The sequence below is a fragment of the Pinus tabuliformis genome, chromosome J (genome assembly GCF_031772625.1).
Source record: "Pinus tabuliformis cultivar Carrire ecotype Pingquan chromosome J, CPIR1, whole genome shotgun sequence".
Lineage (NCBI taxonomy): Eukaryota > Viridiplantae > Streptophyta > Pinopsida > Pinales > Pinaceae > Pinus > Pinus tabuliformis.
Window position 1 is genome coordinate 1,028,964,370 of NC_142295.1, and position 72,089 is coordinate 1,029,036,458.

At 35.3% G+C, this 72,089-nt stretch overlaps 3 protein-coding genes across 3 annotated transcripts; 2 read left to right on the top strand and 1 right to left on the bottom strand.

Moving 5' to 3' along the window:
- Nucleotides 1-34,039: 34,039 nt before the first annotated feature.
- Nucleotides 34,040-34,777, top strand: LOC149230371 (uncharacterized). The gene has a single exon (XM_089381296.1). The coding sequence runs from the start codon at nt 34,040-34,042 to the stop codon at nt 34,775-34,777; it is 738 nt and encodes a 245-aa protein (XP_089237422.1).
- A 4,376-nt stretch (nt 34,778-39,153) lies between these two features.
- LOC149230372 (uncharacterized) lies at nt 39,154-39,630 on the top strand. Its single transcript, XM_089381297.1, has one exon. The coding sequence runs from the start codon at nt 39,154-39,156 to the stop codon at nt 39,628-39,630; it is 477 nt and encodes a 158-aa protein (XP_089237423.1).
- A 12,792-nt stretch (nt 39,631-52,422) lies between these two features.
- On the bottom strand, nt 52,423-56,861 carry LOC149230373 (EIN3-binding F-box protein 2-like). Its single transcript, XM_089378952.1, has 2 exons — nt 56,408-56,861; nt 52,423-55,279 (listed from the first exon to the last, which is right to left on the bottom strand). Exons 1-2 carry the CDS (start codon nt 56,430-56,432, stop codon nt 53,214-53,216), a joined length of 2,091 nt encoding a protein of 696 aa, XP_089235078.1. The 5' UTR covers nt 56,433-56,861; the 3' UTR covers nt 52,423-53,213.
- Between the last annotated feature and the right edge of the window lie 15,228 nt (nt 56,862-72,089).

Sequence of the window (72,089 nt, forward strand, 5' to 3'; positions counted from 1 at the left end):
AATTTAGTGTGTCCTAAATTGCTATATAAATTGTCAATCCGTGAGTCGTAAACTGCTGAAGTGAAGTGCACTGTATATGCAAGATAACCGATTTCCTAATTCTTTGTCGTTTGTGATTTTTTTAGGTTTGTTTTGCGTTTATCTTTTGTTGATTCCCTAATATGAGATGACAAAATAAAAAGTCAAATATGGATGCAGTGGTGACCTCTACAATGATTTCCAAACTTCAAAATTCTCAAAAAGGTTTCAAAACTTGCAATGATGAAATCAATTACTAAGAGAAAATAAAAATGTGCCAAACAGTGAGCTAGTGACAATGAAGCTCAGTATCCTTGCTGTTGTATAAAAAGAGAAAAAAAAACTGAACTTAAAGCAATTCAAAAACTGTAAGTAAAGTAAACTAGATCATACTACTTCAACTCATATTCTGACCCCTCATCAGTAGTCTCGCTCTGGCTATAGGAGGTAATCATAAACAAATTGAGTAATCTGATATCTAAATTGCATAAAAGGAAACTAAGATCAAACTACGCATTCATACTTCAATCCCTCACCAATAGTCTCGCTCTGGCTATAGGAGGTAACTGAAAATGTCATGAGTAATCTAATCACTAACTTGCAAAAAAACAAACTAAATCATATCACATCAACTCATATTCTGACCCCTCATCAGTAGTCTCGCTCTGGATATAGGAGGTAATCATAAACAAACTGAGTAATCTGATTTCTAACTTGCATAAAAGTAAATGAACAAAACAAAACTGAAAGAAATAACAATGCTGGAATTAGAACTCAGAAAATAAATCAGCAAAAGGACAAGATGATTTCATGTCATTAGTCATTCAAAAGCTATGTAAAATTGCCCAGGCTGTCTATAAGAATCTGAAAGAAAAACACTGATCAGTTAACAATCATGAGAAAGCATAAAAGAAAGTATGGACAGCAATTAACATGAATATCAGAAATAGTGTAATATATACAAGCAAACGATTATGGAAATAGTAACATAATGGAGAAAAGCAAGAAACTATACAGTAGTTACAAAGCCTTGGTGTACAGCGGCCCTCTGCAACCTCGGCCAATCAGCAATCAGTCATAAAAAGGAACTTAAGAAGATTGTCTTCTCATATATTAAAATGCAGTCATAAGATAAGGATAAAGCACGGCACAGTGGGCTCATAAAACAGTCAAAAATACATATATCAAGCTAACTAACAAGTGTATGATAATGCGTTATTTATAACTGAGGATGCTATAACTACTTCCTAAATTCTGCGCTGCTAAACAGACACGTGAATGACCACGTCCAGAGATCTAGCAATATGGTAGCCGTGACAATTAAATCCAAGGAGTGGTGGCTATTGGATTTGGGTTCACGGAACAATCCATAGGTGTTAGCACACCTCCTAAGATTGAGGAATTTTCCACGCAAGTCTTCATGTGGTAAAAAACAGAGCCCTGCCATCGCAAAACTCTTAGCTTGACCACCGCTTTGACTATCCTTGACCATGACCTTTTGTGAGTGATTTGGCTGAACCAAGGGGACACGTTCCATGTACACATCATTTGCAGCTCGCCCATGTGGCCGGATTCTCCAGTAGACACCTGTAACATAGACTTCAGCAAAATGGCTGCGGAAATTTGAGTTGACTGCGGAAACTGACAAGATTCCACAGCTGACTGAGCAAAAATCTAAATCAAACAGCAGTCACAAGACATAGTTAGGAAACCATTTTATAAGCTCTTTTTTAAACTAGTATGCAATTATTTGACAACTTGGTGGTTCAAGTAACTGGAAAAGAAGGCTAAAAAGGTGTATAGGGAAGATGCAGGTTTGGGACTCAACAGTATTATGGCTTCAATATATCCTTCTATAGTTTGGATTCCAACAGAAACATTCACCACCCTTTGGTGTGACAATTAGAGTGTTGTCAACATCACCAAAGACCTAGTTCAACATCAATGTAGCAAACAATTGAGCTACAAATGCACTTCTTCATAAAATTCGTTCATGATTGAGTTATTGAAGTGCACTCTTTCCCTACATATGATCAAGTTGCTAACATTTTTACAAAGTCTCTTACAGAAGAAAAGTTTTCTAAACTTCAATCTATGTTACTATAGTTTAGGAAGTTTTTATCAAAGGGGGATAGGCTTTAATGCCTCCTTTCTTCTCCTATTGTGCCACCTTTTTAAATCATTCAACCTTACCCCAAGTTTTTATTAAGATGGGATGTTAGGATATTTATACACTTGGGATTTAGTAAAGATAAACTTGGTCTAATGTCTCTATTAGGTAAAATTGTCTTTCTTAGTGTCTTCTTTAGTATGCATTAGTTGCATTGTAATATGATGGTCACTATATGTTTTAGACATAGAGTGATCTTACAACTCATATTATCCTTGATACCAATGACTATTGATATGTGTCTCAGCACCCGATTGGTCCGCAATCTTTATTTAAAGGCCATGAAAGGTCATGGTTGATGATTTATTTTGAGAACTCTCTTATAAAATATTTTATTTTGCATTAATATTACCTCAAGAGAATGTGTTGGCTAGGGTTGTGGACTTTTTCCCTCTCAAACGGTTTAACCACATAAAAATATTGATGTTGTGATCTTTGATTTGTTTGTGTGAGTGGTTATTGAAGGTGCTCATCCTATATGGAATACCATGTTTACCTGAACAAAATGGATTAGGTATTGATTTCAGTATTCAACGACTTATTTCCTTGGATATTTTATCTCTAATTATTGGGAGAAATTTTTATCATTCACCAAGATGGTTACAAATACCTATCAAATTATTGTAAGCTAAAATATTCAAATTGACTTGAACACATTCAATTTTTTGAAGAATGGAAATTTGGCTTCATGGATCACTTGCATTATATAGAACTAAATACCTCACAAAAAACTCATGGTCTAAACCTCTATACACCACTCTAGAAACATAAAGTGGTCTTCCAAGGAATGCTTATGAACCTTCCTATAGGGTGCAGAACATGTTATTGAATTTGGCCACCTTAAAGGCCCTATACTAATTCATCCCTATCAATATCACCATTTTGAAAAGTCCAAGATTGGAAGGTTGTTGGAGGAAATCTTGGAAGTTGGTATCAACATTATATGTAAGAGAATTTATATGGTCCACACCATTTTCATAAGGAGAAAATACTACTATCTCCACCTACATATCAATTATAGGGCAATATATCAAAACACTAAAATAAAGTCCCATTACCTTGCATTGATGAATTGATGGATGAACTACATGGTGCTAGGGTATTTTTTTTCCTATAAAAAATTCATGTTTAGGTTATTATTAGATATATATACAAGTTTTATACCAAGAGAACACTTTGTTAAGGACCCATTAGGGTCAATACCATTTCCAAGTGATGTCATTCAACCTCTATATTTCTCATACTACTTTCAAGATTTAATGAATAATTTTTCAAGTATCTCCAAAAGTTTGTAATGGTATTCTTTAGAAATATGCCCATATATATATTTGAACCATAAATCATTTTCATTTTATATTAGCCACTCTATCATAAGAGAAGTTTTATGGAAAATAATCTATGTGTGAGCTTGCTCGTAGCCTCTTGGAGTTGTTGAATATTAAAAGGGGGAAGAATCATTATTCAATTAATTTGTACTATTTAATACCTTCAATGCAACGCTTATATATTTTCACTATCATAAAATAAGTAGACAGTGATAAGCCACACAGAATAAAATGAACACATATAACACGAGAGATTTAACATGGAAATCCATACAGGATAAAACCACAAAGCATTTTCTTATTTAGATGATAATTGTAGACGCAAACCTATAGATAAAAGGTTTGAAATCACGCACTTGCAGGAGACACCTATAACCTTTTGAATTTGTAGATTACAACTTGCTAGAGACACGAATTCCCATGGTTTTGAGGGCACCCACATACAGGGAATTCCAGTACCCTCTTGATCTTTGATTTAAATGATGTTTGTTATAATCTAATTTTCTCTTTGTTATTCTCTTTCTCTACCTCCTCAGCACCCACTTCAACAATTATAGTCACTTAAAAAAATTAATTGATATAGATCTCACTCTTGTGGTCCCTCTTATACTTTCATAGTGATTTAGTTTTAAACAAACTTGATTCCCTCTCATATTTGCACAATCTCTTAGTATCTTAGTTACTCCCCCTTCACATATTCTTGTAATAACACCTTCACTAATTATTAACCATTTATTTAGACAACATCAACTCTTCCACAAGTCATACCTTTACCATGGGTATCAATCCATGGTATTTACCAATGGTATTGTGCTTTTACTAAGTCTTATCCCACACAACTTTCCAACATAGTGGAAAACTTCTCTCCATACACAACATCTTGTATTTTGGATCTATTGATTAGGTATTGATCCAACGTGTTATTATATGCATATTCATGCCCTCTGTTTTTCATCTTCATGCCCTATGTTTTTCCATGGTGATATGTAACTACTCTCGGGATTGGATTCTTTCTTTACATAACCATGAGTTGTGGCTACTACACAAACACATCATACATCGAGTAATTACACTTCAATTCTTCCTAAAATGTCAATTAGTTGATATAACGATAGCTCTCGAGACTGATCTCAATGCTCCCCATGACCCCAAACTATAATTGATGGCTTAACACATTAAATATCAGGAGTCTTAAGTTTAAGTTCATTTCCAACTCATTGGGTTGAGGCCTTATGTCATTAGGAATTGCACCTTTTCCTCCATATGACTTGGCACTATGACCATTGGCTATCCCCTATCATATATTAGTAGATTGGGTTTACTCCTCACTTGTCACACACCGATATGGTGATGTACCAAGACTGAAGTTCCCAAATGTAAAGCTCTTACGGATTATCACTTAGCACCTTATGATCATTTCTTGTGACCTAGAGCTAAACCTTATCAAATGTTGGAGGAACCCACAAGCTATCCAAGAAATTCAATATCTTACGGCCCTATATAATCCACCTGTCCACATCACCTGCAACTATACTTGCCACATCATCCATAGCACCTAATCAAGACTTGCCATAAGTCACCTACAGTTGGTCTAGTCAACCTTCGCAATATGTCAAAAACACCTGTCATGTGTCATCCTTCGTTGTTGCCATGTCAAGATCTTCACCACATGTCATCCATGTGGATCAATATCACAACACTCCCACGTCATACCTTGGCTTGGAGATGGAGTGATGCCCCACCCAAGTCAACCTTTCCTTCGCATTCCGTATTTGCCGAGCTAATCTCGCTGAATGCGGAACCATATTCCGATAAAGACCAGATCTAAAGCAGTTCGGCTTCGTGAGAAGAGACTCATATAAAATAGACACCGGGTTGGGGGTCTGGCACCAAACGAGTTAGTGAAGATACTACAGATAAGGAAAGGTATCTGTCTGTGGTGGCCCCTTATATTAGACTACTCGCTCGGGTAAGGAAAGGTATCATTGGTTTGGTAAGGAATAGACTATGTCTTACCTGGTAGATAAGGCAGTGCTATTGGGCAGGCAGACCTTCGGGCATGATGGCCGAGGAAGGGATACCAACTACACGAGGCTAGGCAGACCTTGGGTCCCTACCGGGCCTCTATTTTTTAGGAAATAGAGAGATAAATCCCTCACCCTACCGGGCCTGATGGTCGAGCCTGCGTTAGCATCATGACTGGAAGAAATGCATAATTACATATATAATGAGATATATTTGTATACGATATTACGGATCGATGATTCGAGCTACGATCCCATACGACGCTAAAGCGTAATGACATATATTATTCTATGCATTATCTGCCTCCCGCTCTAACCGGAGATCAAGTGCATTCCTTGCGTTAATTACCATACATGTGTGAATTTAATGTGGATTTGGGTCGTTGGATCCATTACATGCATGACCATATATAACCTTTATACATGTTTTGAACTTGATTTCATCTAGATCATTGATATTATGGTTTATCTGTTGTTTGATTTGTTGCATGCACAAGCATTTTTTAACCCCTCCATGTGTTTTGCACCCAATATGATCAAAGCCATTGATCTTACTCACAGTGATGAATTTTGACCATTGATTGTTTGTTTAGTGCATGCACCATTTTACTAGGCCTCTTGTTGCTCGAATGCATTCTACTTGGCGTGTAACTTCTCAAGCTCACTCTACTAGGTCGTTTGATGCTATATTATACTTTCTCGGTGGTTGTTACTCTCTATTTTTCTCACACTCTACCACTTGATCCATTATTTTTCCTTTTACATAGTTGACATTAATGAAAAAATGTGTGCAACAAGAGTAACATGGAAATTTTATATATGCGAATATTATTTACTCTATCCAAAAGATTCAACCCATTTAAAAGTGGAAAATATACCTTGAAGAAGCTTTGGATATTTTTTTCATCATAATGTTATACCACATATTTGTACAAATTTTACTGCTAATATGCTCACTAATTGAACCAAGAATGATTCCTTCACTATTTCATTGAGGCACAAGTAGATTTTCACAATGTGAAGAGGCCCTTGCTTCAGTTCCACTACTTTATACGTTTAATTTCACTCAATGCTTCATTATTGAGTGTGATTTATTTTAGATTTGGACTTAGTATAATGCTCTCACAAGATTATACAATCATGGGCCTTTGAAATAAAAATAAATAAAATGACAACATATAATACAAAAATGCTAGCCATAGTTCATGCCATGGCCAAGTTTCGCTAATTCATCATTGGTTATAATTCATAAAATAATATTAACCACTTGAGCCAACTTCAAATACCTACAAGCATAAATAACTCTTAACATGGGAGAAACATAAATGCATATATCACCTTCAAGTGTAAGACACTGAAATAATTTATAATAAGGGTAAAAGACCAATGTTTTTTATGCTTTGTCTCAATAGGTTGAACCACCACCTTCAACTTCATCTTGTATATAGGAGCTCGTTGCACACTACATAATAGATCCTAATATGGTTTAATTTTAGTAGAACAATATTGATGGAAAGAAGAACTAGTTTTGTACTATCAAGAATGGCATCATCCTCTTTAAGAATCACATATTTATGTCATGGATCTCCTCTTATACAACTAGCTCTTTCACATAGCCATGCATCTTATTCGATGAGCCTTGTGAGGCTTCCACTAAACTTACAATAATGATTCTTACTTTGACAAGTAGAAAATGAAGTCCATTATTGTGTAGTGTATTAGAGCTTATGACACGAATTAACGCAACAAGGTGGAAACCTTTTGTTAACTTGGACCTCTCCAATGTAATCCATCCCTACCCAAAGATATGAATAATTATATTTGGACTTCATTTCCTTTATATCACTCTATTAAGGTAAATTTGTAATAAGGTAGAAATCATTCCTTACTTTGGTCCCCTCGAGTAGCTTCATCCCTAATAAAAATAAAAATAAGTAGATTCTATAGACTTGTGCCACACAAACCATTGATACAATAAGGCAAATATTACATACTTCTACCCATATGTCTTGCTAACAGCTAACTCCTAGTCTAGATAAGTTCTCCAAGGTAAATTGTTAATGAGGAGAAATCACGCCCAAGTGTTTATTTTCTACCCAGCCAATACAACCCCTGAAAGCAAGTGATTCCCCCCCAAATAAGGAAATCAGACAAACATGCAATTGAACAATAATTGTGTGGTGTAGAGCCCTCTATTCATAGTTTCCAAACTCAAATAGTCAACATTGGTGACCATTGAGGTCAAATACACCATTTTCCTCCTCTATACATTTAGACGACACTAGATCAACTTTCATGTTGCTCTAATAAATCACAAATCCAAACAATTCTAGTTCTAAATACAACCATGTAAAAGAATTTCACACCCTCACTTGAGGCAGGTTTTCTCTTTTTAATATTTAAAAGGTAAGAACCCATTCCTAATAAAGTCTTTTGATTTTTCCATTCCCCTTCACTAAATAAACTTGGGGTGAACTTGGTTGTAGGAGTAAAAACACTAATGTCATAAATTGGGTATTTGGTGAATTAAACTCAACCCCTAAATCAACTTAGGAACAATTTTTAATGGGTAATAGTTCAACATTTGCCTCCAAAGCTCACAAGGAATGCTCTAGGTTAGCTATCCTAATTGTGGAAGTATTTTCCTTAGGTGTTTACCACTTTTTTACATAGTCATGGTCCCTATTTATGTGCATTTATTAGGTGTGTAGGAGTCATGACTCAAAACCTGGTTGTCTATAATGTAGGTCATTTCAATACTAAATTCCCTAGGATTTTATTGTAAAAAAGTCATATATGTATGTGATAAAGTGTATTATGAGTCATGATTAAAGTTATTATGATTGGTAAATGTCTGTATTCAATGTTATTTATACATTATGGTGATATATGTTTTTTTATAGATAGATATTTTACATATATGTTAATTAATTTTATGTTGGGTGGTTGGGAGGAATAATTATTATCATCTCACTCACGTTCAATTTCAAGTGATTTATTCATATTTAATTCCACAAGTAACACATTGAATTAATTTTAAATATATTAATTTAATAATTTCAATCCTTATTATTAAATATTGAATCCATATATCCCTATCTTAGGCGGAAGAGGCTAGCAACCAACCAACAGAAGGAGTAAATCCAAGACAAGGAAACAAAATAAAAACCATCATACCCAGGGGAGGAAATAGCTAGACAAGACAAGCCTAAAATAGATCAAATTGGGGATACTATGAGAAAAGATCAAGAAATTGTAGCCCACAATACCCCTAAGGAGATGGATTTTAATGATCTACATCTGGTTGAGATTGTGGATGCTTGGCACAACAAGGATCCATTATATATCCTAGAACCATAAGTTCAATACATTCACAATTCACTCCTCAAGGTGAATCACAAGTGTCTGCAGGACCCTCTAGTTCCACCTATTAAACCTCCCAGTTGGATAATTATCCTTCTTCCTTGGACTACAAGTTTCTTAGACCAATGAAGGAATATTCATTGCCCAAACCAAATACCTCAAGTAGATGCTCAAGCAGTCTGGAATGGAATAATGTGCACCAATAAATACCCCTATGATTATTAGATGCAAGTTAAGAAAGGATGATGATTCCCCTAAAGTTAATTCAACACTTTACAGGTATATGATCGGAAGTCTATTACAATCGATAGCTTCAAGACTAGACATTATGCAAGAAATTAGAATGGTTGCAATATTTCAAACAATACTAGAGAAATCACATATGCAATCAGTAAAAAGGATATTTCAATACTTAAAGGGAAAACTCGAATTTGGAATTTTGTATCCCAAGAGTACATATTTCACATTAACAACATACACAGATTTTGATTGGCCATGTAGCATTGATGACGGAAAAAGCACCAGTGGGAGTGAATTTTTCTAGATAGATTTTCTTGTATCTTGGTCAAGCATGAATCAATCATCACTAACTCTTTCTACAATTGAAGCCAAATATGTAGCAGTAGAAAAATAGTGTACCCATGTTCTCTAGATGAAACAAACATTGCAGGACATTAAAGTGGAAGATGATCAAACCAATGTTATTTTTTGCGACAACACTAGTGCAGTCAATATCTCCAAAAATAAATCCATGCATTCAAAAACAAAGCATATTGCAATCAAGTGTCATTTCCTTGGAGAAAAATTCATTGAGTAGAATGTCAATATGGAATATATTGGCACCAGATAATAGATTGCTAACATCTTTACTAAACCTCTACCAAGAGAAACCTTTGAATATATTAGGCAGAATTTGGGAGTGATCTCTCCTTTATCACGGTAAAGGAAGTACAAAATCAAGGGAGCACCCTTTGCTATTGATCTCAAAGGGGCGGCGAATAAAAATAAAGAGAGCAGTGGACAAGAAGTACGGAGAAAATGCAGACAACATAGGTAGTTAACAAGAAGTATGGAGAAAATACAGACAGGGGGAGTAGTTGTCGGAAGAAGTACATATCAAAGTACTTTCATCAATAAAAAATGTTAATATTGTTGAAAATAGTTTCTATTGATGTCAAAGGTTGTCCATATGAAAGAAAAATTTAAATAGTTAGATAGCATATTTTGAGACCTTTCCAACAATATATGGCACACCTTATGGAAATATTGGTTTTGGATTTTTTATCACCCATTTAGATACTCTATATCTGAATGCATTTTTACTTTGATAACCTAGCCCAAATGGGAGCATGATATATATGTTTGGAAAGCTTATTCTGAGACCTTTCCAACAGTATATGGTCATCCCTCTAAATCCTCACAGATAAGGAGAAATGATTTTTTGAATATTCATTATACAATTTGTCAATTTCACAAGTCAGTCCAACCAATGGCCCAAGTTGGCCCAATGTTGACCCCAAATGCACTATAAATAGTTGTGTGAAGGATCATTTCTAGCCACTCTCTTAAGCATCTCGTATATGTCTAAATAAGTGAAGAGAAGAAGGAGTTCTAAGGTTCATACCTCATGAACTAGAAGTGAAGAGAAGTTGAATTGGAGTCTTTTGTGGAAGGGCATTGGCATATTCATTATACAATTTGTCAATTTCACAAGTCAGTCCAACCAATGGCCCAAGTTGGCCCAATGTTGACCCCAAATGCACTATAAATAGTTGTGTGAAGGATCATTTCTAGCCACTCTCTTAAGCATCTCGTATATGTTTAAATAAGTGAAGAGAAGGAGTTCTAAGGTTCATACCTCATGAACTAGAAGTGAAGAGAAGTTGAATTGGAGTCTTTTGTGGAAGGGCATTGGCACATCTTTTGAAGGGTTTTTGGCATTGTTCTTGGGAATGGTTCTAGTTTTTTTAAGGTTTGGTTTAAGGGTATATTTTTGGAGTTTTTCAGGGCCAAATTCAAGAACCTTGAAGGCCAAGTTTGTACCTATTGAAGCCAAAGTAAAGGAGGATAAGTTTTATCTTTGTTTAGGTCGAGTTACAAGCATGTCTTGGAGACCAAGCTATGGTACAGAAGGGGGATAAGTTCATACATTTTATAGGTTGAGTTATAGACATGTCTTGAAGGTTGAGTTTTGGTACAAAATGAAGACAAGTTTCGTCTCTGTGAAGGCCAAAGTTTGAGGGTCGAGATATGTTTTTTTATAAGGTTGAGTTATGTTATTTGAAGATCTAATTCAGGCTTGGTTTGAAGTCCAAGTCCTAGTGCCTTGAGGGCCAAACTAAATGTTTTGACACTAGTCTTGTGTGAAGGAGAGATGAGAAAATTCCAAGAGGATAGAATTTCTTTGACTAAGGATTGATTCCTGAAAAATAAATAATTTGGAAGTTGGATCTCACTGAGGATTGGTGTCTTCATCTCCTTGACAAGTTGGAGCCTTAAATATTTGTAAATTAGTGATTACAAGAGTATTGGTGTCCTCATATCCTTAACATTTTGAAGTGTATTAAATTTGTAAGTTGGTGCTTACAAAGGATTGATGTCCTCACAAATTATTGTAATAAATTGAATATTTTTAAGTGTTTCATCTTCAAATTTTGACTTTCTCTTTAATTTGTGTGTTCATACAATGTGGATGATTGATTATGTGATATGAATTAATTTTTTAAAGATTAAATAAGTAAAAAAATTGTTAGAAGTAATGAAATATTGATTCAACCCACCTCTCAGTATTTCCAAACAATCATTGGAAAGCATCCAAAAGGATTCTTTGATATGCAGGGTACAATTTAGTTCAGGATGCATTCCAGTTCAGGGGGGTCTCCTCTGTTGGTCGGTTTCATTGATTCAAGTTGGTTTGGGGACCCTGATGATCATAATTATACCACAAGTTATGTTTTCAATCTTGGTTCTAGACCTATTAATTGGGCTCGTAAAAAGCAACAAGATTTAGCTCTTTCTTCAATAGAAGAAGAGTATCGAACAACAGTTACCGCAAGTCAAGAAGTCTTGTGGCTTTGATAAATATTTTTATAGTTTGAATTCAAGCAACAAAATGTGCCACCTTTTGGTGTGATAATCAGATTAAATCCAAAATCACTAAAGATCTAGTTTAGCATCAATGCAACAAACACATTAATCTACAAATGCACTTCATCGGAAAATTCATTCATGATTGAGTTATTAAAGTGCACTTTTTCCTATAGATGATCAAGTTGTTGACATTAATCTCTTATAAAAGAAAATATTTCTACACTTTGATATATTTTAGGAGTTAAAGAAGTTGTCATTAAGGGGGGATATGCTCTAATGCCTCCTTCTTTCTCCTATTGTGTGACCTTTTTAAATCATTCAATCCTATCCTAATTTTTCCATAAGAGGGGATGTTAGGATATTTAGACACTTAGGAGTTAGTTAAGTTCAACTTGGTCTAATGTGTTTATTAGGTGAAAATGTGTTTCTTAGAGTGTTTATATAGTATGCATTAGTTAAATTATAATCTGATGGCCACAATATGTTCTAGGCATAGAGTAATCCAATAACTCATATTCTCCTTGATATTAATGGTTATTGATCTGTGGTGTAACATCCGATTGGGCCATGATATTTATTTTAAAAACATGGAGGTTCATGGCCAATGATCGATTGTGAGAAATCTCTTATGTAAAATATATTATTTTGCATGAATAAAATTATCTCAAGTGGTGACATTGGCTAGGGCCATGGAATGTTCCCCTTTCAAAGGTTTTTAACCACACAAAAATGTTGGCATTGTGATATTTGATTTGGTTGTGTGAGTGGTTAATAAATGTGTTCATCATGTATGAAATACGTTGTTTACCCTAACATAGTGAAGTAGGTGTTGATTTGTTTATTTAGCAAATTATTTCCTTGGATACATTCTCTACTAATTATTTGGAGAAATTTTTACCATTCACCAAGATGGTTAAAAATACCTATAAAAGTGTTGCAACTTAAAATATTAAAATTGACTTTGAACGTGTTCAATTTTTTGAAGAAGGGAAATTTGGCTTCATGGCTCACTTGCATTATATAGAACTACATACCTCTCATCAAACTCCTGGTCTCTACACCACTCTAGAAACATAAAGTGGTCTTCCAAGGAACGCTTATGAACCTTCCCCTTGGGTGTATAACATGTTATTGAATTTGACCACCCTAAAGGCCCCATATCAATATCACCATTTTCAAAAGTCAAGGATTGGAAGGTTGTTGGAGGAACTCTTGAAAGTTGGGATAATCACTATAAGATACTTTATGTGGTCCAAGCTCTTAAGGAAAAAATACTACTCTTGACACCTTCCTATCGATTATAGGGTACTATATCAAATTACTATAATAAAGTCTCATTACCTTGCATCAGTGAATTGATGGATGAACTACATGGTACTAGGGTTATTTTTTTCTTAACCAATCTATGGTTAGGCTATTATTAGATACCTATACAATTTTGAGACCAAGATAACACTTTGCTAAGGACCCATAGAGGCCATTACCATTTCCAAGTGATTCCATTCAACCTCTATAATGCTCATACTACATTTCAAGATTTAATGAATAAATTTTCAAGCATCTCCATAAGTTTGTAATTGTCTTATTTGGGAATATCCCCATATATATTTGAAACCTCTTAAATCACTTTGAACATTTTAATTTTATACTAGCCACTTTAACAGAAGAGAAATTCTATTCAAAATAACCTCTGTGTAGGCTTGCATGTAGTCTCCTGGAGTAACTTGGTCATATTCTATATGCAAATATTGTTTACTCTACCCAAAAGATTCAACCCTTTTAAGAGATGAAAATCCCCAAAACACTGAAGAATATTTGGAGTTTTTTTATCTTCACAAGGTTCTACCACATATTTGTACAAAAAATGTTTTTTATTGCTAATATTCTCACTAATTGAACCAAGAATAATGCCTTCACTGGTTCGTTGAGGCACAAGTATATTTTCAAAATGTGAAGGAGGCCCTTGCTTCAATTCCACTACTTGATACACCTAATTTCACTCAAGACTTCATAATTGAATGTGATTTCTTCTATGTTTGGACTTAGTATAATGATCTCACAAAATGATAGAATCATGGGCCTCTTAAAAAAAAAAATGACAACATACAATGCAAAAATTCAGCCATAGTTCATGTCATGGCCAATTTGCACCATTCCTAATTGGTAATAAGTCATAAAATAAAACTAACCACTTGATTCAAGTCCAAATACTTACAAACACACAAAACTCTTAACATGGGAGCAACATAAATGGATATATCACCTTAAAGTGTAAGACGTTGAAATCATCTATAATAAGGGTAAGAGACCATTTCTCTTAATGTTTTATCTCAATAGGTTGAACCACCACCTTCAACTTCTCTTGGATACAAGATCTTGTTTCAAAATACGTAATGGATCCTAACATGGTTCAACTTTAGTAGGAAGATATTGATAGAAAGAAGAATTAGTTTTGGACTATCAAGAATGGCATAATCCTCTTTAAGAATCATGTATTTTTATGACATGGCTCTCCTCTTATACAACTAGATCTTTGACATATATATGCATCTTCTTTGATGAGTCTGTTGAGGCTTCCAGTAAGCTTACATGAATGTTTCTTACTTGAAAATTAGAGAATGAAGTCCATTATTGTATGTTAGAGCTTATGACACTAGTTAATGCAACAAGGTAGAAAAAATTTATTATCTTCGACTGCTCCAACATAATTACATCCCTAGTCAAAGACATGAAGAATTATCTATGGAATTCATTGCCTTTCTACCACTCTTTGAAGGTAAAATGCAATAAGGTAGAAACATTTCCTTACCTTGGTCTCCTCATGTAGCTTCATCCCTAATAAAAATAATAATAATAAGTAGATTATATAGACTTTTATTGTTATATTTTGTTACCATAGTTAGTCTTCATAATAAAAAATGTTTGTCATTGATATATTTGATTTAATGAAATTATTATTTGTCAAGCATGTTCTTCATGTTCATTATTGTCAACAGAAAAACTATGAAAGGCATGTTCTTCATGACCTTAGCAAAAAAAAAAAAAAAAAAATCAATTTGTATTTTTGCCTCCATAACTGACCAAGTCGACCTTCCCAAAGAGACACCCATTTGCATCACTTGAAGGCTATAAGTATCCCATTCAATCTCCTTCCAAGAGCACGTTTGATTATGATTATATCTATGTTATAAGAGGAGAAGATATGGAGTATAAAGGCTGCAAATAGAAGGAAGAAATACACTTTATTTTCCCTTGCTCTAGTGGAAAAAGAAGGTTTAGTTTTGGAAGAGTTTTTATGGCATATTTTATGTGGTATAGTGATAAGTCTGAGGAAGAGTTACACGCTGAATTTTGGCCCTCTTGTAGATCTAAAGTAGACCTTGTTGCAGAGATATTGTGGACGGATTTAATGACACTTGTCTTAGAATTTGTGGAGGGTTGTCTTGGCTCTTAGTGGATGGTCATATTGCTTCTATGCTAGTCAGTTTGTCTATGACTTTGATGTCTCTTGTTGATTGATTCTACAAGGAAGGATTGCTAGGTTTTTCCCCCATGTGGATTTTCCCAAGGTAAAATCTTGTGTTCTTTTTGTGGTTGTCTCTTCAAGATCCTAATATCATATATTATTGATGTCTTCTGTATAATTTCTTAATTATGGAATAATGAGTAATAAATAAGAATGTGGAAAAGTCAAAATAATTAGAAGTAATTATCTATACAGAAGACACCATAAAAACCAACAAGGTATCAGAGCTTATGGTGGTCAAGAGCAACCTTGAAATTGTAGTCACCTCTGTTTAGTTCAAGAACTCATTCAAATGAAGGACAAAATTATTTACTATTCAGCTCGAAAATATATTAAGGAGTATACCTAAGCCCTATTCTTAGACCTTCAAATATTTATATAGGGAAAAAATTAAAAAGGCCAAAATAGCCTCAAAAGTTCACTATAGTAAGGCCGATAAAGGGAAATATTTGTTAAATATGAAGGTTAAAGGTTCACGAGTTTAGTTAAAGGGATATATCTACATTTTGTTTTGATTTGAAACTTGTCCTTGTGATTTGTTCTGAGAATGATTTCTAAGTCAACAATATCATTTACATATGCATGAGATCTATCCCTCTAATCTTTGAAGTATGGAAGGAACTGTACTCAAAAATATAGATTGATCAAATGACAATTTTGAGAAGAAGGATGATAAGTTTAAAGTATTAAAGTTATATAAACTACAGTGACGAGTTTGACAAAGAATTCAATCAAAACATAAACTTGTGATCAAGGTCGAGATTCATCACAAGGAAATAAGTTGTATCTCTTTGGAGGAAGAAGCTTAAAGAAACCTAAAGAATCCTTTGTCTTTAATAAAGATAATCAAATCAAATATGAGGACCGAGACATACAAGGAAATCAAAATGTTTGTTTTAAAAACAAGTATGAGGACTAAGACACACAAAGAAATGAGAAAAGCAGTGAATTTTTAAATCTTAAAAGAATCAAGCCATTTGCAGCCCAAGCAATTCAATCATGACATACCATATCCTATTATTTAAAGGAAAAATATTATTGTACTAGGATCCTGTTGGAAATAATACTGAGAGGGGGGGGTGAATCAGTATTATCAGGAAAACTTTTTCATTTTATGCTCAGAAACATATACGCTACTTCAGTTAAGTGAAACAGCGTGTACACGCTACTGTGTCTAAAGAAACCAGCGTATAACAAGAAAACTTATGATTCAGTAGCTTATCTTCAGTAAATGCATCAGGACATTATTAACCATGATAGTAAAACAGGTGCAGTATAACAGAACAGATCATCACACAAAAACCACACACATGAACACCATGATATAAGGTGGAAACCCAATGTGGGTGAAAACCACCTGCTGCAAGTCGTCTCTATCTTTCTTTAATAAAAACTTCAGTTTACAATCTTTTGTACTGGTGCAGCCTTATACCAGTACGCAGGCTACAACCTGCAGAAGGCTTCAACCTTCTCTCGTTCTCCAAACTTCCTTGGAAGGGAGCTCCAACCCCCTTTGCTCTTGTACTAGCTAAGATACTAGTACGTAGGTGCTGGCCTACAATCTTCTTTCCTTCAGGTACCACTTTTCATACATTTTCAGACTGGATATTCCTGAAGCACAGCATTACAATCTGAAGACCACAATTCATTCAACTTTCATAACAGATCATTGAAGCACAAAATAACCAATACTAGCATCATCAATCTTTGAATCACTGAACCACTGAAACCCTGTCAACACCAGTCACCAGAACATAGAGCAGACTACAGAACTCTGCAATAGCAGTCAGACCCAACTGCAACCCAAAAAATCAAACTTCAAAGATATACGCTACTTCAATGAGAGAAACCCGCGTGTACACGCGCTTTTACCAAAGACAACCTGCGTACAGATCTAAAAATAAATTCTCTTAACTTGCAGCTGTACCAGACATCAGTTAGATCCAGAACATAACATTGCATCAGTATGCAGATCTAGAAATACGCATAATCAACCATATCATAATAGTGCATTTCAAACCATTAGATCCCGATCTGTCCTTAGATCTAGTCTTCCATCAACCGGTGTGATCTCTCCTTAGCTTAGATCAAGCAACCCAGAACCTGCATACCAGATCTCTTACTTTTTCAGATATTCAAGACTTTTCAATTGTACTTGCCTAATGATCTTCTTCTCCTTATATAGCCTTAGGCCTTGCTCAATACCAAGGGCCAAAACCATCAACTTCAAAACTAGGGATCAACACGTCTGTCGAGATGCTTTGGTCCAAAGACATAGGCTCAAGTACCGAGGACTAACTACCACGGACCAAAGGGAAGCTTCTCGACATGTACGCCCTTTTCTGTTCATGAAGCTGCATGTATACGCGACTTCGTATATAGCGAACCTGCGTATCCGCGACTTAGTATATAGCGTACCTGCGTGTATACGCACCTTTGGCTTAATGAACCTGCGTATATGAAATTTCTCTTCATACTTGTAGTCTGGACTGAGATCTGTCATCAAAGAGAGTTGCCATCAAGGACAACACCTGTATCGTAATGCCACACCTGTGCCAAAATGCCAACAATCTCCCCCTTTGGACTTGATGGCAACCCCAAGATCCTTAGGATCATTCTCCCCCTTTGTCATCAAGGGCAAAGGGCTGTGCTCCCCCTGAGTACATGCTGATATCTCTGCTTGGCTGTGCTGAAACATGCTCCCCCTGACTGTAGGCAATATCTGCAAAAGATGTTCTTCAAAAGAACCAAGACTTATACACCATAAGGGACCTTCCTATCACCAAAAGACTCAATACATACATCCATACTCCCAACCAAGAGGGGATACATCAGAAAGTTACATATAACAACCAATTATATTACATCATTCATCCCAGGCATAGTGGGGAAACCAACATAGGCCGTTACATGACCTTGACACCATAAAAGAGATAAAAGATGACATAGAGACAAAAAATCTAGACCAAGACTTATGAAAGTCACCAGCAGCATCTGATAAACATCTTTTAGATCAGCAACCAAGATTTCCTCCTGTGCTCCTTCTCCTGAAACCAACAACAGTTGTGAACTAGAACCAAAAGTATCTAAATGCCAACAATGCTTTATTAGACTTTAAGCTGCTCCCCCTGAAACTGTGCCTGAAGGACTCTGGCATACCCATCTCAGACCTTCTTCAACCAGAATCTGCCCTTGCTGTTCAGAACTCCATATACGCGGCTTCACCTGCATAAATCAGTGTATATACGCGAATATCCCTTATGAAACACGCGTACACCATATACGCGACTTTCCCCGCATAAATCTGCGTATATACGTGGATACCCCTTACGAAAATCGCGTATACCAACTTTTCTGTAGAATAGACAAGCTTCAACAGCAGGATGAAGCATCAACTACTCCCAGCTTTTGTCTGAGATATTCAAAAGTTTCCATGGGCAGTGGTTTTGTGAGAATATCAGCAACTTGTTCCTTAGAAGGAACATACTCCAACTTGACCTTCTGCTCAAGCACTTGTTCCCGGAGGAAGTGATACTTGATTGGTATGTGCTTGGTCTTTGAGTGCATGACTGGATTCTTTGAAATGCTGATTGCACTTGTATTATCACATAAGATAGAGACTGGTGGAGTGTAAGTGATTTGAAAATCCTGCAAGGTCTGCATCATCCAAAGGAGTTGTGTGCAACAAGATGCCGCAGCCACATATTCTGCTTCAGCTGTAGATAAGGCAATCGAACTCTGTTTCTTGCTGAACCAAGATACTAATCTGGAGCCCATAAAGAATGCACCACCACTTGTGCTCTTCCTGTCATCCACGCTTCCGGCCCAATCTGCATCTGTATAAGCATGAAGTGTGAGATCTGTATCTCTAGGATACCATAAGCCATAATTTTGTGTCCCTTGAAGATATTTGAAAATTCTCTTCACTGCCTGAAGATGAGTCTCCTTTGGATTTGCCTGAAATCTTCCAACTATTCCGACTGCATGCATGATGTCAGGTCGGGTACCTGTCAAATAAAGCAAACTCCCAATCATGGATCTATAAGTTGGTTGATGAACTGCTGCTGATTCATCATTTGCACTAAGGCTGCATCCTATAACCGTGGGTGTACATACTGGCTTTGAATCTTCCATGCCATACTTCTTCAAGATCTGCTTGAGGTACTTGGTTTGAGACAAGAAGATACCTCCTTCATTTTGTTGGATTTGCAATCCAAGAAAGTATGTCAATTCCCCAAGTAGTGACATTTCGAATTCTTTCTGCATAACCAAGGCAAAGTTTTGACTCATAGTCCCTTCATTTCTGCCAAAGATAATATCATCTACATAAACAACAAGTATTAGCAATTTGTTATTTTCAACTTTTATATAGAGATTGCTATCTGCTGATCCTTTTGAAAAGCCTTGTTGGTGAAGATATTTGTCCAACCGATAGTACCAAGCCCTTGGAGCTTGTTTGAGACCATAGAGAGCCTTTTTCAATCTGCATACAAGGTTTGGATCATTCCCAAGAATGAAACCATCTGGCTGTTCAATATATACTTCTTCTTCTAAGTCTCCATTCAGAAAGGCTGATTTCACGTCCATTTGAAATACCTTGAAGTTTTGAAAGCTTGAGAGAGCAAGGAACATTCGGATGGCCTCAAGTCTTGCAACAGGAGCAAAGGTCTCTTCAAAATCTATTCCTTCTTGCTGCGCATACCCTTTACAAACAAGTCTGGCCTTGTTTCTAATTACTTCTCCATTTTCATTCAATTTATTTTTGAAGACCCATTTTGTCCCTATGACATTTTTATCTTTTGGTCTAGGAACCAATTCCCAAGTGTTGTTCTTTTCGATCTGTTCAAGTTCTTCATCCATTGCTTTGACCCAGCATTCATCTTTGCATGCCTCTTTCACATTTTGTGGTTCAGTGGAAGAGAGTAATGCTAAATAGCTTGAAGCTTCTGCAATTCTTCTTCTTGTTTGTACTCCTGCTTCTTTCTGCCCCACAATCTGAGATTCTGGATGATTCTTTTGAACATATCTGGATGGAGTCTTCTCTTCTATTCTTGTCTGCTCCTCTGGTTCTTCTTGAGGTTCTTCTTCTTCTTGAGGTTCTTCTTCTTCATCATTCTGCCTTTGAGGGTAGCCTTCATCTTCTTCAATGTCTTCATGATGAACTTGCCTAGGAATATATCCCTTCTCATCAACCACTACATCAATGCTGTCAACAATTCTGCCAAGTCTTTTATTGTAGCACTTGTATGCTTTGCTATGTGGAGAATAACCAAGAAGGATGCCTTCATCTGCTCTTGGTTCAAGTTTGCCAAGTTGCTCATCAGTATTCTTAATATAACATTTGCTCCCAAAGATTTTGAAGTGCTTCACCGAAGGAGTCTCACCACTCCAGAGCTCATGAGGTGTTTGAGTGCTGTTTACTCGGACATTTGTTTTGTTAAGAATAATAACCGCAGCATGTGCAGCTTCACCCCAGAAAGTTGCGGGAGTACCTGATTCATCAAGCATAGCACGGGCCATTTGTTGGATTGTTCTGTTCATTCTTTCCACAACCCATTTTGCTGAGGAGTTCTAGCTGTAGAGAATTCTCTTCTTATCCCATGTTCTTCACAGAAATCGAAAAATTCGTTTGAGGTAAACTCCCCACCTCTGTCAGATCTGAGGCACTTAATTTTGTGTCCTGATTCATTTTCAACCAAGGCTTTGAAGGATTTGAATTTTTCGAATGCTTCATCTTTGTGCTTCATAAGCCCTAACCAGACAAACCTGGAGAAATCGTCAATGAATAATATCAAATATTCTTCTCCTCGTGGTGTCCTTTTCCTAAATGGACCACATACATCTGTATGGACTAGCTCAAGAGGTATGCTGGCTGATCCTTCCTTCTCTGGAAAGTTAGTTCTGGTTTGCTTTCCAAACTGACAAGATTTACATATAGTGTTGTCTGGAATTTTGATATCTGGAAGACCACGAACTGCCTGATATTTGCATGCTTTCCTTATTTGTGAAAATCTTAGATGCCCCAACCTCTGATGCTATAGCCAGTGTTCATCATCCTTGCTCAAATAGCATTGTTGTGGTCCTTCTTCAAATATGTATAGATTATTTGGAGTCCTTCTTCCTTTGATCACTGTTTTACCTGTATCAAGATCACGAACACATCCATTTGATCTAAATATTACCTCTGTTCCTTGATCGCACATCTAACTGACACTCAGAAGATTATGCTTCAATCCATCAACATACAAAACATTTCCAGCTTTGACCTTCTCTTTCAATGGAGCAACACCTTTTCCTTTTATGGCTGCAGAGATATCGTTTCCAAAAGAAACTTTCTTCCCTTTTTCTAATGCGGTATATGACTCAAGCTTTTCTTTGTCCCCTGTCATATGCTTCAAACATCCGCTGTCAATGTACCATAGACTTTCTTGACCTTCTGCATAAAAGGCTATCCCACATCTTTCTGGTTGCGGTTCCTTTATTCTCCATGTTCTGACATTTGAGGTTTGTTCCTTCTGAGTTGTCTTCCGGAACCTGCTCCTGCATTCAGAGTCTTCATGACCAAAGTTATTACAAATAGAGCATTCAACTTCATTTTCAAGAACCGAAAAGTTGTTATAAGTCCTTTTCATGGTTCCAGTCATTCTCCCTTGCTTTTGAGCTTCTCTAGTCATGATTGTCTTGTAGGCAACACATTGAGCTGCTTTGTGACCGAAGTTATGGCAAGAAAAGCATTGGCCATTAAAGAAACTTCTGCGATAATCAGATCTATCGTCCAACCGATTGTAGCTTCTATTCACATTCATTCTTGGAGCAAATTGGGAAGATTTTACCTGTGGCTGATTGTAGCTTCTGTTTGTCCTTAAGGCAGTTTGTCCCCGAATTTCTTGATGGTCTTTATTTGTTCTTGAGGTAAATTGTCCCTGATTCACCTGATGACTTTTATTTGGCCTTTGCTCGCTTCTCCTTGCTGCATCAAGATAACTTTTAGAGGTAGAGGCTTGAGATGTTTCTCCATTATATCCAAGACCTGTCTTGATCAGAGGAGATCGCTGCACATTGATAATCTCATCCAAGGTTTCAGATCCTTTAACAAATTTAAGATTAATCGCTTTTGTTTTCTCAATCTCCTTTCTAAGACAAACAATCTCACATTCCAATTTTTCAAGATGTTTTTCCTTTTCAGCTAGTTGACATTGTAGAGAATCAATAATAGCACTCTTCTCTTCTAAGCAAACTTTGAGATCTTTCATTTCTTCACAAAAGCCTTCTACATCTATAGCATCCATATAGTCATCATCTTCAAAAGCCATTAAAAGTTTATATCTATTACCTTGTTCATCTTCATCACTATTTGAAAGACCATCACTATCTTCATGAGTGTAATAGCTTTTCTTCTTTTCATTTTGTTTCTTGTTCCATTTAACAGGTTCCTTTCCCTTGTCATTCTTATCTTTGTGAGGACATCTAGCAGCATAATGACCTACTCTTCCACAAGCAAAGCATTTAAAAGGTAACTTACCTCTGAACCTTCCAGAACCCCTTTGAAGATTTCTGACAAAATTTGATTCTTCTTCTTCATCTTCTGGCATGTGACTTGCTTCATAATAATCTTCTTTGCCTGAAGCCTTGAAAGCAGCTTCTCTTCTGTCTGATGGACCTCCCTTTCTCATTTCATAAGCAGTTAGAATTCCATGAAGCTGAGACATAGTAAGAATTCGTAGATTTTCCTTTTCTTCTATTGCAGACACTTTAGATTCAAATTTGGGGGACAATGATCTTAGAACCTTTTCAACCACAATAGCCTCTTTTATTTCTTCACCCAAGTTTTTCATGCAATTAACAATCTCATCAACTCTAAGGAAATAGTTAGCCACACTTTCATCATTATACATTCTGAGAGTCTCATACTTAATCCTGAGAGTTTGAAGTTTAGCACGCTTTACCTGTTCGTCTCCTTCATAGCTCGTGACAATCTTGTCCCATATTTCTTTTGCAGATTTATAGTGCATTACCTTCATGAATTCCGATTGGGATATACATCCCAATAGAGTACTGACTGCTTTCGCATTTGTTTCATATTTCTTTTTCTCGTCTGCATCTGTAGGAGTAGCTGAAGGAAAAGTGTAGCCTGTCTCTACGATGTCCCAAACTTCTGTACCAAGAGATTGAAGATAGGCAGTAACTCTTACCTTCCAATAATTGAAGTTTGTCCCATCAAAAACCGGTGGCCTGATTGATGCTTCTCTCTCATAGTTGCTCATGATGAACAATCTACCTTCAAGCGATCAAGCTTCTCTGAAGGACCTGCTCTGATACCAATTGTTGGAAATAATACTGAGAGGGGGGGGTGAATCAGTATTATCAGGAAAAAAATTTCATTTTATGCTCAGAAACATATACGCTACTTCAGTTAAGTGAAACAGCGTGTACACGCTACTGTGTCTAAAGAAACCAGCGTATAACAAGAAAACTTATGATTCAGTAGCTTATCTTCAGTAAATGCATCAGGACATTATTAACCATGATAGTAAAACAGGTGCAGTATAACAGAACAGATCATCACACAAAAACCACACACATGAACACCATGATATAAGGTGGAAACCCAATGTGGGTGAAAACCACCTGCTGCAAGTCGTCTCTATCTTTCTTTAATAAAAACTTCAGTTTACAATCTTTTGTACTGGTGCAGCCTTATACCAGTACGCAGGCTACAACCTGCAGAAGGCTTCAACCTTCTCTCGTTCTCCAAACTTCCTTGGAAGGGAGCTCCAACCCCCTTTGCTCTTGTACTAGCTAAGATACTAGTACGTAGGTGCTGGCCTACAATCTTCTTTCCTTCAGGTACCACTTTTCATACATTTTCAGACTGGATATTCCTGAAGCACAGCATTACAATCTGAAGACCACAATTCATTCAACTTTCATAACAGATCATTGAAGCACAAAATAACCAATACTAGCATCATCAATCTTTGAATCACTGAACCACTGAAACCCTGTCAACACCAGTCACCAGAACACAGAGCAGACTATAGAACTCTGCAATAGCAGTCAGACCCAACTGCAACCCAAAAAATCAAACTTCAAAGATATACGCTACTTCAATGAGAGAAACCCGCGTGTACACGCGCTTTTACCAAAGACAACCTGCGTACAGATCTAAAAATAAATTCTCTTAACTTGCAGCTGTACCAGACATCAGTTAGATCCAGAACATAACATTGCATCAGTATGCAGATCTAGAAATACGCATAATCAACCATATCATAATAGTGCATTTCAAACCATTAGATCCCGATCTGTCCTTAGATCTAGTCTTCCATCAACCGGTGTGATCTCTCCTTAGCTTAGATCAAGCAACCCAGAACCTGCATACCAGATCTCTTACTTTTTCAGATATTCAAGACTTTTCAATTGTACTTGCCTAATGATCTTCTTCTCCTTATATAGCCTTAGGCCTTGCTCAATACCAAGGGCCAAAACCATAGAAATCCAATACCATCAACTTCAAAACTAGGGATCAACACGTCTATCGAGATACTTTGGTCCAAAGACATAGGCTCAAGTACCGAGGACTAACTACCACGGACCAAAGGGAAGCTTCTCGACATGTACGCCCTTTTCTGTTCATGAAGTTGCGTGTATACGCGACTTCGTATATAGCGAACCTGCGTATCCGCGACTTAGTATATAGCGTACCTGCGTGTATACGCACCTTTGGCTTAATGAACCTGCGTATATGAAATTTCTCTTCATACTTGTAGTCTGGACTGAGATCTGTCATCAAAGAGAGTTGCCATCAAGGACAACACCTGTATCGTAACGCCACACATGTGCCAAAATGCCAACAGATCCCTGAATAAGTTGTGTTCAATACTCAAGATATTTACAATCAAGCTAATGTTATTAGGGAGGTACATGTTGTTGGTGTTCGACCTCTTGTTGAGGAGGATTTTATATTAGTAATTTTTTCCTTCATAATGTCAAACTTGAATGAAATACGAATGCATTGTCCTAGAGTTTATGCTTGATAAAGGATCTTTGTCATATAGCTCACCTTGTTGGAGTAAGTCTGTTCTAGACTGGGCAAACTTAAATAAAAATGAGTGATCTACAAACCTTGGTGTAACCTCAGTATTATCATTACTATGATGATAAGCTCATGAACTAGAAACTAATGTTTTTTTTATGAACCTTACATTAAGTTATCCCATTGGAAGATCCCTGAACTTGATTAGTTGCTAAAGCATGAATATATGGAAAGATGATTTGCCTCTAATGATAAAAGGATACTACTATGAGAAACCTTATAAACTTACAGTAAAGAAGAGACTAATCTTCTCTTCACTATTGGAGATTGAATTAATCATAAGAAAATGAGGCATTTTCACTGAAATGTTACTTGAGTTGAAAAGCTAAGAATAAAGGTATGGTATCCCTAACCTTGTTTAGAATATACTTAAGCATGGGAATTGTATGGATATGTTGGACTTGCAAGAAGTGCAAGTGTTTCAGAAAATTGAAAATATTGAATATAGAGAAATTCTAGGGTTTTACACATTTGGACATCTAGTGTTTGTAAACCCTAGCAAGCAATATGTGCTTGAATAAGAAAACCCTAGGATTTGTGGAAAAAACCTTAGGATTGATCGTTTCCACTAAAAGAAGAAAGCCTGGTCCATGCAAGGAAGGTATAACATCATGCTAATGTTGAAGAATGTTAGGCCCCTATACTACTAGTGTAACGCCTTATTGTTATTAGTACAACCCCCTTACTATAATTTTGTACCCATGTAGTCCCCATATTGTTATTATTATGCCCCATAGAAGCCCACTATTGTTATTATTGTGCCCTTATATTATTATTGTTATGTCGGCTCTGATTATATTATGACCCCTTAGAGTCCTATATATAGAAAGGAGGTCTTGTCATTTGTATCATCCAAGAATAGTTCATTTGCGTAATGTAAAGGAGGTTTCCCCCTCGAAGAGGCTTATTTCTAAGGCATTGATTTATCTTCTCTAACTTTTTGTGAGCTAGTTTCATAACATTTGGTATCAGAGCTTTGGATTCTAGGGTTTCACTGCTCGAAACAGGTCATCATGGAATTTTCGTTATAACATTTTTTCTACGATGTTTTAGAAGCTACAAAAAAAAACCATTTGAGATGAAATCTCTCTAAACCTTGGATCCGAATTTCAGATCTTGTCTCGCTATATTTTAGGATATATGATATGAGGAAGTTAGGGTTTTTTGCAAGCTCCAGAATTTCATCTAAAATAGGTCATCGTGGAATTTTCGCTATAATGTTTGCGCTATGAAGTTTCAGAATGTAAAACAAAAACCCATTTGAGTAGAAATTTTTCTGAACCTCGGGTCCAAATTTCAGCTCTTGCTTTGCTATATTTTCGGAGATACAGTCCAAGACATTTAGGGTTTCTGCAGGCTCCCGAATTACATCCCAAACAGGTGACCTGGGGAAAATAGTCATAACTGTCTCTCTGAGCATCAGAGTGAAATTTCGTCAGAAGTTACAGAAAGAGGACGGATTGTAGTTTCCTGTATATATTTTTCAAATCCAAAGGTCAAAACAGTGACACGTGGCACTTCATACAAGTTCACTCTTCTGAAAAGGTATATAATCACGTCATCTTGGGAGATTATTCATAACTCTTTCTTGGAGAATCTAATTTCAATCATACTGGTAGCATTGGAAAGAAGACGCAGAGGGCTACTACAATTCACAATTTTAGAACTGGAAGATCTGAAATTACATAGTTATATTCATTTCAAAATCGAGCTCCTAAAATCAATAAAAGGCGATATGAGGAAGTTTGATGGCAAGGATCCGATAAATTTGATACTACGGATGGAGCAATATTTTGATCTACATGAGATGCAACTATTACAAAAGGTATATATTACATCTTCATATTTTGAACCGGACCAATTTTTATGGTATAAAGGGCTTTTTTCTTGTAAACCACTTGTTACGTGGTCAATTTTCACATAGGAAATGATAGAACATTATGAGGATACAAAGAGAAACACCTCCTTTAGCCAATTGATAAATATCAAACAAAAGTGTTCAATGGCAAAGCACATTGAGGACTTTCAAAAATTGAATATAAGGGTAAATGATATTCCAGAGAAGCAAAGGATTGATGTCTTCATAGGTGCTTTAAAGGATAACATTCAACATGAGGTTCGTCTTTGGGAACCTGATTCATTGGAGAAGGCATTCAGGTTGGCAAGAAAAATTGAAAGCAAAATTATGGAAATAAGGAATCCCACCACTCACGACTATAATTATGGAAATGTTTTTTCTCCTAGCCTTCCACAACCTACAAGCTTTGCACCACAACAATTGGAAGAAAAAAGAGAAAAAGGGCTTTGTTACAATTGTGATAGCAAATGCACTAAAGGTCATAAGTGTGCTGAGAAGAAATTATTTTACATAGATTATGAAGAGGAGGAAGAAAAGGATCAAGAAACATCAAAAGAAGAGGATATACACCAGGAACCAACCCCAGAGAAAGAAGAAATTAATTTGACCATATCTTGTAAAGCATTGGCAAGAATTACCACTCCTTAAACTCTCAAGATAGAAGGAAATATCAAGAAGAAAAAAACTTCAAGGAGTGAAAGATCACATCGAGAAAGAAGAAATGAATCCAACCATATCTTGTAATGCATTGGCCGAAATTACCACTCCTTAAACTATCAAGATAGAAAGACATATCAAGAAGAAAAATGTTCAAGAAGTGAAATATCACATCAAGCATCAAGAAATGAATCCGACCATATCTCGTAAAGTATTGGAAGAAATTACCACTCCTCAAACTCTTAAGTTAGAAGGACATATTAAGAAGAAAAAGGTTCATGCAGTAAGAGATCACATCGAGCATCAACAACAAGTTCTCCAAATTTTAAAGGATAACGCCACTTTGGTGCAGAATCGAATGAAACAACAGGTAGATCAACATCGCATCGAAAAAAGTTTTGATGTAGGTGATTGGGTATTTTTACGGCTACATCTCAAGCAAGCTATTTATGAGAACGAAATGTTGGAAATACTACATGCACTTAAGAAATGGTGACCTTCCCCAATGGAAAGACACTTCAAGGTAAAAATGGATCATGATAGTCTTAAATACTTTTTAAAACAAATATTATCTTTAGAAGAACAGAAAAATGGGTCACAAATAGGTTGGGTTATGACTTTGACATCATCTACAAAAAAGGGAAGCAAAAGTTTGTTGCAAATACACTCTCAAGAAAGGATGGGGATGTGGAAGCATTATTTTGTGCTATTTCTATTATCCAACGAGATTGGATAAATGAAGCAAGGGATGAACAGAAGAAGGACGAAGAAGTGTGGCCACTCATTCAAAAGTTGCAGAAGATACCAATTCAAACAATATTGCAAGAACTTGAATATGAAGGAAAAATCATATTGGAACCTGGAGCAGTCACAGAAACAAGAACTCGACAGCTACGAAATCGATCAATTTCAGAGTCTCATCAAGTGGAAGAACTTACCCGTTGAAGATTCCACATAGGAGGACAAGAATTTTATACAGAAGCATCAAGAACTACTCAAGGGTTGAGGACAACACTTTTTGAAGGAGAGGGGCATGTTAGGCCCCTATACTACTAGTGTAACCCCTTCTTGTTATTAGTACAACCCCCTTATTATATTGTTGTACCCATGTAGTCCCCATATTGTTATTATTGTGCCCCATAGAAGCCCACTATTGTTATTATTGTACCCTTACATTATTATTGTTATGTCGGCTCTGATTATATTATGACCCCTTAGACTCCTATATATATAAAGGAGGTTTTGTCATTTGTATCATCCAAGAATTGTTCATTTGTGTAATGTAAAGGAGGTTGCCCCCTCGAAGAGGCTTATTTATAAGGCGTTGATCTATCTTTTCTATCTTTTTGTGAGCTGGTTTCATAACAAAGACAAGGATGATGAATGCAAGAAGGTTAATATTAAGAGGGAGCTAAAATTCAACTATAGTTCTCAAAAGATAGGTATTATATATCCCTCCTCCTTTATTATTACAGTTGTTATTATTTTTTTTTGGTCTCTTGTCTTTGTATCCTTCACTTGGTTGTAATCATTCTTCCATGAAATCCTAGTGAGGATTGCAGGTTAATGGCAAGGGATGCCTAGGCTCTAGCAACAAATGAAATAAGTAGAAGAAAGAAGCAAAGCAAGAGGACTCTCCAAAATCACTAAAAGGATATTGGTACTAGATGAAACCCAAGTTCAGAGGGAGTGAGTAGTTTGAAGTATGCCTTGATTGTGACTAAGAAAAGATCTAGCATGTTGCAGATAATAGCATCGAAGCAAGATTTGAGAAGGTTCTCCCAAAAAGAGGGAGAGGATCATGACAAGATGTTTGCCTTAGTTGTAAGAATTACCTCAAGTTTTTTAAGAACATGAAAAGAAGTCTCATGATTGAAGAAGACTTTGTAATTTAGCATGGTTGAATGGATCAAGGATGATCCTATATGATTTGTCTTTGACGAAAGAAGAAGGACTCGTGTGTCAAAGGGAGCAACTGTGGAGAAGGTATTGCTTCCAGAGGGAATAGTTAGTAATCCCTATTTTGACCTCAAAAGGAGTTGATATCAAATTTGATGACAGGTTCCTAGATAATGAACTTTCAATGTGAGAGGGAGCATCCAGTCAGAGTGACCTGAAAGCATTTGTGATAATGGATCATGTGACGCTGCAATGATTTCCAGATTCAATTTTTCTTTAGTTTGGGCTCTGTTATAATTTCTTGGATGAGCATGAAGCAATATGGAAAAGGTCGAGTACTATATTGCAGTTGAATTGGCAAGCTGAGAAGTAGTATAAATTTTGAGGCTACTTGTAAGTTTTGATCAAGTGTAGGTGATGACCATGATGACAGACATGGTGCATAAGGGAGCAGTCAAGCTCGAGTAGATCTCAGTTGGTGAGAAGATTGCTAATATTCTTACAAAGCCTATTTATAGAGGGAAATTTGTGCACTTTCCAGACAAGCTTGGGCTCATGGAGAACACCTTTCATTGAGAGAGATAGCTAATGTGAAATCATTATGAATGGGAATTCTCCCTATGTCTTCATGGCCTTGGTTGGAGAATGATTTGATATTCTCTCTCTGTCATTATGACCTTGGTTGGAGAAGTTCTCCCTATTTCATTATGACCTTCGTTGGAGAATGGTTTGAAAAATTAGATAGCATCATGGACTGACATTCTTTTTGTGTCATGTAATTTGACTTGATTAGGGAGGTTATCCTTGTGTCAAGTACATAGGCCTAATTAGGAAGAATGGTTTGGCGCATTGACATTCTCCTTGTGTCAAGTAATTTGACCTGATTAGGGAGGTTATTCCTATGTTAAGTACTCTGACCTGATTAGGGATAATGGTTCGGATATGACATACTCCATGTGTTAGTTGACCATCGGATGGAGTATGGTCCTACAGGTTGTATCCACCCATCGTCGTGCTCTGATCTCTTTCTAGAGTGAGCTTGTTTATCATTGATGAGGCTTTTGGTGTTTCACCTAGACTATGTATATAGGTGTTTGATGGCGAATCATGATTATGTTGATGTTGGTGATTATAATATTGATTGTGATGCTTATCTTAATCTAGTTCCTTCCTTCTAGAATATTTCATCTTAAGAACATCGTGATAAGTCATTACAAATACCTCCCTAGTTAATAGGGGATGTTGAATTTTGTAACTATGGTTGGTCTTCATAATAAAAATTATTTATCATTGATGTATTTGATTTAATAAAATTATTATTTTTCAAGCATGTTCTTCATGCTCATTATTATCAAAAGAAAAATTATGAAAGGCATGTTCTTCATAACCTTTGCAAAAGAAAATTTTGAATTTTGAATTTGTATTTTTACCTCCACAACTGACCAAGTTGGCCCACCAAGCCATCATGTCAGCATGCCCAAAGAGACACCCATTTGTATCACTTGAAGGTTATAAGTATCCCATTCGATCTCCTTCTAAGAGCACTTCAGATTATGATTATATCTATATTCTAAGTGAAAAAGATAAGGAGGATAAATGTTGAAAACGGAAAGAAGAAATATACTTTATCTACCCTCACTCTGGTAGACTGAAAAAGGAGGCTGTGAAGTCTGAGGATGAGTTGCAGGTTGAATTTTGGCCCTCTTGTAAACTTGAAGCAAATCTTGTTGTAGAGATCTTGAGGATAGATTTGAGGACACTTGTCTTGGAATTTGTGGAGGGTTGGCTTGGCTCTTGGTGGATGGTCATCTTGCTTCTATGTTGGTTAGTTTGTCTATGACTTTGATGTCTCTTGTTGAATTGATTCTATAAGGAAGGATTGTTGGGATTTTCCCCCATGTGGGTTTTCCCAAGGTAAACTCTTGTGTTCTTTGTGTGGTTGTCTCTTCATGATCCTAATATCATATATTGTTGATGTCTTTTGTATAATTGCTTAATGATGGAATAATGAGTAATAAATAATAATGTTGAGAAGTCAAAATAATTAGAAGTAATTATTTGTATAGAAAACACCATAAAAATCAGCATTTATTACAAAAAACAATGATACAGTAAGGGAATCATTACATATTTGTACCCTTATGTCTTGCTAACAAATAACTCCTAGTGTAGATAAGTTCTCCAATGTAAAATTCAAATGAGAGATAAATCACACCAAAGTGTTTATTTTCTACTAAGCCAATACAACCCATGAAAACAAGTGATGACCCCAAAGAAGGCAATGGCCTAGACATAATTTAACAACAATTGTGCGATGTAAAATCCTCCAGACATAATTACCAAACTCAAATAGTTAGCATTAACAACCATTAAGGTAAAATACACCCTTAGCCTCCTCTACATATTTAAAAAACACTAATGAATTTTCCTATTGCTCTCATTAAATCACAAATCCAAAAATAATATTTCTCAAGGAAACCAGGTACAAGAATCCAACACCCTTACTTGAGGCAAGCTTTACCCTTTCTTTTTTTTTTAATCTTTTAAAAGTAACAACCCATTCCCAAGAAGGTCCCTTGGATTTCCATCTCCTTCACTAAATAAACTTGGGGAGAAATTGGTTTTAGGAGTAAAAACGCTAATGTCATAAATTGGGTATTTGGTGAGTCAAATTCAACCCCTAAATCTACTTAGGAACCGTTTTCATGAGTAATAAATCAACATATTCCTCCAAACTGACAAGGCATGCTTTAGGGTAGTTATCATCATTGTGGAAGTCCTTTTTATGGGGGTGTTTACCACTTTTTTAAGGCAAATACACTCTCTTTGTTGCAATCAATTGTTTAACCAAGTAAACGCATTTCCTCTTTTTAACCAAGTTGAAGCCTTTGAAGTTGTTGATTTACACTTAAAAATGCCTATAAGCTCCATGGATTCTCTAACCTTATCGTTAGCAACAAGGATTCCAAGTTCTTAGGCTTATGAAATGAAATTTAAATTAGTAAACAATACTTACAATACACTACATACCCTCTTCAAAGAAATTAGCAAACAAGGTAGTTAATCACCGTGTAAAAAGGTCTAATCAAATATACACATATGATGTCTAATCAACTATACACATATGATGAACCATCTAAAATTCCCTGTTTAAAGGCCAAAATTGAAACCCCTTAGAGAACTTTTTCCTTTCCCCTGTGTTTCAATTATAACGTCCTAAACCAAAGGAAAAAGGACATTGTGAAATCTTATTGGGTTTTAATATTAATATGAAATGAACATAGTCAAGAATCATGGCATTTTCAACAAGTGCATATCCAATTTTTATTACTATCATATATTCTCTAATCAAATTTGGCATTCACTTTCACTAATTAATAAAAAATAAAATTAAAATTAATCACATTTCAATATTTTTGCTATCTAATGTTACATTTACATAAATTAAAATTTTAAATTTAGAATTAATATTAATTAAATAATATTATTTTATATTTATAATTTCAAATAATTTTTTTATGATAATTAATAAAATTAATTTTATAACTAGGTATGCACATGTGAGGGGTTGTTGGAACGAAGTTCTGCAATAGTTTAGGTTTTCGTCAATCCCTGCAACGGAGCTCTGCTCTGAGCACGGCGCGTCTACTACAAACCTACTGCAAACCCTGGCGACTATATACGCCATCGAATAGTACAACCATCATGGAGTCCCTTCGTGGGGGGACTCTGAGCCTCCCCCCAATGAGAACAATACGACTCAAACTAAGAATAGCTCTAATGGGGCCTCCGCATCGAACCCGCCTGTCATCACGACAAAGCAGGCAAACTAGAACAACAATGGAACACAGAAAGGACCGCAAGGAATAGAGGCAACGCCCCAGAGCGGATCGCGAAACACAGCAGGAAATGATGAGGCTCCCAAAGCAACCTCTGTGACCTGCAAACCTATAGCATCAGAACGACCAAAGATAGAATTACCTGGACAAAGAATCAATACCCAAATCCAGTACATGAAAGACCATGCTCTCATTGGGAAATTTATTAGATTTTGGCCAACGGAGAAAGCCTTGCAGGGATGGATCGCTGCCAAATGGAAACCCAAAGGGCATATCACCCTGCAGCTGGGACCAAAAGGGTTTTTCACAACGGTCTTTAACTGTATAGAAGACCGAAATAGGGTCATCGACGGCGACCCCTATTTCTTTAATGCTGCAGGCCTGTACCTGAGAGATTGGATCGAAAGATTCAATCCGGACAAAGAAGATTTGAGCTGGGCACCAGTCTGGATCAGGTTATATTCCTTGCCTTTGGAATATTGGGATGCAGAATCACTAACAGACATTGGAAACGGCCTGGGGGAGTTCATTAAAATAGCAAAAGAAACAAAACTCAAAAGATACACTTCATATGCACGCATCTGCGTCTACATGCATCTGAACAAAGCTCTTCTAGATTCGGTAAGTCTATATCATGATGATTTTGAATGGATCCAGACTATATATTATGAACATGTTCCTTTCAGATGTAGGAAATGTCACGCCCATGGGCATCTTTTCTGTGACTGCCCGCTAAATGCTAAGCCCTCCTCCAATACCTCCTCTAAGAAACCTGATACCGATGGTTTTACAAAAGTGAACAATCAGAAAAGGAATCACAAAAAACCTGCAATGCACCCCAAAACTCCCCTAGTCAGCACCTCTACTCCCTCATCTAGCAATAGCTTCGATATCCTGGCTCAACCAGCATAAATGGCCTCTAAACCCCCCATGCATTTTGATGAGCCTCCAAAATCGCCCTCTGTCTCCCTTCACACCGATTCAAGACTTGCAAAAAAACCCTCGCGAACCAAAGATTTTCCCCTCTCCTCCTCAATTATGGATGCTGCTTGGAAACCTAATGGTATGGACATAGACATTTTGCTGCATGAACCCAATCTTACACCTAACTTCCCGGCGGAAAGCAGTGAACCCAATCATATGGAAGAAGAGCCGGAAAGTATAGACATAGGAGATCTGGATATATTTGGCCTTGAACAAGCCTGCAAGAAAAAAGAATTTGACAAAATCCTGGCAAGACAGCTAGAAAGTCTAGAGGTAATTCTATCTAGAGCACATCAGCAGCGAACTTTAGGAATCCAACCAGGAAGTCAGTGGGACGGGAAGAATCTACCCAAAGATACCAAGAAAAGGGGGAGAAAGATAGATTTACAAAGAACAATCCTCATTGGGGAAATGCTGGTAGAATCAGGAAGATACTCCAAACTAACAAAGTACTACAGGCCGCTCCCCAACCCTGAATAATGAAGCTCACATCTTGGAATTTAAGAGGGCTAAATAGCCCTGGGAAATACAGAATGATTAAAAACATGATACAATAGGAGAAACCTCAAATTTTCTTCATGCAAGAGACTAAATGTAATAGTACCATACTTGGCACCATTCTCACAAAAGCTTGGCCAGGTAGTCAAACTGTAGCAGTGGACGCTCAGGGAGCCTCAGGAGGAATTGCAATAGCATGGAATGCACAGGTCATCACGCTCACGGACATCCATGCGACCCATCACTTCATACAAGCTACTTTCCATATCATCGGGACCAATGTGCATGGTCATCTCACCAATGTTTACTTTCCCCAGGAAGCAGTGAACAAATCATTAATTCTGAATACGCTAACTTTGCTCAATTCCACCCGAATCCACCCTCTCTGGATAACTGGGGGCGACTTCAATATGATCACTAAATTAGAGGAAAAAAGAGGGGGTTGAATCAAACTGGACACTGAAAGCGATCACTTCAAGGATTTCATCCAAAACAACTGGCTCATTGATCTTCCTTTTAACAATGGAATCTATACATGGAATAACAAAAGATCCAGCTCCCAACAGATTACCTCCCGGCTGGATCGATTCCTGATTTCAGACAATGCTATCCACCTTGGAGGGGACTTCTCAGCCTCAATCTTACCTCTTACTGGAGCAGACCACTGGCCCATCTCACTTCAATGGCAAAGACCCAGAATAACCACCCAAAGACCCTTCCGCTTTGAAGCTTTCTGGCTTACTCATCCAAACTTCAACGATCTGGTCCATTCGGCATGGAAAAGCTTCATACCCCCAGCAGGAACAAAAATGTTTCAATTCCAGCAAAAACTCAAACATCTCAAAATGCACATCAAGCATTGGAATCATGCCACCTTTGGAAACATTTTTCAAGCTCAAAAAGCTCTAGCTCAGGAAATGGGGAAAATCCAGCAGACCATCATTACTAAAGGAAGGACTGAAGCACTTTTAGAACAGGAAAAGAACCTTCAGAATCAGATAGCAGAAAGAGAAAAGCAAGAGGAAATCCTCTGGAAACAAAAATCTCGGGTAAGATGGCTAAAAGAGGGCGAGTGGAATACGAAATTTTTCCACCGCACCACTATACAGAGGAGAATGCATAACATTATTACCCAAATTCAGAATCAGCAGGGAGAAAGACTGGAAGAACATGAGGATATTGAAAAAGAGCTCCTCAATCACTTCAAAGAAGTTCATCAAGAACCTCAAATTAACAGACAGCCAGCTATAGAAAGGATTCTCCAGCACATCCCGAAAGTGATAATAGATGAACATAATCAACTGCTCCTTCGTCTAGTCTCTCTACAGGAAGTCGACTCTGCCATGCATCAGCTCAAGGAAGGAAAAGCACCTAGACCAAATGGTTTTACCTCAAACTTCTTTCACAAATTCTGGGATTTAATCAAAGATGAAGTCTGGCAGGTAGTGGAAGAATCCAGAACCCTCCATTGGATGCTTCCCTCTTTGAATGTGACTTTCATTGCTCTCATCCCCAAAGAAGAGAATTCTCTTACTCCAGACAAATTCAGGCCTATAGCCCTCTGCAATGTTATATATAAAGTCATCTCCAAAGTTATTGCTTCTCGACTGAAACCGCTACTTCCCATGCTCATCTACCAAAACAATCAGGCTATGTTGAAGGAAGGCAAATCATAGATGGCATCATTCTCACCCATGAGATCATTCATTCCCTGAAGCACCATAAAAAAGCAGGTATGCTACTCAAAATCGACCTCTCTAAAGCTTTTGATAAACTGAGTTGGATGTATATTCAAAAAATGCTCTCAGCCTTTGGTTTTTCTCCTCCCTGGGTTAGATGGGTCATGAGTTTAATATCCTCCACTTTCTTCTCAATTCTTGTTAATGGCATTCCTTCAATACCTTTTCATCCCTCTAGAGGTATCTGTCAAGGAGATCCCCTCTCCCCCTTTCTCTTTGTTCTCATGGCCGAAGGGTTAGGACGCATCATCAAGAATGATCTTCAATCTCAACAGCTAAGGGGAATCTCTCTCCATAACTCCCCTGCCATCACTCACCAACAATTTGTAGACGATAACATGTTGTTTGGGCATCCTTTGGTCCAAGAAGCCCAAACTTTCAGATCCCTTCTCGATGATTTCTCGGAAGCATCTGGAGCTAGCATCAATACTGTTAAATCCCAAATCTTCTTTTTTCACACTCCCTCCACAACTCAAACCACTATAGCCCGCATTTTCGGATTCCCTATTGCCTCTCTCCCTTCCAAATATCTTGGTGCTCCCTTAACTGATTCTGCTCTCAAGCACACCTCTTGGCAATTGCTTCTGGACAAATTAGAAGCCCAGCTCACTTCCTGGACCTTTAGAGCCCTCAATATGGCTAGTCGTCTAGTGCTAGTCAAGGCTGTTTTGCAATCAATGCCACTTTATCTCTTCTCTGTTTTGGCAGTGCCGAAATGGGTGCTTAAAAAAATCAAAAATCTACAACAGAACTTTTTATGGGGATCTTCTGGTCAAAATCGCAAATGGGCACTAGTTAAATGGGCAACAGTTTGCCTTCCAAAAAAACTTGGGGGTATTGGTCTCCGGGACCCTCAACATAGTAATGCAGTCATGGGAGCAAGAATATGGTGGAAATGGCTCTCTGCTCCGCACACGCCGTGGGCCATCCTCTGGACTGCCAAATATGCAAACAACAGAATGCCAGATGATTTAATTCAGATTACAGATACGGGAAAAGGCTCCCTAATCTGGAATGCGGCCAGACAACACAGAGACATGATCCAACAGCACAGTTTCTGGGAAATAAGAAACAGCAACAATGCCCGCTTCTGGGCTGACTCTTGGCAGCAAAGACCCAGGCTCAACAACATGATTAAACCACCACATACAGAGGACTAGGATGAGCATCAATTGGACACAGTCAACCAATACTGGACTCCCACCCTCAATTAGGGATATAGACAATGGATAAGCTCGGCGTACATCATCAGGCAAGGAACAGAGTTAATGCACAAGGAGATGGACACAGAACTCACAAACAAGAAAATTAGATTTTCCGATAAGAAGGACATCTTGCGATGGGGATACACTCCACGTGGAACTTTTACCACTCAGGAGGCGTACGACCTGTTGATTAGTACTCATAATATCAAGGACCCTCTTTGGGACAAAATCTGGTCTCCCAAAATATGGCCCAAGATTTCTTACCTTCCTCTGGTTGTTATGTCATAAAAGAATCCTCACATGGGACAACTTGAGGAAACGAAGCTTCCACGAGCCCTCAATATGCCCCAACTGCAAACATCAGGAAGAAACCATACAACACCTCATGGTTACTTGCAACTTAGTAAACAAACTTTAGGAAAAAACAAGCTTCAAATGTCAAAAACAAGGCAGAGTAAAAGGAGACATTACCAGCACCATCCGCAATTGGGCAAACAATCCGTACAAGAGCAATCTGCTAAACACATTGTGGAAAATTGTCCCAGGTCTTCTCATCTGGACTTTATGGAAGGAAAGAAACCACTGCATCTTCAAGAATCAATCCACACCCATAGAGGTCATATGGAGCAATCTATGCAATAATCTTCAGGAAACCTTAGCACTCCAAACCTGGCTCAAAGATGATTTTCCCACCTCTCCACAGGAGCAGAACATCTGGAAGAATTGGAATTTGAGGATTAACCAGCCACAAGAAAACCCCAGTAAATCCTTCTTAAATCACAAAACCTCCAGCAAGTGGCTCCCTCCGCCACCAGGAATTTCCCAATTAAACTTTGATGGAGCCTCCAAAGGCAATCCAGGCATGGCAGGTTATGGGGGAATATTCAGGGATCACAATGGCAAACCTCTTCTGATTTTCCTGGGCACAATTGGATGGGACACGAACAACTCAGCTGAGCTTGAAGGATTGTGGCAGGGCCTTCAACTAGCGCAGCAGCATGGCTTCTTTCCTCTAGTTATTGAAGGAGACTCTCAGATACTCATCAACATGACTAATCTAATTCTACAAGGGACCCCTGCTCACAAAATGGTCTGCAGTTGGAGATTAGCAGCTCGTCTAGAGCTCATTGAACAATGGCTCACAACCAACAGAGCAATCATGTTCAAACATATCAGGAGAGATGGTAACAAAGTGGTAGACCTCTTGGAAAATTTGGGGGTGGCCAGCGATCAAACATTATACTCAGGATCGCTCAATATTATAAAAGATGGAATCCAATTGCAGGCATGCACTACACTGGTGCAAAATGATTTAGCACCCCCAGCTGCGGGTGTTTAAAATCACATTAATGTGGATGAGACGTTGGGCTGGCAGGTGGCCTGGCTACAGGACCACTTGCGTTCTCATCCGCGGTGATTTAAGGCGAGCCTCTATCACCCGGCCGACGCCATTAATCTGGTGCATGGGTCAAGACCTCCCCTACATTTCTAAAACCATGGATCCAAATCGTTTGCAACACCTTGTTCCGCCTCCATTAAACTACTCTTGCCACCCTGCCGCCACGAATCCGAGCTCTCGCACGACGATAGGAAGGCGCTGCAATATCCTGAGTTGTGTAGACTTGGGGAATGGAATTCATTTCTCCCATACTGCTCTTTGCACCCTGCAACTTAATTCCTCGGCTCCTATTTCCGTCTCTGGTTCAGGAAATCTTGTTATCTTCAGCGTAGAGTCTGCCGCCCATTCCCAGCTCACAGCTAGCAATTCAGTCTTCTCGGCCCACACCAGCTTACACCACCCCACCCATAGAACTATCTCACGGCTTCGTCATCGCATGCGCAGCAGGCAAGGCAGCAATCGAGGCTGAGCCATCTGCCCCCCCTCTCCTCCTCCCTCTGCGTCGGCCTCTCCTTCGTCCTCCCCATCCTCCATTCCATCCACGAGCCGCTACCCTGCCACCCATAGCGGAAGAGGTTGCGCTCATCCTGGTGAAGCTCAAAGGGTCACTGCTGCTACCCAGACGGTCAATCTCCCTATGTCCCCTCACCAACCCCATCAATCTGCTCAATTTTGCTTCCTCTGCACTTTGAATAGACCCGCAATAATAGCCACCGTCTCTATGGAATTCAGAGAGGAGGCCTGCCCGCAATCCGTTCAAACGCCTCCCACCTCTGCACAGGAGAAGCCAAGCGCCAGCACTCAGAAGATGGCTCAGGTGCAGCCTGCAACCAGCAAGCCGAAAGCCTCGGGTAGCAGTGACACCAGCAAAGGCAAAGGCAAGAAGACTGATGACACTCCGAGTGGCAAGAAGGTAGTTGAGTATGATTGGGAGGAATACAGATGCTTGATAGTGGAGGAGTTTCCACCGCCTATCTACACCTAGCACATCCATGCAGACAGGTTTCGCCACCCAGCTCGGTTTTTTTTATGGTTTATTTTAATGTTTTCTTTTTCAAAATATGTGGTCATCTTGAGGAACTTGCTATAATGGACTATTTTGATTTAAAAGATAGCACCCCTGCGTGGGTAGCCTTTTCCACTGTTTTTCAGACTGGTTTCCCCCTCGGGCAGTCTCGACTCAGTTTTTTTGATGTTTAAACTTGCTATATCTCTGTTCCAGACCGGCAGAGGCCAGAGCCTCGTTGTAATTTTACTATTACTATAATAGAATTAATTTTACTTAGAAAAAAATAATAATAATAATTTTATATATATATATATAATTTTATTTGATATCCTCAATGAGGTGTAATGGTAGATGGAACTGGGACTTTGGGTGATGTGCATTTTGTATTGTTTTCTTCTCAAAGATGTACGAAAAGAACTCACTTAGAATTGTGGATGACAAACGATCTCAATAATATAAATGGCTGCGAAACATTGTAGATATGCAGTGACTAATAGAAACAAAACCTGTCAAAGTTCAAATCTATGCCACAATCACAGTTAAATAGCAAAAAGAAAAAGTAGTAACTCCAATCATCCAATGGAAACCAGATATGTAAAGAATAATTTTATTATAACACCTGTGAAGGGAACAAATAAATGTTACCAGTCCCCCTCTTCAGCTTGTGTAGAGTCTCTCTCCTCTATAATGTGTAAACCCAGCAAAAATATGGTGTACGACAATGAAAATAATCAGAGTTACAATAGTGAGTGCAACAATGAAAATAATCCAAAGTGAATAATGAATGGAAAACCCTTCTATTTATAACAAAATATTGAATTATCCTCGAATAATAAGAAATAATAAAATATTATTGATCTCATTCTTGGAATAACCACTTGGAATATTTTATTATATTTGTTTAGGAGGGAAAACGTATTTAAACTTTTATTTAGAAATAATAAATAAATAAATGATTTATTTATCATCTCAAGGAATTAGTTAAGGAATAATAAACAAATAAGGATTTATTTAATTATTCCTAAGGGATTTAGTCAAATTTATCAAAGAATAATGATTAATTAGTGATTAATTAATTATTCTTAGAGAAAATAAGATAAATAATGATTTATCTGTTTATTTTTCATGATTGGGTCAAATTTCACAAGGAATAATAATAAAACAACAGTTTAATTAATTATTCCTAGAAGAAAATCAAATAAATCGTGATTTATTTAATTATTCTTCATAGGTTTAACTATAAATTACTTAATAAAGGTGGTTTATTAGGTAACTTCTCAGAGTGAAAGCAATTTTACTATGGTAAAATTGGCTTTACATGGTGTACTTCGATCTATCTAGTAAATTAGGCTAGACAATCAATTTTTTGGTGATAACAATGCCAACCACCCTTGAGTACATAACAAGCATTAAAGAGGGACAACATGGCCTACCCTCGGATGTATGAGCATGTGTCTTTTTTTTTTTTTTTCCTGTGGTTCACGAACATCCATGGTCAGGGGGTGCAGGCTACGTCCACGTAAATTCTAAGGCTGATCTCTAGGATCAAACCCCTCAGCCATCACAGACCTGACCCCAAGGGCTTCGGGTAGAATCGACCCTGTGACCTCTCGTTTTGGCGAGGCATGACTTGACCAGTTGAGCTAACACTTGGGGCTATGAGCATGTATTGTTACAGTCAATTTGTGGTTTATTTATGGCTTTCGATGGAAAGCAAATTTATTTGGAGTGAATGGAAAGGAATCTAGGTAAGATCCTCAACCTCTTAGAGTGCTTTTTCTCTGCAATTGGTGTGTGTGAGATTCCTAGTGTTGTGGATAGTGGTTATTTTTTATGGTGGGCTAGGAATTCATGTTGTTCTGTGTAAATGGTGTGTGGTTGTTTGGGGCATCTTGGAAGCCTGGTATCGTTTCTGGCTGCTGAAAGAATCTACTCCAGAGAACTTGTTGGGGTCATTGAACGTTAAGCATATCGAGCTTTCTCAGGTTACATCTCTTCTTTTCTTGGTTCCCTTTGTAGACATCTGGGTGGGTCAATGTATAAATGCTCCAAGTCTAATTTACTATGTATAAATCTTCTTCTCTAGTCTTCGGAAAATTGTTGGGAGTGCTCGTTTAATTTGGCTTCAGGGTTTTTCTTGGGACCTCTTCTCTTAGTTTAAGGTGGGGTTTGTAAGTCATATTTGGAAGGAATTGCGAAGGCCTGCCTGTGTTGGTTTATTTTCTTGGCAAGTTAAGTGTTGGTTGATGAAATTTGGTGTCTGGTTGCACTCTCTTGGATGTCAAATTATTCTAGCCTTGGTGTTGTTCCTTTCTTGTTTGATGGTCAAGGGTGAAGGGGCCTTGGTTGAGGAAGACGCATCCTCTACCCTTTCTGGTGGGTCTTCTTTTAAGGCTAAGTCTTTTTTCTGGTGTTATTGTGATGAGTTGGTCTACTACTTCTTTAGTAATGTAGAAGGTGGGTCGAGTTCGTTATTCTGTTCTTTTGCAGGTATAGGCAATCATTGCAGTGACAGTAAGTCTCTTACCCAAGACTCTGTGATGTTTCCTAGACGAAGAATGAGGTATAGAAGGGGAGGAGGTGGTAGGGCTCATCCAGGGAAATGAGGACTAAGACTCTTTGCCCATGACTCGGTGACCACATATTACAATAAAGTTATCCCTGACACTAGTAAGGAAATTTGTGAGCTCGAAGCCAAAGCAGAGGAGGAAAGACAATCCCTTTCTAATTTTGAGCTTCTAGAGGACATGTCAACTTAGGTTCCAGACCCTGGGCACACCAGGGGTAGGAAGAAACAGTGTCTAAACTCAATGGCTCTTCATTGGAAAACGAAGACCTTGTTGGGCCTAGTATTGAGGGACAAACAAGTGGAGAAATATAATAGATTTTCTTCACTCGAGGATGTCAATAGGATGCTCAGGAATCAAAGGTTCTACCTAGATAGGGTTGACTCCCATTTGGCACATGTGGAGAGCCATATTGCATGTGACTCAGATGGTGGGGACCATATGGATCCTAGTGGGTCCAGTGCAAGGGTTCTAACAAATATCTTGCCTTCTCAAAATGACTAGTGAGCATGGATGGTGGGTGTGCAATTTGGTGATTTCCTAGTGCTTCTAGTTTTTGTTGTATGCATGGTAATTGCTATCCTTTTGGTCTATAGACTATGGTGGCATAGGTTGGTCGTGGCTTCGTATTTTTTCATGATGGCTTTGGCATGCTTTATTGGACTCTGTTTTATTTCCTTTATAACTTTTGTTGTATGGTTATGGTTAGATGTGGCACCTATGTGTATTGTGAATGGCTATCGTGTTTTGGGCCTCCTTCATTAGGTTCTTGTTATGTCTTTTTGCTATCTTTGATGTTGCATTAGGGACAAAGGTGGCTCTTCAGTCACCAATTATGTATTAATACTTGAATCTCGGTATTTTTGTCAAACCATATATGTATTTTTGGAGGGCTTTTGTTTTCTGGTTAGGAGTAGCGGATGACCTTTCCTAGGGAATATTGTTTGTATTTATGATTAAAACAATAGAGAGAAATACGAATCATCTTTAACGTTGATGTCTATGCGTTCTAATTATGAAAGTCTCTTGTGCTCTCTTGTATTTATAATGAAATGTTTTTTACCCTATCAAATTTGATATCCATATAAAACTATTTTATAAATAATATAAAATTCTATATAAGAGTAATATAATACACCCTAAAATTTAAACAATTTCCTTTGTATTCTAGCACGTGGAATACACCCTAAAATTTAAACAAATCCTTTTGTATTCTAGCACGTGGAATACACCCTAAAATTTAAACAAATCCTTTTGTATTCTAGCACGTGGAATCCATATTTGAAGTTTCCATTTCCTTTTTGGTTTTAAATGTATACTGTTTTACTAATATGCGTCCCTTTTCTATTTCAACGCAATTTTTATTTAATATTATATTAAATAAAGTTGTAGAAAATAAAAAGTAAACTATTAAACACAAAATATTAAATATCAGAAATTACATATCATGGGTAGTGTTTTCTGTTTTATGTTTGAAGGTAATTTTTAATTATTATAGTAATTAAAGTTGTAGAAAATTAAAAGAAAACTATTAATGACAAAATATTAAATATGGGAAATTACATAGCATTATATTAATTATTTTTATTAAGATAAAATGTTAAATAAATTATCTTAAATTTTAAATTTATTAATTAATAATTAGATTAAGAGATATTTTATAAGAGAAATGGCGATAAGTCTATGGGGCTTTGGATTGACGGTGAAAGGGTGCGTTGTTAAGGCACTCTTGCGATATGTCATGGGTTCAAATCCCCTGTGGGTAGTTAGGTTAGTCTTAAAAAAAAAAATAGCAATAAAATATAATATTAATTTAATTAAAAATAATAAAAATAAAATGTTTTAAAAGTAATAATAAAAATAATGAACTAGTTAAATTCAATTTAATTTATTATATTTGTAATTTTATTTTATTATTAAAATTATAAATAGTGTTTTTAACAATAACTAAAAGATATTGCCAAATCTTATTAGCGCAACCAGTTGAGAATAGGCTTAATCAGCAAGGCTACCGAGGATCAAATCTCACGAGATAGTTGTGCCGTGTGCTAGAGGGAGGGCTTAATCAGCGAGGCTACCGAGGATCAAATAGAGGGAGGGCGAGGGAGGGCTTAATCAGCAAGGCTACCGAGGATCAAATCTCACGGGATAGTTGTGACGTGTGCTAGAGGGAGGAGACACGTTAAAAAATCCAAGCCACAATTCAAGCCTAGAGGATCACTAACAACTTGATAAAACAAACAAACAAAAAATATTTAAATAATGATTATTCATTTTTCTAACTATAGCATTTTATAATTTTCTATTTAAATTTAGTTTATAACCTAATACTTAAAATAATTTCTTTAATATTTTTTCTTTATATATATAAAAAAAAATTCCTTTATTGATATGCATGTAGGTATGTGTATTATGAAGGGTTTTAATAATATTAGAAATACATATAAAATATCTCCGAGTGACTTTGATGGCTTAGATGTGATCCCCAGTGATTTTGACGCTTAGATGTCTCCTCAAGCCACAGGATCACTTTGACGGCTTAGATGTCGTCCCTGGGTGACTTTGACGGCTTAGATGTCTCCTCAATCCACAAGAAGGATCATGGATCACAAACAACTTGATAAACAAACAAAAAATATTTAAATAATGATTATTCATATTTCTAACTATACTATTTTATAACTTTAGATTTAAATTTAGTTTATAACCATATAAAAACCTAATAGTTAAAATAATTTCTTTCATATATATATATATATATATATATATATAATGTCTTATTCGATATGTATGTAGGTATGTATATTTGAAGGATTGAATAATATTAAAAATACATATAAAATTTTTAAATTATAGATGATAATTCTTATTTATTTTTACCTTACTTTAAATTATTAAACGTTAAAAAGAATCAAATTTCTCTGAATATAATTTTTTTTACAAAATTTCCGATTTAAAAAGTTTAATTTTCAAAATTTTAATCTTTTCAAAATCAATATATCTAAAATTAAAAAATAAATCTATGTTTATTTTTCAAATATCAATATTAATAGTTCTAACATTTATTATAACATTCAAATTAATGAAAATTTTTACATTATTTAATAAAGTCAAACTGGCTGAATAATCCTAAAAAGTATAATTATAATTACAATAATATACGTTTTCTTGAATTATAACTTATCATATATTTAAAATTTAAAATTATAATAGATATATAGTTATGTATAGATTATAACTTATCATAGATCTGGCTCTCTGCGTAACTTACTGGCAAGTTTTCATGCTATATATAGTTATGTAAATGATGAGGCTTTGCACGGTTATAGTAGTAATAGTGATCAATTTTTTTAGTAGTTTACGTTACGAACCAATTATTATGATTCATTTTCAAAAAAATCTTTGTTTTTAAAATAAACCACATATGATTAACTCGAAAAACAATTCATGAATAAAATAAATTACAAAAATTAAAAACTATTAAATCGTTTTAAATTATAATTTATTATGGCCTCGAGCTAAACCAACATATTTGAACTCTTAAATAACATTGAATTTCGAGATATATATATATTTGATCTCTTGACCAGCAAACTTAAATTTAAACGCTCTTAAATGTCATGGTATTTCAAATATATATGAGAAGATATATATTTATTTAAGAAATATAAAGTTTTATTTCATTGAAAAAAATATATGTCCGGAAAAATAAACACTGAATACAATTTTAAATTGTCCTATCTTCTATAATATTCTCTTTACTTTTAGAATATTTTTTTTAATTAAAAATTATTACTTTTAATTAAGCTACTTGGAATTATTTTGTTGGTGATTTATAAGAAGATATATTTTTATTTTTGCAAGATGTTTGTAGGTTTTGGGTAATTAACTTACATCTAAAGAAGATGAGCTCTTAGTCTAGCAGACACAGTTTAAAGGCATACTCCCGCCCCAAAAATACCGTAATCTATTTATTTTACCTTTTGAAACTTCTTAATATATTTTTAAATTTTGCATAAAATTTAATAATAATTTATTCAAATCACAAATTTTAATCTTAAACTCTCCACAATTTAAATATCATACAAAATTTCATAATAGTAAATTCATATAAAAATTAACGTTTTCTTTTTTATATATTATATTATGTGATGTGTTGTTACATTCTTCTCATTTTCATTTTCAAAATATAATTTTCCCAAAGTCAGTTCCCATCATTTTTTTCTATAGTTTCATTGTTAGAATATAGTTTTTCGAATGTCACGATCCATTCTCCACACATGTTCCATAATTATGAACTAAGAACTTAGGTTTTTGTTTTTATTCTTGGTTTAGGCTTTTGTTCAAATTATTATAAACTGAGCTTTTAAATTAGTAACAAAATTTATTGATAAGCAATTTTAGATTTTAAATTATTTAAAATCCTTATAGATAAGCAAGTTAAGCATAAGCATATTTACGAAGCTTGCAATTTTTTAAATTTTATAATAGATGTTTATTTGAAAAATGTTAAGATAAATAAGTTGAGCTTTAAATTTATTTAATTTTTTATAAATAAACAAGTTTAGCATAAATCATATTTAAGAAAGTTAATTTTTTTATAAATAAACAAATTTAGCATAAAGCATATTTAAGAAAGTTAGAATTTTTATACATTTAATATATATATGTATATTAAAAAATGTTATAATTTTTTTTGAGAAATATTAATAATATATAATAATTAAATAGATTTCTTTAAATTAATAAAATATTATTAATAAACAAGTTAATTAATGAATATGAAATTTCGAAATACATAAGTGGTTTATTTTTCTCATAATTATTAGAAGTTAATATAAATAAGTTGATCTTTACTGTTATAGAATATTATGAGATTTTTGTGTCTTATATTTTGCAATTTCTAATATCATTAATAATTTTGTTAATTTTTTGTTACTAATTTAAATTTATTTTTAATGTTTTTTTTTTGCTAATTTAATTTGCCTAATTTTAAACCTATAATTTGTATGTAAAAATTATTTTAATAATACACTTTATATCAATTATTCCACATTCTATAAACCAGTTTAGATCCATTTTATATTTGAAACTATCAAGCCCAATATTAAATCTCTTTTGACTCTAAAAGAAGTTTGCATGTCAAGAGATTTCATTCCTCTAGGCGGGGAAAGTAAATCTCAATTTCTTTTGACTCTAAAAATAAATTGCATGTTAAGAGATTTCATTCCTCTAGGCCCTTGAATCTCCAGAATTAAATAAATCTAGGTTGGATTAATTTCCCCTTTAAATAAGCTATATTTCACATAAATACCATAATTAAAAACACAAGTTACTTTAATTTTTATTATTATTTTATTTAACCAAATTAAAATATTTAACTTACATTATATTCTTAACTTATATTCTTAACTTAATAACTTGAAAAAACTTCACAACCTAACTATTCAAAATTACTCTAAAATATCACATTTTTAAATTATTCTAAAATATCACATTATATAACTATTTTAAATTATTCTAAAATATCAAATTTTCATTTACATTGTGTTACAATATCTCTACCGTATTAAACTTGAAAGCACTTCACAGTATAATTATTTTAAATTATTCTAAAATATCACTTAATACATCACAAGATACGTTTCTAACAAATTTCGAAAACGTCAAATCAACTCTTCATGGTTCGAGATATTGTACCACGGCATAAATTGAACTTTCATTTGGCAACTTTAGAGTTTCAAAAAGTATCTGGAATAAAGGCATAGGTCTTCTTGTTAGAACTTTTTTCTTAGAAGTAGACCATGAAATTCTATAAAGCCATAGGTTTTGTTCTGTTGTAAAACCCTTTTGTCTCGGGGAAATCTGGAAATTTAAATAGTTTTGCTGGTAAAAAGAAAAAAGTTAAATAGAAATACAATAAACTGATTTTACATGGCCATGGTCTATTTCCAGGAAGCTTCAACAAATGAGGACTTCAGCAGGTGATCAACTCCATAAAAAAACTCATTAGTGGCTTTGATCCAATATCATCCTCTTACATCCCAATTCTCCATTAAAAAAAATCATTAATGGCTTTGATCCAATATCATCCCTCCCTCTTCATCCTCTTCATCCCAATTCTCCATTAAAAAAAATCATTAGTGGCTTTGATCCAATATCATCCCTCTTCATCCCAAGTCTCCTTCCTTCACATGTTCATCGAAAGGGAACAAATTGGGTTATCAATTAGGCCAATTTGGGTTGTTCAATGTCAAATGTGGATCTGTATCAATGTTGGAACTCTCTTCTCAAATTCGGTTATCAATTAGCCAATTTGGGTTGTTCAATGATACAATCTTGGAACTCTCTCTCAAATTCGGTTATCAATTAGCCAATTTGGGTTGTTCAAGGTCAAAGATCTGTATTAATCTTGGAACTCCCTCTTTTTAGAGATGAATGCTAGGTCATTGTTAATCAAAACAGATTTTTCCAGAGTCGTTTACGGAGGCGGATGCAGAGAAATTGCATGGACAGCTAAAAGTGGCCTGAATCCAGGTAAAAAAATTTCAAAAAATCTTTGTAGATGAGTATTTGAATCACGCTTTTGATGGTGGAAATAGATTCAGCACCATCAAAAATGGTGGAAATAGATTCAACACCATCAAAAATGTTTAGAACACCTAAAATTATAATTTTTAACAGTTTTTACTAGGATTTATAAAAATCCCTGCCAGATTTTTTCAAAATAAAGTCAAAATTTCCATAATTTTCAGGGGAAAAAAACATAATTTTTAGACAAGGGCGATCTTTCCCAGATCAGGTGAGGTGGGATGCGGTGGAGGCGTTGTCACATCCATCAATGGTTGAGGGTGACGTACAGCGAAGGGAGACAGTCGCTATCCCTTAGTAATGAGCCTATCTTTACCACTGCAGAGAGATGATCATGGCATCTTGGTCCATATACGCATCAAACTTGCACGCAGGTAAGGGAGGCTAGCGGCGATCGTTATTCCTGCTCCACTCTCAAAGTTGGTTCAATCCTTCACATTCAATGTTCATATTCACAATTGATTCATATTCACAATTGGTTTATAGCTCTTGGATGTTCATTGGCAATGTAGTCTCTGCAATTTTCTCCAACGTTGAGATCGTCTTCATCCCTGCTCACTCAGTTCTATTGTGAATTCTGAAAGTGGTCATTAGCCTCCTACACCTTCACTATAATCCTGCATTCTAGTTCACCGCCACTCCTACTACTTTTCCCATTGTTGTTGCCCTCGCCGTTCTCGTAACCTCCAGTTTTCTGCTATAATCCTGCATTCTAGTTCACCGCCACTCCTACTATTTTTCCCATTGTTGTTGCCCTCGCCGTTCTCGTAACCTCCAGTTTTCTGCAGTGTCTAAGCGTTGGAATGTGTTTTCCATGCCTTGGCTATTCCATCGCTCTCCAACCCATAGCCCCTCTTGCGATGTTTGGGAACGTGTTAGTTGTAAGCATGGGTGGTGACCACAGCAAATTTGGTAGCTCCCAAGCTTGATTAAGGTTAGAAGACTCAACACATATTTATGGAACATATCCCTATGGAGGTTCAAGAGAAGCCTCAAGAATTTGACGATGATGTGGCAATTGAGAGAGGTTCACTATCCAACTAACAGGTGCTTGCTGATATCTGAGAATGAGTGCCTGACACAAGGCATATTTGGGAATAAACAAAATCAATACATGCTGACTATTGACCAATATGGGAGAATGAAGACATTGTTGGGTAGAGTTATTATGGATAGAAATGATGGGAGAATGAAGACATTGTTGGGTAGAGTTATTATGGATAGAAATGACGATTTTGTTCATGTTGGATAAGGTGGTGCTCAAACAAAAAAAATGCAAAAGAGATTCAGAGGAACTGAAGCTTATATTCCCCTTGCTAAGGGCCTCAGTAGCTACAATCACAAAAACATCAACCCCAGTAGCTAAAATCACAAAAATATCAACCCATCAAGGTGGATGTTTCTATTTCTACTTAGTTTCCCAGTAAATCTAGCCTCTGCCTACTTGGTTCTACTATATAAGGGTAGAGTTATTAGAGATAATGATGTTTTTGTTGATTCTGTTCATGTTCGACAAGGTGGTGCTCGAAAAAAATAAATGCAAAAGAGATTCAGAGGAACTGAAGCTTATATTCCTCTTGCTAAGGACCTCAGTAGGCTATAATCACAAAAACATCAACCCCATCAAGGTGGATGTTTCTACTCAGAGGAACTGAAGCTTATATTCCTCTTGCTAAGGACCTCAGTACGCTATAATCCAAAAACATCAACCCCATCAAGGAGGATGTTTCTACTCAGAGGAACTGAAGCTTAGGACCTCAGTAGCCTACCATCACAAAAACATCAACCCCATCAAGGTGGATGTTTCTACTTCTACTTAGTTTCCCAATATGTTTCTACTTCTAATTAGTTTCCCAATCCTCTCTGCCTATTTGGTTCTACTATATAAATCTAGCCTCTCTGCCTTATTTGGTTCTACTATAAAAATCTAGCCTCTCTCCCTCTTATATAAATCTAGCATCTCCGCCTATTTGGTTCTACTATATAAATCTAGCCTCTCCGCCTATAAGCTTAGGTCTATTGGGTAGCACAGGATTTAGTCCTTTAATTCAATTTTTATAATTTTCTCTATTTATGAAAACATGGCTGAGACATTTTTATGATTTTCTCTATTTATGAAAACATGGCTGAGACATTGTATTCACTTTTGCTAGTAATCTGATTTCCTTTGTAACCGGTCAAATCTGATTATTTAGTGAATAATTAAATTAAAGAAAAATAGCCGGTTAAATTAATGAGTAATTAAATCAAATAATCATCGATAAGAAGATGATTCAACCCATTAAACCAACTCCAAAATTAATACTAAAAATTAAAATATGATCAGAAAGACGCAGTGCATATATATAATATACAAGGCAGAACAAATAAAATCCCGTCACATGCACATAATTTTGCAATTGAGGGCCTTCCTAGCCTATTATTATATGCATTTGAGACAAAAATATATATTATATTTTATAATATGGGAAACGTTATAGTCTTAGATACAACTATTCACCAAAATAAAGGAGAACACATAAAATCAGGAACATACACATCAATTGCCAGAGCTTTCCCGACATATAATATGCATTTTTCGTATCTTATAATATAAAAGCTAGAATTTCAAGTAAAACCAGCCATACAAGACATTCACACATAAATTTCAATGAGAATTTTGCCCACCTGCAATACAGATTTTTGAGCCAAATATGTCTAAAGTTTTATAAGACAATGCAATTACACAGCCTGTAACCATTGGGCTTGGAAAAAACAACTTCCAAGGTTGTAACTTATGACACAAAGCAAGGCCATACCCAAAACCCATCAGCTTCAGTAGCTGCTGATTGCTAAAAACAGAGGTAATTAACTAAAGCTACACACTATATGGCCAATATGAGGCCTGGCTAAAACACTGAAACCTATTCTCAGTAGAGTAAACCAGGACCCTATAAAAAAACCAATAAAAGTGTAAAAACCTGCAGAATGAACCTAAAGACTGCACAAGAGATAGCCAGGTCTCCAGGGTGTTAATCCCCTAGGTTACCACTGGAGACCAAATAAAACAGGTCATCTGAAACCTGCAAAAACGGCTAACTCTTGAAAAAGAGGAGAGCACGGAAAGCCCACGGCCTACAGCACATGGGTCCAAAAACACCAAAAGAAGGCAACAAACTTAACTGATGTAGATGTACTTCTCTAACGTTCACAATGTAGTTCCAACCAGGTTTGGCGCTCTTCACAATCAAGGCCTTCGTCCCAAACTGTTCCACCTGGCTCGAACAATTCTATATATGAAATACTGTTTCTTGATGCTGATAATTTTAAGTGGTCACTTGGAAATACCATAATACATTTCCAGGTTTCCAGGTCACTTAAACAAGGAGGTCGCATCGCCATAAATGTGATGCAAGCAAATCACGTGCCCTGCTACTGATCCCACGGCACTGTTGCAGATTCAAACCAATCAAAGTTTCCCCTATCTTCCCAATAAAAGGGAGACCATTGTCAGTTATCTGCATGCAGCCAGAAAGAGAGAGAATTTGTAGGCAATAACTTGCTGCAGATGCCAAGGAAACAAGTCCATTATCTGTAATACCGCATTTTGAGATGTCCAATTCCTGCAAGACTGCACAGTAGTGAGAAATAAACCCGAGACTCTGATCGGTCACCTTTCCACAACCATCCAGATTTAAGCTCTGGAGGGTTTTCCCAAAAAGGTTCACTATAACAAAAATTGCCCTGTCTGTCACTTCAATACATCCACTCAAATTCAATTTCACTAAGCTTGTTTTAAAGCTTCCGAAAAGTGCAAACAGACCATCATCGGAGATTCCTGCAAGTCCACTGAGGTCAATAGACTGTACCTGAGGACATGCTCTTCCCAGTAAAGCCAAGCATCCATTTCCAAGGAATGGGCATGAGCGAATATTAAGAGATTTCAAAGATTCACAGGTGGGTACTGGAACTTCCCTAAGTCCAGACTCTTTGATCCCGGTGCATTTTTCAAGTGTGAGCACCTTCAGCTTTCCACTACAGCTTCCTAAAGCATCTATCAGGCCAAAGTGAGATATCATATTGCATTCCTCTAACTGTAAATTTTCAAGCGAAATTGCAGTTTTGGTAAATGCTTTCAAACCTTTGTCAGACAATAATTCACACTTGCGGAAAGATGCTAGTTTCACACTAGGGCAGCCTTGTCCGATGGACTCCAAACCCGGGTCTGTTAATCCTCGACAACAGGTAATTGACAGCAGTTTCAGCTTTTGCATAACTGAAGAATTTCCCAGAGCCTGAAAACCCTTCTCTGTGACTTTCCGGAGATTTACAAATGTTAATTTAGTTAAATTCTTGCAGGAAAGTCCGATAGCAGCTAAAGTATGATTAGTAACTTTTACGGCCTGCAGCTTCACCTTCTCCAGCTTTGTTGAACTCGACAATAAAGACATAATCCCTTGGTCACCAACAAGAGAACAGTCACTGACGGATAAGGATTTAAGATTGGGACAGTGCTGCCCAACTGCTTCCAGGGACTTGTTTCCGATTTTTGGGCAGCTTTCTATGTTGAGGGTTAATAAGCCAGGGCAATTTTCTGCAATAGCTTCCAAACCCTTCTCTCCAATCAATGGGCAGTTGAACAGGTCAAGCTTTTCCAACAGATGACAGCCCTTAGCAATTGCCAACAGTCCCTTGTCGCTAATTAAGGGGCAATCCCAGAGAGATAAGACCCTGAGTGCTGGGCATCCAAGACCAATCGTACTAAGACCTAGATCACTCACCCCTCGGGAAGGGTGATTTCCTCGGATTTTGAGCTTGCCTAGTCCTCCTCGACCACCCATGCCTATAGAAATTGCTGCAAGCCTAATATCAGTAGCTCTCTTTCCTTCCAAACACCTGGACAGGTCTCCAATAGCCCACCTTGGCTGCTTTTCACCTGTTCCTTTATCTGCAGTTCCTTTCCATCCTACGTCGAACTCCGTTGACTCTGACTCTAAATATTCCACTTCACCAAATCCATCATCGGAAAACTCTTCGAAATTGTTCTCGGTAAAACTTGCATTCTCTTGACACAGTTTACTCTGTTCTGAGCAGTCTCTATTAGGTGTTTCTCCACAATTTTTGGGGCTTGGCTTGGATCTCTTGATTTCACTTCTCCGCATGCTGCTCTGGAGCATAAGCCAGCGCTTCGAGACACACGCGGATACGCTGCGGTCTCGAGCTGCTGGTAGATGCCTGAATATTTCAAAAAGACATTCATCAGGCAGCATGCTAATAAGATCTTTCTGTTCTTGCTTTGGCTTTGTCTCTCTGAATGGTATGATGAAATTACCACGGAGTCTTTTCCGAGGAGGGCAAAGTACTTCCATTCGAGGTGCAAGAGACAAGAAAAGATCTGTATCCACATGACCAGAAAACTTAGGCCTTCCAAAGTCTTCATCACCTGCAGATCCAAGATATAGCACCCTCAGCACAAAAGATATAGCACCAGTCATTTTTTTACTACCTCAATGGCAAATAAACCAAACATAGAGTGTTAAGAAACAGCCAACAAAGCCACAAACTCTGTAAAAAATGGGATAGGTGACTGAAATTTAGCTACAGCACCCAACAGATCACAACCAACCCTCGTAAATCATCTACCATACTTGAAAAGTTGAAACAAACCCACAGATCGTTCAGAGAACAATTCCAGATTGATGAATAGAGAGATAATACATTTATCCCTTTTAAGGTAATATTAAGATTCATTATTCAAATAATTACACAGCAGCTGAAGGCCTAAAACTAGACAAAACCAAGGCTCCTGCTCCTAAGATGCTAGATGATAGTCAAACGTTGCCTTAAACCCAGCAAGAACAAGCAAAAGCACAAGGTAAAATGGATGGAAAGAAACGTAGCAAATAATTTAAAATCCACAAATCAAAAGTCCAAAACATTAAAAAGTGCACCATAATTGCCCACAAAAATCAAAGGAAATCCCAAAAACCCCATGCACCCATAAAACATCGAAAAAAAACACAAATACAAATCGCCCACAAAATTCCGAAATAAATAACACAAGGAAGAAATTCATCATCAAATACATATAACAAAACAAAAAAATTACCCAAAAATCACGTTTCCACAGAAACTGGAAGAAATCCCAGACCCCAATGGCCCCAAAAATTGAAGATATTCCAGACAACTTCCTAACGCTAATGAAAATCCAAACAAATACCCAAAATTTCTAACGCCCAAAGAAATCAAAAGCAAACCCGAAATTAATTGCTCCAACTATCAAAAGAATACCAAAAATTAACGCTACAACAATAGAAGGAGACCCCAAGATTAATGCTAAAAAATAGAAAGATACCCCAAAATTAATTGCTAAAATAAATCGGAAGAAATCCCAAACCCCAATACCCAACACAAACTCTAGCAGACAATTACAATGAGAATATGGAAGAATTATTCTGATAAAATTTAGATTTCGAAGCAAACCCTGATCAAACAATTCCTACCCACAGAAAGCAGTAATTTCACAGACCCAAACTTTCGCTAAATGAATCCATGGGCAAACGTAACTCACCGCGAATCCTGACAAGAGTTGGCATATATCCAAGCCAAGCCGCCCGCCAACGTCCAAGAGAATCGATCCAGAACCCTCACAGCAGCAGTTCTCACTGACCCAACAAAGGAAAAACGCTAGAAACCCTACCGAACAGGAAGCAAGAGGGCCACTCTGGCACATACAGAGATAGATAATAGAGAAGCCAGGCATGAATAAAATGAGTAGAAGAACAGGCATCAGAGGAGATGAATGCTTATTTTTATTATCATAATGGGAGAATGAGGGCAAGAAACGTAATGCCCAACAGCCCCTGTAGACTTTTCCTGTGCAACCCTCTGAATAATGGAAGCATACATTGAACACAGACATGCCAAAAGCGCTTCAAACGGTACGTGGGAGCAGGGGATGGGGACCATATATTGACACCATCTGTATTCAATGCATGCACCCACCCAACTAGACCATGGGAAAAACAAGAATGGGGAAACTTGTTGAATTCTATTCCATCTTTTTATTTATGTTATTTATCTTTTTTGGGGTCTGATTTTTCCACCAAGGTTCTTCCCCCCTTGACTCTTTTGTCCTCTTCTTCCCCACATGATCTTGATGTTATTTTGCTAAGTGCAAGTTGGGAATATGGAGTTAAAATAACTTTTGGGTGCTTTTGATGGTGTAAAGTGCATGTCTTTTTTATAATTGGGATGGGATTGGGAGGATTTCATGGGCTCTGTGCCCAATGTGAAAAGCTTCAACCATAAGAGTTGGCCAAGTCTTGCAATTGTATCAAGTCTGGTTCCTTGGGTAACCAATTGTTTATTCCAAGGTTGGCCATTGTATCAAGTCTGGTTCCTTGGGGAGCCAATTGTTTATTCAAGGGGTTTTCCCTATGACCCATATTTTAATCGCCTAGGTTCCCTTATGACCAATTTTCTAATCACATGGGTCCCCTGTGACACCATGTTTTTTCCAACTATTGCTATGGGGACCAATTTTATAATCCCTACTCTCTTCCTGTAGTGTAGGCCCCTCAATCCAGAGGACTTGAATCATGATTGAATTGTGAATGTTATTCATGGTTGAATTGTGAATGTTGCCAACTTGGCACATGGGATGGTGTCCTATGGGAAAATGGGGCATGAAAGTTGTCCAAGTTGGGCTTAAGTGGATAGAAGGGGGCTCCCCCTTGTCTACTTGCCTCCTCTTGATGCTTTATCTTTCTTTTTCACATTCATGTATCCGCGTACCTTTTATACTTTTGGTTTATTTGTGTACCAATTCGAAAAGTCGCAAGAGCCAAACGTAATTCCGTACTTGTGGGATATTGCTATAAGTGAATAGATGTGGTAGTAAATTTCTCAAATAACAAATTTATTTTTATAATTTAATAAAAAAATACGATAAAATATTAATAATAATATATTTTGAAAATACAAAATTATATTTAAAATTTTAATTCTATTTCATTTATTATTTTGATTATTTATTTAAGTCATTTCTAATTATTTGTTTACTTTTTTCCTAATTAATTTAATAATATTTCTCTCATAGTTATTTAGTAGAATTATCTATTTAAAGGTGCTTTTGCACTTCCTCAATCATCATTTAAGTTATTACTTTTTGGTGAGGGAAAAAAGTTATTGTCACTATTTTTATGTTTCAATTTATTTTATATAATTTTTAAATTAATTAAAAATATTTTAATAAACTTTAAATCTTCGCATAATTTTTGTATTTTAAATATATAAACTTATAAATCTAAATAAGTAATTAACTTCACTTTAGCAAAATTATACTTGTTATTCTTCATCCTTAAAAGAATGCATTATATATATGGTTATAGTACTTGTGGAGATAGTCTTATATATATGGATAGTCTTGTATATAGAGTACAACATAATGGTACTTATGCATCTGTCCATATTTTTTTTAAAAATAAAGCACGTTATAAATTTTTGAGGTAATGAATAATTTGATATATAATATTTTAAAATTTTATGGGATATATTTAATTTTAAATATATATTATGTTTAATAAATGTGTACTTAATTAAAATTTTATAAATTAATAAAAAATAAAAATATTTTATTTTATTTTAATTTAATGTGTATGTTTTATTATGTCAAGTTTTATTGGCACAATTGGTTGAGAATGGGTTTTGTAAGGCGACTTAGGTTCAAATCTCATGGGGTGGTTATGTCTTGTGCTAGGGAGAGGAGACATGTTAAAATATCTAGTTAGGTAAGGGTTGGTGTGGCCCAGGTAAAATCTCATGGGTGGTTATGTCTTGTGCTAGGGAGAGGAGACATGTTAAAATATCTAGTTAGGTAAGGGTTGGTGTGGCCCAGGCGGGGTGCGATCCGTGAGTGACTTTGATGGCTTAACCCCCTGAGTGACTTTGATGGCATAGATGCCCCTAGGTCCCGGCTCCTTAAGCTACAGGTCAAGCTTAAAAGATCATAGACAATTTGACAAGCAAACAAAATGTGTATGTTTATTATATTATAATTAATAATTATATAATATTATATTATATTAATATTTAAAATATTTAGGGTAGCTCAATTGTCAATGGTTGTGGAAATGAACTCTTAACGTAGTTCAATTGGAAATGGTTGTGGAAATGAACTCCTACTAAACAAAAAATCTTGATTAGTATAAAATGTTATCCCAGTTATTATTTCTTCATTATTAATAAATTGTTATTTTATCCTTAAAATTTAATAAGTATTTATTTAATTATAACCCTATTATATCACTTATTCATAATGCTAAGTGATTTTACAGAGTTATAATAAAGGTGTTGTCATATTTTTCACATGTTTATCATATATATAGATATTAGCGTTACATATAATTTGTATATAAATATATATTTTTGTATAAATGGAAGAAAGATTATATATATATATATATATATATATGTGGTAATTTAATAATATTTTATGTTTAAAAAATTTAAAATTTAAATGAATTTGTATAGTTTATAAAGTCTTGTATAGATGGTGATGAGTATTTTGTTAAAGTACTTCTTAATTAAAGTTATTGGTTCAATTCTCCATTTTATTGGGATAATATATTAGATATAATAAAAATATATTCTTACCAAATTTAAAAAATAAATATATACAAATTTTAATATAATTATTAAATCTTAATTTAATAAAAAATAAAAATTTATTTAATATTTTAATATTTATTAAATAAAAAATTTAATTTATATATATATATATATAAAAAATTCATAATTTAAAAAAAAAAACAATAATATAATTTTCAAAATTTAAAAAATAAATAAATAAAATAAAATTTATGTGAGACATATGAGAAACAATAAAATCTCATCTTATCAATGATCATAGACTTTTAGTGTAAAGAATTTCGTTTTCAAATACCAAAGACAAATACACTCATCGATGGTATCGAATGGCAATCTTTCCATATCAAAGGCACATGAATGTTAGCATTTAATTAAATTTTTAATAGGAGCAAGTTGTTTAAATATAGTGAAATGTACTCTAAGTTAACCAAACACCATAACATGGGATCATATTTCTTAGTTCAACTTGGATTTCTTTTTTAAGGAAACCAGGTATGATCCCAATAAATAGTGTTAAAGGATAAGATTAAAGAGAACATATATTGTAGCCAAAGGTTATAATGAGTTCGATGATAAATGGGGAATTTGAGAGAATGAAAGTTAAGTTTAAGTAAGGTTAGATTTTTGTTTAAAATTGTGTTTTTCATGTTGGGTTGAAATTTTGTTTACCATTGTAAAATTTTAAAATGGTATTTTATTATAAGGTATATATATTATGAGGAAATATTTTAGTATTTTAAATGAGTTTAGTAGTGTGCTTCACCCATAGTTATTAGTAAATCTTTGGAGGTCTGTAACTTATTATTTTTTCTGTAAACAGGGTCAGAATTGGGGGATTGAGCCTTGGATCTCTCAGTTTTCTCAGGGCTCACATTACTTCGATCACCAATTGAGCATTTTTAAATATTTATTAAATTAATTAAAGAATTACATTTATTTATAAATAGTTGCATATTATTTATTTTTGTGAAGTGAAGTTATTGTAAATGTGTTATTATATGAGTCATTTTTACATTAATTTTTATGATATAATGAAAATGTGTGGCCTATGTAGCTAGAGAACATTGTCGCAAGAAATTAGGGAAGTTCCGTGAGAGAATGAGAGATTTCATTGTCAAGATTTCTCTTTGTTCCAAGTAATGATGTTTTGTACTTTTATACCTCTTATGTTTATATTTCCTTCTAAAATGATTTCTACAAAAATTGTTTTTTTTCATAGCTTTTATGCTTGCACTTTCTTTTGGAAAATTTTCTATAAAAATCGATGTTAAAATAAGTCAATTTGCAAAGGACTGGAGAATTTCAAGAATATTGTGCAAAATAATTTATTCATCATTTTTAATTCTGAAAATAGATTTTGGTTATACAATGGCAAAATGTTCACTTTTGTCAAGCAAGAGTGGTCTATATTTTTTGTTTTTTTTTCTTTGTAGAGGGCATTTCCTAGGATGTGTAGGTTCATCTAATAAAGTAAAGAAGCCCATTCTACTAGCAATGAAATACTGCTAAACAATAGTGAAGCAAGCTTGAAAGATATATGGTGGGTTGTTTATACGAGATCTAGCAATGCCTTGTGATGATGCATAAATAATTAGATAGTAGACTTCACTTATTTATTTTTAATTATAACAACATTATCTAATTCATTTTCCTCGCATCTATCTCATCGTAAATGCTTATAGTGGTTCTTTTAAGAGTTGCTCATGATTGTGGTGTCTAGTTCAAGGATGTCCAAGTTGTGATTGATCTTTTCCTTGTCTGAAACAAGCAACAAGTAATGTTGGATATTATCCCTATAACTTACAAACAATCAAAAAATAAGACTCTTACCACACTTTGAGGATTTAACGTAGAAGAGTATGTGTTAACTTGGGATAACATTGTCCTTAAACCCATTAAACATCATCAGGTAGTCAAAATACTCCTTGTAATATTTGTTGCCTCAATGGACTAAAAGGTTTGCAAAGTATCTAATTCCCTCATTTACAGAAATTTGGAACATTGAAAGAAATTTTTTCACAAGTTAAAAATAGTAAATCCAGTCAAGCTCTCTTTTATCTTTACTCATGCATATTGTGTTATAAAAATAAATTTATTTGAGTTGTCCTTGCTTCGAGGTATATAAATTGGCCAAATTTAGTGTGGCAATTGTTATAAACATGCCTTGTCACACCCTAGTTGTCCCTTCAAAAGGAAAAGAGGAGTGGACATAAATTATTTACCATTGTCATGATTGGAATACTCACATTCTTTTTTTCCATCAATATCCTTCAATGAATACCTCAAAAGATTTTTCTCAAGCTCTCTTTCTTTTGGAAGCTCTGCTCCAAAAATCCCAACGATGGGATGAGAATTGCGTAGGACATGCAAAGTTCCACCATGTTCACTCGTCACTATGAAACAATTATTATATGGATGCACCTTGTGAGAGGTTATAGGGATGGATGCATGCTTAATGAAAAAAAGAACTTGGCTCTATGGATAAGGAAGAAAGATGAAGGAAAGCCTTCAATCCCAAGCTTTATCAATATGCTAAAGTAGATATACCACCCTACCCTATAGGAATCGTCTATTCTTGAAGTTGGGTAGATAAAATGCTCAAACAAATTGATAAAAGTAGGAATTAAAGGACTATATGAAGGGGATGAAAGGACTTATATGATCCAGATTTATGAAGGAACGAAATGAAATATAGATTCAAAACAAAACACATAGATACAATAAAACACGACTTCAATTAACATAGCAATCGTTGAAAACTATTTACATACATAAGATAAACAAACTAGCTCAAGCGATTGCAACTTATCTCTGAGAAAATATGTGAAGGCTACATGTCTTCTCAACTTTGTTACAATGAGGCTCAAAGGCCTTTTTATTATTGAGAATCAATGGAAATCCCTCAACATCCAAAACCCTAACCTTAGGAGATGAAGTGCCAAAAGTTTGTGGGCCTCGTCGGGATTAGTTTGAACGCCAACTTCCTGGGGTCGTAATTTGGGCATATGATCTATGTTTAGCATGCATGATACCTTGTTAAAAAGATTTATCTGAGGACAAAAAAAATTCCCAACAAGCCTTTATCTTCTAGGCTACAGGCTGGCACGTTTTCCAAAAAACGTTGTCTAAGGCCTTAGAATGGCTCTGGAAGTTCAGGGCTTGAAGAAAAAATGTCAAAAATAGAAAGTTGTGCTAGAATTAAGGAAATTAAAAAGAAACAGTGTTGGGGGTCAAAATGGAATAGGTGGGTGTTCACCAATATCCACCTAGATCATTATAGAACTCTATATTAGGCTTTGTTTTATAAAATTTGTAATTTGCAAAACAAAGTACAATATAAATTTCTATAAGTAAAATAAATTACAGTTGAATGCATACGCATATTGACCATACTATTCATTAGTTAGGTTCACAATATTGGAAGTCATGTATATTCTAAATATCTCCTAGATGCATGCATATGAATTATTTCATTTCTAGCCATGATGCATCCTCATTGATAATATCCACAATCACTAGGTTGAGGATATATTCAAAAATAGGGTCCCTATCCTTGAAGAAAGTCAATGGTGAATTTTAAACATTGCACATCCAATTACTTTCCACGAATAATTCATAGTGTACCTTTGCATCTCTTGGGGAAAATTCCTAGACGTATATATTAAAAGAGTTTGGACATTGTAATAACATCCTAATCAAAGTTCATGACAAGTTGTTTTAATGGGTGTGGATATTGTGATAGAGAGGGTTCATGATGTGATAAGAGGAAATTGACACTCAGGGTGCAGACCCACCTAACCCATAATGTGAAACAAATAATAAATATCTAGCTACAAAATGTTGTATGACAAGTACATCGCGTTCAACTAGTTCTCTTTTAACTATTAAAAGAATAACATGAAAACTAGTACCTTACATACTTACAAATCACTTTGTCAAGTATATATTCTTCCTTTGAGACATAGGAGGGATATTTTAACACATTAGTTTCCAATTTCCATGCTTATCTAACCTTCATGCAAGTGAAGGAAAATAAGGTAAAAATTTAGTAGAGGTCAAATCCCAATATTCATGATATTACACATTAACATTATTGGAAATGGAGTTAGTGGCAAGACTTTTTTTATGTGTGTGAACTTCTTACCCCATGAGGCGATAATAATGAAGTATTATGGCAAAAAATATTGTTGTGAGTGCACTTGTAGGGAATCTCTATACTTTGGCAAGTAGGATAGCAATTTGTAGGATTCCTTTCGAGGCTAGCAATATGTAGGATTCCATTGGAGGAGTGTAATATACCCAATTTTCGCTTTTTGCATTAGAGACAATTTTGGAAAGAGGAGGCATTTATAACATTGGGACTTAGGAGAGGAACAAGGTAAATTGCAGCTCTAGTGGAATGTGAGGACCACAAGAGAGAGAAATTTGACTCAAGGAGGGAACTCACACTCTTGGAGGAAGGAGAAAAGAGGAGGAGGTGTGACTTAGGAGAGAGAAAGAGAGTAGGGGCCACCAAGGGGAAAGAAGGGAGGCCAACAAATATAAATAAGGAGAGGAGACCTTCATTTAGATCTTTTGGCCAATTTAACTTTTGAACATAAGTTTTCTTGAGTTGTCTAGCCAAGCCAACCAATGTTGTTTAACACAAGGAATTCCCAAGCATAAATCCCACCTCTACCTTCAATGAACCTCGACTGTCACCCTAGGAGAGTAAAAAGAAGGTCATCCTTGGGCTTTTCCAAATCCAAATTGCAATCATTTCAGCTAGTGCATGCTTCACCTTGGGCACAAAATAGATATTCGTGGGGCTTATTGGAGCTAGAAAAAGGGGTTGCTTGACCAGAGCCTTTACAAGGGAGACATCTACCTTGGGGGCAGCATTCTTAGTGGATTTTGTAGGGATAGAAGTGGATTATTTCTTAAGGGATGAATTGCATCATTTTGGTCTTGCGCGGGGGTCACTAACTAGGGCTTGCGCAAGGGTTGAGAGAGAAGGAGATTGGGAGAGATAAGGATTGGAGGAATTAGGGAGATCTAGAAGGAAATTGCAACGGGAGTTTGGGAGGCTTGGAGAGGTGGATTGGAAGTGTTCTACAACAGATTCCTCCCAGTAGTGCACATTGGTGGCCTGGTTAGGCAATTCACATTAATTTTGGGTATCTAGAACTGTCAGATCCAGGCCAAACGCTTATTGGGTTTTTATGGGTTTGGGGGGAGGAAGTCACTCCTAATTTTGAAAAAATTTCTGAGCAGGTTTGAGGGTCGAAGTCTCAATTTCATTTCAACAGCCAACAACAGTAATCTTCTGGGCTAGCGCAAGGATTTTCGGTGGAGGCATTTCAGCACTTGGGATATCACTTTCAACTTGGGTTATGCTTTGCTTGTTGTAGCAAGCCCAAGTTCCTCTTTTTCTGATTATATGTACTCCATCCCATCCTAAATTAATAAAAAGGGTTAGGAATTTGGCATATATTTTCTTGTGTTTTAATCTTTCTACGCTTGTGTTGCATTTCCTAGTTGTTTTTGTAACCCATGTTTTATTAATCACTTAATATTTCCAATTCGAAATATTACAATGGTATCATAGTGTGATTTTGGTCAGTTGTGTGTTAAAATAAAGGTTATCGTATTGCCATATGGTTCCTCGAAAATAAAGGAGCTAAGTTCACGGATTAAAATTCTTAATCCATTTTCCAAAGAATAATTGTTGTATGTGAATTTCCAGTAATTCTCCAGTGCCAAAGTGACACATTTTGTGGGAGTGAAATTGTTATTTCATGAGGCCTATTTAATTTCTATTCCCAGCTCAATTTGTGGAGCTAAGTTGTATCATTGTTATACGAGGATGACTTCATATTGGAGGAGGTCGGATATTATTTCAAGGAATCAAAGTTTATTTCAGAGTATTCTTCTAATAAAGAACATAATCATATCATGATCTTAGGGCCGTATTTATGTGTTCCTACATGAGATTTCCATTGGTATTTTTGAAGACCAAATTCCTGCTAAATTATTGGAGATCAAATTGGTGGATTTGTTGAAGATATCGAGTTCATCCAGAAGTGTTGATTTACTTTCGGGTTCATTGAATTGTTTGCCGTTTGCAATATTTAGAAGTCGATTTGTGCCCAGCCAAAAGCACATATTTTAGGTAGCCAAATTAAGGTTAAATTTCCTATAAAATTTCAGACATTATTACTAAGTGTTTATAATATCTATTGGGATTGAATGTGCTTCATTGTTAAATTTGTGTACCATTCTCCTTTGGGGATGAGGGTATGAGTTACATTGGAGACAAAGTTTGCAATTTAAACATATTATGTCTAGAGCCAAGTCCATTTATTAGATTGTGGGATCATTATATTGTTATAGTTGAGGGCATGATATCATTCTGGTTGGAGATGAACTGTTTGTAGGACTGAGTATTCTCATTGGAAGGGTCGATTTTCTCATTTATGTGTGGGTCGTGCTAGTCTTGGTGGTTGTGAATTTTCTAAACATCCAAGCCAACATTCTAGCATGCCAAGTGGGTCCAAACCACTGTCAAGGTGTGAATCCATGTTCTACATTCCTCTTGCACTCACTCTAAAATTCATTAGGGGAACTTTGAGGTCTAAAATGGGCCTCCTAAGAAAAATGTATAACCAAAATAAACTTTATAAGAACCAATAGGATTCAAGATGATGATTTCAACCATGGGGGATGATTCACCATTTTTGGTGTAAAAAAATAAAAAATTTAAAACATAATAAAATAATAAAACTATTTTTTCAACTTGTATTTTCAACTTATTTCTCTAAGGTTTTACTCGAATTTCGAGCAGGAGTACTTGTTGGATGCAAAAATTGATTCCTCATCCAAGGAGTACCCATGTTGCATACTTTTGATGGACCTTGCTACATGAAAAATGAGAAATACATGAAAAAACGTGAGATGACAATTTCATCCATGGGGGATGATTCACCATTTTTGGAGTAAAAAAGTAAAAAATTTAAAAGATAATAAAATAATAAAACTATTTTTTCAACTCGTATTTTCAACTTATTTCCCTAAGGTTTTACTCGAATATCGAGCAGGAGTACTTGTTGGATGCAAAAACTAATTCTTCATCCAAGGATTACCCATGTTGCATACTTTTGATGGACCCTGCTACATGAAAAATGAGAAATACATGAAAAAATGTGATTGCACGTTTTTAATGTATTTCTCATTTTTCACGTAGCAGGGTCCATCGAAAGTATGCAACATGGGTACTCCTTGGATGAGGAATCAAATTATGCATCCAAGGAGTGTTGTTGCTCGAAATTTGAGTAAACCCATAAGGGGATAAGTTGAAAAAAAAAATTCCTTTTTTCCCTCTAAAATTTGATGATGTAATATAATCTTATTTTATTATTTCCACTATTATTTTATAATTTCCTTAGGAGGCCCATTTCAAACCTCAAAATTCCCCTAATGCTTCATATCAAACCCTAAATCCGAAGTTTTATCGTTGTTGTAAACTCTATCTAGAGGTCTGTATAATTCTTAACTGTAATAAAAAACAAATGTTCTTCATTTGAGTTCTTTCTTGGTGTATTTTGGTATTGTGTATCCTTGTTTGAAATAAAATAAACAAGAAAATACACCTACAGCAGTACATCCTCAAACTATTTAAAGAAACTCTTCACTGAAAATTCACACATGAACTCAAAAAGACATAACGACCTTTGGATATCATCCAAGATGGAATCTCTTTGTCTAAGAGGCTAAAGACAATCCATGCATCTAGGAAGTTGATTTACCTCAAAGACAATCCATGCATCTAGGAAGTTGATTTACCTCAAAAATTGAATTCTGGTGTATTCTTATTTATCTTAGAGAAAAAAAAAAAAAAAAAATATATATATATATATATATATATATCAACTTGTTGAGAAAAAATTTTGGGTTTGTTTAAGGGAACATAAGGGACATGGATGACCCATCAAAGACCAAGAGTAGATTAGCTAAAGGCCAACAAAAGTTAGACGAGTCATTGAGGCAGTTTGCAACCCTTTGTCTTGAACGCCTTGTCAGAAGAAACATGATGAGGAGAATTTTTTAACGGTTTGGATATGGAAAGGATGAGGAGCCAATGCAGAAGCAGTATTAAGAGCTCCCAAGAAAGAGCATAAATCAAATGAGAAAAGAGAAGATTTGATTCACATGTTAAGGATCGTCGACGCCAGATCACAGATGTAAAAAGGATGGAGAAGAAAATGAGACTGCAAAGATTGAAGAAGAGCAAGAAATGGCAGAGAACTAAAGTCAGTTGATTGAGGAAATGATTGAAGGGTCCATGGTTGGACTAGAGCTACATGCAAAATGCTCTAACTTGTATGTTCATGAGGGGAGGCATGACTCAAAATTTTCTAAATTGCATCAGGTGGATTACAAGTCTACTCTTTTGATAGCAATAGATGAGAGGGATTCTTCTACTGACGCTGAATCCATTAACTTGCATGAGGACACCTTTGAGGAGTGTGAGAAATCATGTGATGTTGTTGACAACATCCCAGATATACATCCATGTTTAATGGATGAACATGATGAGGAACACATGGTCCCTGTGAATGGAGAAGACTAGGGAGGAGACATTTAGGATGATGAGCTACTAGTGAGGATCCAATAGGGAAAGCACATAAAAGAGCATGAGTCAGATGGGGAAGACGATTGGCATAATGTGCTTGATGAGCCATCTTTAGAGAACCAATTGAAGTCTCAAGATGGAGACATGGTGGAGGTGGTTAAACATCTATCTTTGGGTCCACCCGTCAATAAGGTGCAAACAGATGTCTAGTGGGAGCAAGAAGATTTCCAACTCTTTCAATCAGTAGCTATCGGGAGAAAATTGAACATTTCAGGGCAAATCTTATGACGCTGAAGTGGAAGTTACAGACAATTTGTGTAACAACCCCGAAATTAAACATGCAACTTAGATCAATTATACGATTTACAATCAATACACCTCTATTCAATTAATTAGCATAGAATTTTTGAGAAATGGGAGCAAAGACAAGTTACCTGTAGCGATGATATTCCTTACTTGTAATTTCAGAGTTGAATGTTATTTGAATCTCGCTAACCGCAACAAAGTTTTGGGAACGACTCTCCACCCAACCGTAGGCTCGGCTACATATAATCTTTCTTCAGCTGGCCACCCCCGAGCCTTCAATCAACGTACTACTGCGAATGAATCCTTTGTCTCACCACACTTTTCTCCCCAGAGAATGGGGGAATGAATGATCTCTCATCTTCTTCATCGTCTATTAAATAGACCAACCATTGGAAGGGAACCACATGCACACATTCCATGTTTCAACATGCAACTTTTATTCTTTTATTTTAACTTCTACTTAAATTTTCTCTTAATTTATTTATTTCTTATTTTATTCCTTTTTACTTTTTGATAACTTAACTTATTTTTACTATTTTTATAGTTCTCTTAGTTCAGTTTTTCTTATTTTATTTTACTTTTTGTTAACTTTACTTATTGTTACTATTTTATAGTCTACTTTTACATATACTTATTTAGAACTCTAGTATTGTTATTTACTATTTTATTTGTTTGTTATTATTATATTTCTTCACTATTTATTATCTATTTACTATTCTTATCTTTTCTTTATTGTCTATTATTTATTTGCTTATATTTTAATATTATATTATATTATTTATTATCCTTATTATTAGGGGACATTACAATTTGAGGCACCATCTTGTAGTAGAACAGTCACATTGAGGAACTTCGAAGGAAGTGTGTTGAGTCAGCAAACAAGTTGTTTAGTGTTGAGGGACGACTAAGGTACCTAGCAAGGAAACAAGAGGAGTACACCTTGGAGATACAGAGAAGCCCTCGCCAAGAGTATATGGACAAAGCTTGTGGTATTGTTTTCCCACATTTGTATTTGGAGATAGCAGGGCAAAGTCCCCTAGGAGAATCTTGTTGGTTGATCGAGCAGATCAACATGAGTTGAGAATCAAGCAATATCAGCATAAAAAACTTGTTCTGTGTGCAAGTATTCTGGTATTTGATCATTCCCAACGGCTAGATTGGAGAAAGGCGATGAATTAGTATTCAATTGATGAAGCAACATCTATAACTGAAAATAAAGCACAATTAGAACCATAAAATATGAGTGTTGATGATTGGCCATAATAGCCAATCATTTTAAATTAATTAAAAATATTTTAATAAACTTTAAATCTTCCCATAATTACTATATTTTAAATATAATTAACTTAATAAACTTATAAATTATAAATCTAAATAAGTAATAATTGACTTTGTTTTAACAAAATTTATACTTATATTCTTAATCCTATAATCCTTAAAAGAATACATTATATATGGATATAGTGCTTTTATATATATAGTCCTTAAGAGAATAAATAATATATATATAGTACAACATAATGCTACTTATCAATCTTTCCATATTTACCACGTTGTAAATTTTATAAATTTTTGAGGTAATGAATAATTTGATATATAATACGTTATAAATTTTTGAGGCAATGAATAATTTAATATATAATATTTTTAAAAATTATGAGATATATTTAATTTTAAATTTATATTATTTTTAATAAAAATTTATTTAATTATAATTTTATAGATTAATAGAAATATAAAAGTTTTCGCTGTGGTTAATTTAATTGTTACTTAAATTATTTTAATTATTTATATATTTTTTAATCTTAATTCTTTAAGTCAAAAACTAATTTTACCCATTATAAATAAATCAAACAAATAAAAAATTTATATTTATATTTATATTTATTAAAATTTATTATTGTTTTTTAAATTATTTATGCGGATCGTGATATCTAACTTTGACATGTTAAAAAAAAAAAAAAAAAATTTAAGGAAAAAAGTATGATTACTTCTTCATTATTAATAAATTATTCTTTTATCTTTTAAAATTTGATAAATATTGTTCATGGGTTTTGGATTGAGGATGAATAGGTGCATTATTAAGGCACTCGTTGCGATAGATCACCGGTTCAAATGCCCCGTAGCTACTTAGATAGTATTATATAGAAAAATAATAATAACAATAAATATTTATTTTATTATAACTTTAATTTTTAATTTTTCAAGTCAAAAACTAATTTGACAAGTCATAATAAATATTTATTTCATTATAACATGACTCTTAAAATTTATTAAAATTTTTTTTGACAAATTCATATTTATTAAAATTTATTATTATTATTTAAATTAATTGTGTTTATCATGATATCTAACACTAAGAAATGAACTTAACAAGTTAAGAAGAATAACTTTAATCAAAAGAGTATGATTGCTTTTTCATTATTAATAAATTATTTTTTTATCTTTAAAATTTAATAAGTACTTATTTCATTATAACTTTGTTATATGATTAGTGAGTTTACAGTGTTATAATAGAGGAGATGTCATATTTGATGTTTATTATATAGATAGATAGTAGTTTTATATATAATTTCGAAAAAATATAAATAAATTGAAATATATATATATACGAAAGAGAAAATTTTGATATATAAATTTAATAAAATGTTAATATATTTATTAAATTTATATATAAATAAAATTGATATTATTATTATTATTTAACATGTTTAAAAAATTTAAAATCAAAATAAATGTATATAAATTTTAAAATAATTATTAATTTTAATAATAATAATAAAATATTTTTTTAAGTAATAAAATTATTTTTATATTTATTAAATATAAATTAAAAACCATATATATATATAAATAATTAATTAATTTTTATAATTAATATAAAAGCAATAATATTATATGAAACATATGAGAAGCAACAGCTGCCACATGATTCATAAAATATTATCTTATCAATGACCATGGACTTTTATTGTGTAAATAATTTTGTTTTCAAATACCAAAAACAAATACACTCATCGATGGTATGAAATGGCAATCTTTCCTTGTCAAGGCACATGAATCCAAAACGTTGTTACCATTTAATTAAGTTTTTAACAGGAGCAAGTTGTTTAGATATAATGAAACGTACTCTAAGTTAACCAAACAACATAACATGGGATCATATTTCTTAATGAAATGTACTCTAAGTTAACCAAAAAGCATAACATGGGATCATATTTCTAAGTTCAACTTGGATGTTCTTTGAGAGGAAAAACCATGTATGATCCCAATAAATAAGGTTAAAGCATAAGATTAAAGACAGCATAAATAAGGTTAAAGCATAAGATTAAAGAGAGCATATGATTGTAGTCAAAGGTTATAATGAGTTCCATGATAATGGGGAATTTTATTTCCATGATAATTGGGGAATTTGAGAGAATGAAAGTTAAGTTCAAAGTTAGATTTTTATTTAAAATTGTGTTTGTTGTTTTGGATTGAAATTTTGTTTAATGCGTAAAATTTTAAAAGAGTATTTTATTATAAGGTATTTATATTAAGAGAATATATTTTAGAACGTTTATGTATTGTTTGTATTTTAGATAAATTTAGCAGTTTGCTTGCTACTAGTTATTAGTAAGGTTTATGGTATGTTTTTCTTTTTATAAACAAGGTCATAATTAAGGGATTTGAATGGATTTGAATA

Coding starts and splice junctions, on each gene's coding strand:
- LOC149230371 (XM_089381296.1), top strand. CDS start 34,040: ATGAAAGACCATGCTCTCATTGGGAAATTTATTAGATTTTGGCCAACG.
- LOC149230372 (XM_089381297.1), top strand. CDS start 39,154: ATGGCAGGTTATGGGGGAATATTCAGGGATCACAATGGCAAACCTCTT.
- LOC149230373 (XM_089378952.1), bottom strand. CDS start 56,432: ATGCCAACTCTTGTCAGGATTCGCG. Junction 55,280..56,407: donor AACTCTTGTCAGGATTCGCG/GTGAGTTACGTT, acceptor TTGGATCTGCAG/GTGATGAAGACTTTGGAAGG.